Source organism: Salvia splendens, chromosome 8 (genome assembly GCF_004379255.2).
Source record: "Salvia splendens isolate huo1 chromosome 8, SspV2, whole genome shotgun sequence".
In the NCBI taxonomy this organism is placed as follows: Eukaryota; Viridiplantae; Streptophyta; class Magnoliopsida; order Lamiales; family Lamiaceae; genus Salvia; species Salvia splendens.
The window spans coordinates 25,044,410-25,116,498 of NC_056039.1; the positions used below are offsets into that span (position 1 = coordinate 25,044,410).

The following is a 72,089-nucleotide window of genomic DNA, read 5'->3' on the forward strand; positions in this document are numbered from 1 at the left end:
AGTCGTCGCCTTTTCTCTTAGTTCGTTAAAGCGGAATAGGTAGGGTTTCGTCGATGGAGGCGACACTTGAAATGGAGAGGAAAATGTATTTATATGGAGCATATTATATGTTAATAAATCCTAATGTATTTTAATTAGCCGATTTAATTGTATTAGTGTAATCTTAAGTTGATCAAATTTGGAGAATATTGTGTTGGGCCAATTTCAATTTTATTAGTTATTGGGCTTATCATTTATTTTGCCCTATGATTCTTAATAATAGTATCATTCTTTATTTAAATTTTGTAAGCTGCTCTATGTAAAATGTGCATACTCATTTGTGAGAAATAAGGAATAGTAATTTACGTTTTCACAATATAGACTTTTTTAACGGTCCATTGTAAAATTGTTCCATTATTTTTCTGTTATTTACTTTGGCTGCTAACCTTTTATTTGGTCCATATTTTTGGAGCTTTTATATATTCTAATTCCAACTTTGTAATATTATTCAAGTTAATTATTATGTTAATAGTTATTAATTTATTATTAAATATTTTATTTGGTATGCAATTTTTTATTTGACAAATTTAATTTTCTTATTTTATATATTGACATATATTTGTTTAATTGAATGAAATCATGAACTATTTTTCGTCCATATAATTTTCTTTTCTTTTTCTTCTATGATTGGGAATACATTTTCCTTTATTTGTATATCTTATTATGTTTAATTCGTGTATGTCCTTATTTGTTATTTTTTATGGTGCTACCCTTATATTTGATATTGGAAATTGTATATTTTAATACTGTAGTATGCTGAATATGAAATGTTTCATTACAGAATGTTAAGAGAATTTCAAATGTATGTTTGTTGTTGTTTATAATATTTTTAATTATTTATAATCTTATTAATACTATTTTTAATTAGCTAATATTTGTCTTTGTGATTTATTTTTCTATTTGATTTACCTGTAAAACAAAAGAGTGTTAGAAGTATATCAACAAATTTCTTAAATCCAATTAAAATTAATATAAATATTCAATTTTTAAACCTATCTATTGTAATTGAGATACTCTCATAATTTGTTCATCAATCAATTTCAAATTTTTGGTCCAAACATTTCGAGCAATTTTGCATTTCTGCAAAAAAAATCACAATTGTTAATAACATACTGTACATGCTTATTTTGAGAATTCCTACTGACGTCTATAGACATCACATTTTCTGAATCATAATCGATCTGTTTTTTCGGATAATTAATTTGATTTTGAAACTTTCATTGATTGCTCAACTAAAATCGGTCAAAATATGAATCTATGTCTTACCTTGGTTTGAAATCCTTCAATTTATTAAAGAAGCCTTTGAATTATCCTTCTTCTTCGTACGTTGTTGGATTTCTGTGAATCCTTCTTCTCCAATTCTTCTCTTTCTTCTTCGCCGTCTCTTTGAACACCGATCTGTCCCATTTTTGCCGATTAATAGAATTTGTGGTGGATCGTTGTTGTCGATGGGTTTTGCCGATTTGAATCCTCTATCAGCGATTGTGTTGGGCAATTAGATGTCGGCATCGGCGTTCTTGATTTGATTTTTGCCCGTGAGGAGTAGATTTTAGTGTTCTCTGATTGTTAAGGTATTTTGGATAAGGGCTTTTGGGATTATGTAAGTGTGTTGTTTGACTTTGGTTTAGGGCGACAGAGATGAGTGTGTGATTGTGATTTTGGCCGTGCTATGCACGAGACAAATACAATTAATATATTTGATTGTACTCAAAATATGTTTGTACTAATATGATTAATGATCATTAATCTTTTTTTTCTTTTATTTAGAGACAATTATTAAAGTTTTCTTAATTTAAATTTGATTTTAATGCTAACTTAATCTATTGGGGTGAAAAGGTTTGGGCCGTTTTTCTTTATTTTGTTTTCAATTGTTGGGCTTTCCATTTCATTTCATTTAGCCTACTCTATAATAATGAATTTGATTCGGTTCATAATAATTAGTTGGGCTAACATAATATTTTTGTTAGTATTGAATATGAAGTTTTAGATTTTAGTTTGTAAAGATGAAGTTGATAGCAGTAATGATTTTACTGTTAATATAATGAATAAAGAAGTGTTTCAAACTTATGAATTTTTTTATTGTTGTGTTAATTCTAAGTGTTGTTTCCACGTATGAAAATGTATGTTTTCGTCCCCAAAACTTATGAACTATTTATTTATTTCAAGTCTTAGATTAATAAGTGTTGTATGATTTTTTTTCACAAATTAAAAATGTAATTCGTATTAAATTGAGTGAGATGTGGAAATCCTTTTTTTAGATTAGTTCAAGAGGATCATGCTTCTTTTTAATTTAGTAGTACATTTTCCTTTATTCATATATCTTATTTTATTTCATCTACACATCTCTTTTTTTTATTTCTTTTATTTAACATTACTGCACTTATATTAGATATTAAGATTGTATAAATCGTATGCTAAGTATGAAATGGTTCATTTATAGTATTTTGAGATAAGTACATATTTTTTTTGTTATTGTTTATATTGATATGAATAATTGTATAAATCGTATGCTAAATATTAGAAATTATAATCATATAAATCATATGCTAAATATGAAATGGTTCATTTGTTTTGTTGATCGAATTTATAATGAACTATTTACTTTTTTCAAATAATTTTATTTATTTACTTTAGTATTTAGTATTTCTCAATCTTTTGTTTGCATATCCTATTTTATTTCTAATTTTTTCCTCATGTCCTTTCGTTACAGTGGATTGATAAATTGATAGATGTAGAAGTAGAAGTATGTTTTTTAAATCTTTATAATCTTATGAGTACAAAATGTAAATAGTTTCTATTCTTGATTTGCAATAATTTTTATATTTTTTCTATATATTTTTAATTGATTTAATTTCGTTTAAATATATTTTCTTATTTTTTAAAAATCATTTGGCCCGTGCATAGCACGCGTGGTAACACTAGTATTTATCGTTCTAAACTTCCAAAATATTTCTTGTGAAAGAACAATAAAGGCGTAAATATAGTGAGAGTATAGCATTAATATATCACTCGCCTTTAATTCATCCCCATTAATTTATCACATTTGGGATCTCTACAATAAAAGTAAATAGCTATAAATAGATTCCATTAAATACAATCTATATTCAATTTGATTGAGTCTGTAGTCACTTTATTCCAAAAAATAGTTCATTTTCTAATAAATTTTCTACACATGTTCACTAATATAATAATAATAATAATAATAATATACTTTCACAATTAGCTATCATTGCTCTACCTATTTTTCTATTACTCTCTATTATTTTACTAATCTTAAAATTGAAATTCATATTTTCTTAAAATCTCTATTATTAGAGTACTTTTACCTTAGAGTAGTTGAAAATTTTTCGCTTTTTGATAAAAATTAATTTAATAATATATTATTATTTTAGTTTTCTTTTTATTATTATTTTTTTTAATTGTCAATTTTATACTTCCTTCGTTTCATTCAAGATGTCCACTTCTTGAATGACATGGAATTTTAGATAGAGTAGTTGAATATGATAAAGTAGAGTGAAAAATGTGATTGAATATTTTAATGAGCAGAGATGAGAGAGAATTTTGTTTCCAAATATGGAAAATGGACATTTTCAGTGGACAAACTAAAAATGAAAGGTAGATATTTTGAGTGGGACAGAGGGAAAATGAAAACTATTTATCTTCACAAGCTAAACATCATTTTCTATAAATCTTATGTTTAAAGAAACACCACAACCATAATGAAATCAATGAAATAGATTATTAGTTTTATATAAATAGACTATTAGTGATCTAGGGAAACCACTATTTAAATGCATAACTATTTAAATGCATAACTAGAGAACGCGAATTTAGTTCACTATAAGAGTGATTTAGTTCACTACACGAAGGAGTGAACCAAAATATCATTACAGTGAACTAAATTCTTCACGGAGTAAATACTTCACTATAATAGTGTTTTGGTTCACTCATTGTTTTCAAATTCATATTGTGAACTAAAACGCCCATATAGTGAACTAGATCGTTTTGATCTAATGACTCAGATTTGTTCTCTAGTTATACTTTAATCATCTCCCTAGATAATTAATATTAGTAACAATTAATAAAAGTAAAAGTTTGTTTTTGTTCGTGTATATTACAAAAATAATTAATATTAGTAACAATTAATAAAAGTAAAAGTTTGTTTTTGTTCGTGTATAATATATGTATATTTATCTTTATTAAAAAGGTAAATATTCATGTAAAACATGAAGAGATACTATTTCGGTATGAGAGAGAAAGCTGGAAAGAGTACTTCTTTTATTTATGCATTTTGTTTATTAATTTAAGTACTTGTATTAACCATTTAATAACCCTCTTATATTTATAAATAAGTATAAGTGGTTTTTATTTTTAAGACAATATTATTTTATTTTATTTGGGGGGGGGGGGGGGGGGGTGTTCGTATTAATGTTTGGTCTGTATTGTTATTTTAATTATCTTTTTTTTACTTGGACCAGCAATTTTAGTTCCTACTATACAGTTTAATACGCTTCAAATTATAGTTCAGTAATTTTATAAAGGAAAATACTGAAACTAATCCATATTTTTATATTAACTTATTCGAACTATTCTCTTTATTTTGTGGAAATTTGTGGCTCTAATCTATAAATATAGGGAGTGCTCGATTGACAAGATTAAATCTCATGATTAAATATGTATCATGTTTGGTTCATAAGATTGAACCATTCAACTTAATCCTAGATGGATAGTCTCATGATATTAGTCATGGCAACGACGACACCATAATGTATTGATATGCGCAATTAAAGTTGTGATTTTTGCAGTTGAATTTAATGTTTCTTGCATGTTTTTTACTTTCAAATTATATGTTTCACCTGCAATCTATCCTTTATTTAAATTTAGATTTGCATCGCAAATTTTTTTCCGAAATCATAATCAAAGTGGCAAACTATAGTAAATATTTTTGTGTTAATTTAAGTAAGCAAACAAGAATCATCAGTCCAGCTCCTTTCATATTTGCATACCTACCTATTAATGAAGCAAATCACATTATCATTTGCTCACGTCCCTTCAAAGCCAGAGAATATAGATTTAATTCATCTATTAATGCTCCAAATGTTTGCTACTCTGTCGAATTAATGTTTTTAACTAGTATTTAGTTGTGTACATTACTATAGTAATTTATTTCAATAGCAATATATTACTACCAATTACTCTATATATGTTCCAAAGTAGCTCGATGTCACACTTGGAAGATTATATAGGATTTTAGGAGATGTTGTTTTGAACGTAAAATAGAAAGAAGATATATATTGTACTATTATGGAGTATAAAACTGTGAGAGAATTGTTTTTCCAAAACATGCTATCTTTTATAGAAGAAACTTAAAAAAGAAAGTAGGACATCACCCTTGAGACAATGGTACTACTTTTACAATATGATGGGTGTTCAGTTTACAAGATTGTATTCGGGATTAAATTTGTAGTGTGTTTGGTTCGTGAGATTTATTCTCACAACCCAATCCTAGATAGATAATTATGGGATAATTAGTCATAGCTAACCTCTATGACTAAAATAATCCTACAACTCAATCATAGATTATATCTTGGTATTAGTTTATCTTGGTAACCGAACACCATTGTGTATTACTTTCTCATTTCATAATATACTTTTTAATTATTATTAAGAAGGAAAACGATCTATTTTCTGGGTTTAATGGGCTTGATTAGTTTTATTTATTTAATAAGCTTAAGATGAGTGTGTTTCATAGCGGGTTAAAATAAATCAGATCGAAATTATTATCTACTAGTATTAAGTTAATTTATTTTGATATTATTACTTAATTTACTCTGAATTTTATTATAATTTTATACAAATAATAATTTCATATAAAATCATCGATGATAAATTGTTGTGGGGTAATATGTCATTTGAATAAAATATATGAGTAAATAAGTATTAAAACTAAGTGAATATTGAATATTCTTTTGGGTTTGAGTTTGACATAAATGATTGTAGTAAATTTACTATTTGATATGACATTTACTAAAAAATGGATTTATGTTTGGTGAAAATGGTTGGAGATTGTCTAAAAGCATCTTTAACCTACACTAAACTCAAACTCATTTTAGTGTAAATATCACATCAAATATGAATTTACTCCAATAATTTACACTAAACTCAAAATTAAAATAATATTATCTATATTATGTTTTTTACTCGGAAAATTTGAATAAGTTTTTGGTTGGTTTAGTGTAACCTAAAGATATGTATTTTTTTACGCAAAAACTAAAAATAAGATTGATTTTAGAGTACTATTTTAAATTTTAGTGTGCCGTTAAAGATAGTCTACATATCTAAATAATACACTATACTTTAACTATATGTCGCACACGTGTTCGATTCGTATTTGGCAAAAAATTAACAACTGAAAGTGTATTTGGATATTTGTTATGCTCGCCTGCTTTAGGTTCGTGGGACTTTGTAATAGCATCCATAAGAGCATCATTAACCCTGGCCCAGATTCAGGCCTTAAGTCCCCTCCACGTTGGTAATGAAAATTATGTCGAATAGATGGTATTTATAGAAATATTCAATTTTTTTTAAAAAAATCAAAATTGCGGCATGGATCCGGCCCGAACTCCCTCCAACGTTGGGCAGGACCGTGACGCGTCCCGTCCCATATGCGTGTAACGCCGGGCCGGGCCGTAACCAGATCCGCCTCAGGCCGATGGCTCGTCCTCAGGCGCGGCCGAGACCCGTCCCCGCACCCTCTAACGCACAGGCCACGAGCCGAGACCCAAGTGCGGTCTGGCCCGCTAGCGTTAACTATGCTGTAATGGATGTCCTCCCCTTAATCATCTCATCATCTATTACACGACCATGTAATCATTTGCCTTTTCTCTATGCAACTGTTTTTAGTCCTCCATTCTTAATTACTTTGTGTTATTCATTACTTTCTTTCGTTTCAAAAAATTATATGTACTTTTAGTTTGACTCATCTTTTAATACATAATTAATAAACTAAGAAAAAAATAGAAGAGTAAAGGCCAAATATGGTCATAAACATATGATTATTTTACGATTTTAGTAATGTATATTATGTTTTAAATTATTACATCCCACACATTTAAACTCGGGTCAGAATCAGTCCAAAATAGATGGAGCCATAAAAAACAGACGGTCGGGTCAACGTCTTTTAACCCATTTAAGCATTTTAATTAGATTTTTTAATTATTTCAAAATTAAAATTATTACTCTTAAATAAAGTAAATATAAGACCAACTCAACTCCTGCAGAGTTTGAAATGGAGGAAAGCCCAAAATCACCGATTTGAATCCTCTCGAGATGAACTTGCACGAGCCGTGAGACTACACCGGAAACGCACCGAGCAATTCGTCCCAACCTTCGGAGCACCTGGGCTGGGCACCATAAAATTCTTCAGATTCTTTGCAGCGGTGATCAACGATCTGAAGCTCTGCGCGTTGTAGACATCCTTCAAGCTTATCATCTGCTCGGCGAGGCTCCGGCAGCTGAGCGATGCTGATGGATCGGCGGTCGCATTTCAAGGTCAATTTAGTGACGGCGTTGAACGGCGGCAGACCAGGGAGGAGCGGTTCCGATCGGCGGCGGCGGAGAGTGAGTGGAGTTGAGTAATTTGGTGCAAACACAATTCCTTGTGTGGTGTTTCGGCTCAACCAAAATATTAGTTAAGTAGATATCTATGAACATATTTATACCCTAAAATAATACTCCATCCGTCCTTTAAAAATAGAACACTTTGTAAACGGCACGGGTTTTAATGTAGAATTGGTAAAGTAAGAGAGAAGGGAAAAAAATAAGAGAGAAGGAGAAAAAGTAAGAGAGAAGTAGTGTTAGTGGAATGTGAGGTCCATATTATTAGTAGTGTTTAATTGTTCTTAAATTGTTTACACAAACCAAATCAATAAAGTACGAAATTGATTGCAGTAAGTCAATATGGAACATTGTTTATGCATTAATTGGTACGGAAAATTGTTTCTGTATTATTTATGGTGATTAATGCATCAAATAGTGCATTGAATTAATTTGTAAATCAATAATGATTATTGCATTAAATTGTAAGCCAATTCAACACATTTATTACCGCCTACAATGAAAAGAAAAGAGGGAAAATTTGAAATCAGCTAAATTTGACGGAGGGAAAATTTCCCTCCAGAATTAAAGTTTGTTGCATTAACTAGTCATTTAAATACATAAGGCCAGTCATTCATTAGCATTCATTACAGAGAACTGCCATTTCAAAACAAAAAACTACACATTCCATACTCCCAAGATGGTAAAACAGAAAGACACCCTTGATACCACCGTGGACCAAAAAAATTTAATCGCCCAGTTTCTTCTACAATGTACCATTGAGGGAAATCTTCCTTTTGGATCAAAGAAGAAGGCAGCAACAACATTTGGAGTCAGCTACATGACAGTTCGTCGCATTTGGGCAGCAGCAATGGAGCAGGTTGCAAAAGGAGAGCCAATACAATTCAAGTCAAATAAGAAAGGCAAACAACATGCAGATTTATTATTGATTGATGAAGCTAAATTCAGGTCTCTGTCAGTGTTAGAAAGAACAACCATAAGAAAGATGGCTTCAAAGCTTGAGGTCAGTAAATCACTTGTAGGTGTATGGATTAAACAGGGAAAACTAAGGCCACACACAAATGCAATTAAATCTCAACTTTCAGAAGCAAATAAGATTGCTAGGATGAAATGGAGTTTGAGTCAGCTGAGGTTAGACAATAATTTGGATAAGATGTTTTACAACAGCATGCAAAACGTAGTTCATATTGACGAGAAGTGGTTTTACATGACCAAAGCATCAGATAGATACTACCTTCTCCCCGATGAAATTGAGCCCTATAGGTCCATCCAATCAAAAAGGTTCATCAATAAAGTTATGTTCATGTGTGCCGTAAGCAAGCCACACTTTGATAGTAATGGTGAATTGCTATTTGATGGGAAGTATGGAATTTTTCCATTTACTACTCAAGTGGCAGCACAACGAAACTCCAAGAATAGAGTTAGGGGTACATTAGAGACTAAGCCAATCAATTCAGTGAACAAAGAAATCATGAAAGACTGCATCATTAATCAGGTATGTATAGGAGTATAAGTTTATTCAATTTTTCAGTATTAATACATTTATCATTTATTTATCAGATTGTTCCAGCCATAAAAGCAAAATGGCCAGCTAGCTCATGCAAGGATATTATCATCCAACAAGATAATGCGAAACCACATATAATGCCAAATGATCAAGAATTCAAGGAAGCAGCAAATACGGATGGTTTCAATATTAAGATAGTTTGTCAGCCACCTAACTCTCCAGACACAAATGTTAATGACTTAGGTTTCTTTAGGGCCATCCAGTCATTACAAGATGACAAATCAGCCAAGAATGTGGATGACCTTTTGAAGAATGTGGTGGCTTCATTTGATGAACTGTCACCACACACTCTTGATAGTGTCTTCCTCACCTTACAAAGTTGCTTGACAGAGATATTGAGAGTAAAAGGTGGGAATAACTACAAGATTCCACATATGAACAAGCAACGGTTGAGAAATCTAGGGCTTCTACCAATGTTTCTTGAAGTGGACAAGGATTTGATTCGGGACAGCTTGAACTACCTACTGCTGCCTGAAAATGATGCTGGTGCCGATATTGATCTGTCATTTCTGAATGACTATTTCCAGATATAGTTAGCATTAGAATTGTAGGCTTTTTGTGCATTTTGGTAAGGTTGTCAAGTTAAAGTTTTTTGTACATTTTGGTAAGCATGTAATGTCTCAGCTTTTTGTACATGTTTGTCAACTAGTGTGATGCTTATTTGCAAGCCTCCAAACATATGGAATGAAATGTAATTCCACAGGGTGACTTCTAAATTAGACAACACAAGATATTCATACAGAATTGCATCATTGACATTCAAATTCAGATTCTGCCCCAACACAATGATCCAACAAATGCAAAACATTCATCCAACAAATGTAACACATTCATAGGACAGTCACATTCAGACGCAACACATTAAATACAACCAGCATTGCACACCAAGGACAATATATCGACAGATATAGCAAGATAGTCACCTGATTAGAGATCAAGTGTCAAAACTGCCGGACAAAATATCGCCAGAAGTTCGAGGAAAACTTTATCCGACTTAGGGCGCACTGTTCTCGGCCGAGAATCAAGGATTACAGTCTCGGATGTGGAGGATAATGTCTCAGATTCGTCAAACGACACCACCAACTCCGGCACCACCATGTCAGAGTCGTCAAGCAGATGACTCATCTCCGGCACCACCGCGTTCAATTCGTCGCACGGAAGGACCGTTTCCTGCACCACCGTTTCCAACTCATCTCCGGCACCACCACCGTTTGGATCTGACTCGAAACGTTCACGAGCGTGACTAGGGTTTACAGCAGGTCTTCGAAACAAACTTCGATTTACATTTCGATGGAATCGTTGCTGAGGGCTACGGCTGCGCTGCCGACTAGGGGGTGTATCCGGAACGACGGTTTCCATTTCGGACTCCATTGAGAAGATGGATCGAGCAGAAGAGGGAGGATGAGAGCGACGTGAAGGATGAAGATGTAGATGAAGACGAAGATGAAGATGTTTCAATCTCAATTTTAGATAGGGCACGATTAATTTAGGTTTAGGAATTGGGTGGGTTGGGGTAATTAATTAGTTAGGGTAATTAGTTTACGAGTCAGAAATTATGAGGCTAAATAGAAAATTAAGTTTTAATTCTAATGGCATAAGTGGTAAATAAAATGATGTGTGGGGTTATAGTGTAGTTGAAAACTTTCCATTTTTGATTGTGTTCTAATTTTGGTGGACGTCCAAAAAAGGAAACTGTGTTCTATTTTTTGTGGACGGAGGGAGTAGTAAAAGAAATACCTGCAATAAACAAAATTCCCGATCTGAATTAAAAAAAGAAAAAATATGTTAAGTTTCACATATAACTTAAATAACGTAATTATGTCAAAAGTCCAATGTAATAATGAACAAAGAGGGCACATTTTGCATTCACGAGTCGAGCTCGAGCACAATCATGTAGTAATAAAATTTAAAAACAGGTACTTCAAGTCACTAAACATGCCACATTCACTCCTCACACCTCATCTTACAATGCATTCTCATCGCGACTTTGCTCCTAAACGCTGAAGTGCGGTGCTCGTGAAAGGCCAAATCGGGGCATGATGAGCCTAAGAATCAGGTGCCCTGCGAGCATAGCCCAACACCATCACGAAGTCCTTGGCTGATGAGCCGATTGTGGCTTTCACTCTGTCTGTACTAGTTGTTTGAAGCCACAGATCAACCAGATTGTTCAGCGTTAGTGTGGGGATGATGCTCTGCCCCATGCACTTCATCTCAACCTGGAGTTTGATTCGCAGGAAATATCAAATGAACTGATTGGAGATGTAAACTCTAATTCTTTGCAATCCAAATGCTGTGTGTGTGTGCATACTCCCACATAAGTGAATGCTCATAGGTATGGAAATGAGTTACCTCAACATCATTTGTAAGATCTAACTTCCTCTTGAGGTACTTTTGAATGAACGAAACTGGTATACTTCCATCCCTGTGAAAGAACGCCGTGAATAAAAATAAGATTCAGTTCTTCACTACATAATCCGTCATAGAAACAATTTTGTGAACTATGTATGCAAGTCTTAACTTACAAATTCTTCCTCAGTGATATTTCAGAAGAAACAACAATAATATAACCCAAGACTGAAAAAAATGTAGATTAAAGCCCTAGGGATTCGGCAAGCATCATCAGTCCAACATATCTTAAATTCGCTGAAGAAAATTGAAGTCCAACGTTCCAAATTATTTCAACTGTAATTCCTCTTCAGAGTTTGTTAGCAATTTCAGAAGGACCAATAACTATCAAGTGTGGTGCACCAATCACTCAAATCAGCAGTTTGTCCAATGAATCAACATAAAATCACAACTGACGTAGGGGATGGATGGCGAAAGAGGGTTTAAGGACGAAGGGCCAAAGAGGGTGCACAGAAAAAGCACATGAAAGGCCAAAGAGAATGCACAGATAAGCACAAGTATGAAAGGCCAATAAAATAGGGTGCACAGAAAAGCACGAGAAATTGGACGATTTGGTCATGATAAGGAAATTTAGATGATTTGATTTTGATAAGGAAACTAAGATGATTTGTTTTTGATAAGGAACTTAAATAGATAATGCAATTGGCAGGTATTTTATGTATTGTGAGGTAAAGGTAACTTGATTATCTACCACCCTTACTATAAACCACAGAAAGGTATTAAGAAGGAATGTATGTGAGCTCCAAGTTCAACCTTCACTTTTTGCACTTAGCTAAGTCATCATATGTTAAAGTATTTGATTTTAAATGAAGTTACTGTTTACAAATAGTCAAACACAGTCCAAAACTGTTAATATCCTCCAGCACTTAAAACTGCCATGGTTTATATGTAACTACTACAATATATGAGAAATTCAGCAAACTTGGATATAAGCTAATACATGCATCATGTGCATCCAGTCATCTACACATTCATAGAAATATCACTCAGAACATCAAATCAGGTCCAATATAAAATGCTGGAATCAAGATACCCCATTACCATCTCCAGTTAGTAAGAACTTTTCATGCATTTAGAGAGAGAGAATAGGTTAAGTTAATTGTAGAAACCAAATTAATTAGAGAAAATTTTGTGGATATAAGGACCACTTGCAATCTGCAGAAGACACCAATTGTAATTATCTAAGTGGATCAAAAGCACAAAATGAAGGCAAATCTGATATCGATTACTAGGAATGGAAATGATGGTGATTGGATCCAAGTGATTGCTGATTTCTAGGCCTATTGCATTATCTTTGATTTAGTTTTAAATTAAGAAAGTTAGGATTTCATGGGATTTGAATAAATTAGGGATTGATTGAATAATTGAATTAATTAGAGCAAATTTGGTGGGATTATTGTCTACTGCACTCCTATATATTTCATAGGGGAGCTTGAAGAATGTATCCAGAGAGATCAAAGCTATTAGGCGGTGAAAACCGAGGCCTCGGTGAGAGGATTATTATCCATTTTATTTCCAAGTTCTGTTGGTTCTTGTTTACAAAAACTTGAGAGTCATTTTCTGTTCTTTATCTTTGAGTTGTTTATCCATTGGTTCTTACTGCCTTATCACTCCATAACAAAATCTCAAAAAAATCATCAACGAAAATCTATAGTTCAGTTAAACAAATTCTTTCACATCTAGGCTTGAAACAAAAGATTAAAACACTTAAAGAAACTGATGTTGTTGATATTTGTTACGATTGTTTCAGATAGAGTATAAATGGTGTCAAAGCATATTCGTGAGATAAAGGGTCAATTTTTGCAGTAAAACAAGCAATATGCATGCACAATTTCGCTAGTTTCCATAATATTCAACCAGGATAGACAGACACTTAACACTAACCAGATATACATGTAAAGAGATTAACAATGCCTTCAAATTTGTAAAAGAAAGAAATATCATAATTAATTAATCTGAACAATTAAAACAAAGCTAATAACTAGGCACTATACTATCAATATATGATGTCATAAGAATAAAAGTTGAGCCGCTTATTGGTTATGCCAAAGCAGAAACATACAACAGCCAGAACAGCAAAACATAGTAAGAACTTACTTTATTCTCAAGTAACTTGCCGAAATCTGAGGCAAGGGCAATGCATCTCCATCTCTGAAAAGTTATTTTTTATATCAGGTTCATCAATAAGTTTCTGAATATTTAATCCTAATAAGATCAGCATAAGCCACTTACAGTTCGTTAGAGGCAACTAAAGAAAACCAAATAGGACAGTTTCTTCTTCTGTCAATTTTAGCACTGGCAGCATCAAGCAGAACCTGAGGCGGAACCCTGAAGTTCCCAAAATTTTGTGTTTTCTGCCGGATTTTGCGTAGCTTTTTAGGCCTCTCAATTTCCTGAGGGGTATGCTCTATACAATTCTTCTCTTCATTAATTTTGGATTTCTTCATCTGTTCCTTTATTTTGTTTTTTCTGAGAAGACCCTCCTTCTCATAGGGATTATTCTCTTCAGATTTGACATGAGAATCTAGTGTGTTGAACTTAGAGGATTTGCTTCGGCTTGCTGCTTCGACCAAACAAGTTAAAGGCTTCCACAAATCACCTTTTTCTTCCCATTGCTCAGAACAATTCTTTCCTTCTTTATCAGGACTGTGATGAGATGGCTCACATGCAGAGGAGTTCTGCAACAATAGCAGTAAGCTTAAAAATTGGTGCATGGAACGTACAAAGCCCATGCCTAATGTTTCACAATCTTCTATACTACACATACCTTTCTATTATTGTGAGTTGATTTGTTCAGCATCTCTTGTGAGCTAGAGCTTTCAGGTTGGTCCACAACAGAATTTAAAACGGGCCTTTCTATGGTAAAGCTGGATCCTCTTGATGCTTTTCTAGCAACAGATTTTGATCTTCTACCAGTCATGCTGACCTGTGTTGATACTCTTGGGGTATTGACCACCAACGATGAAAGAGATCTTTCCTTCCGCTTAGCAGGCAATGCAACAGGAGTCACTACCTCAGGGGCCTTAAGTTTTATCCTCTTATGTGGAAATATTTTTGCCCGCACATCTTGGAAATTATGATCCGGTCTAATCAGGAATGATATCAAATATTAGTTAAATGATGAGAAGACCATTCTAAATTTACCTCCGAATACAGAAACCTCCATGAATTACTATCTATGAACACAGAACACCAATATAAGACGTAATTTGACAGAGCTTTCAGAGTATACTGAAGTATAAAATGCCACCTTGACTATCTAAAGTAGAATTTTGACCAAAAAACTCCATTTAGCTTCACTATTGACATGCATTTCTATGTCCAACAAAGGGATTTAAAGACAGCATAAAAGCATGTTTAACAGGTTGTGTGCTTGTGCGACTTGTTTGTAGCTAAGATGGAAAACAGAAGTCATGATATCAACAAAATAAAAAAAATATAGTAGAACAGACCTCAACTTCTCCAATGCTACACATCCCAAGTCGATATTGCATACTGGACAACATTCCATTTCCTCGTCTGAAAGCTTCTTGTAAATGCATTTCCTGCAAACTATACAGCATCGTAGAAACAGAAAATTAAGTAATGCATAAATGAAGATGGATAGGCACAGACAACAAATTATCAGAAATTTTGGGGATAAGAAAAACAATGCATCATTGATTTGATCAAACATGCACAGTTAGCATAAAAAGAGGCAGTATTATTTGCATAAAACATAGCATATTCATATTTCCTGACCAATCATACGATTGGCCAATTTGGCCATATGTCGTGGGCCATGTAGCAAACTTAAATGGTTATTTTCAGATTCTAATGAGTCGCTTAAATGTTATTGATTATCATCATAGTCCTAAACAACATTACAACAATGAACTGCAGAGGCACGTACTGTTAATTGACCCATTCATGTTTAAAGCCTTTGGTGGGAATTTTTTTACACTTGTTTGAATCTGAATTAGCATGTGGTAACAGAAAATCTTTCAACTGTAAACTGAATATTCTCGAACCAAATCTCCTTCAATTCAATTCAGCAGCACTGACATTGTATATATCACAACGAATTAAGTATACAAAAGACAAATTCCCACAAACACAAGCGCGTAAAACCAGAAACGCATCTAAATACACAGATCCAATAGCTCGCAATCCGCATGACGAAAAGCCAGATTGAAAAAGGGCAGAATCGGAAGTCAGAAATCGAAATCGAAATCGAAATCGAAATCAAAATCGATATTTCAAATGCAAGCAGCCACGATTGATTAACGACTAAATCGGAAATCGGAGAGAGTTGAATGACAAAAACGAAGAGAAGAGAAGCTCACAAGTGTGGAGGCATTCGATAATTGTGGTGGCGTCGCGGAAGAGCTTGTGGCAGAGAGGGCATGTCATGCATGGGGCCAGCGCCTCCCTCCTCACCTCAACGACCTGATGCGACATCGTATTGTCCAATTCACTCAATTTCACGGAGCAACTCCAACCCACGCTACCTTATGCAGTGCATGCTGATGCTATTCCGCTATTCCCCCTAGCCCAAGCGCATACGAGGCCGGATTCACGTCCGTTTCCTTTCTCCTTTCTCTCTCTCTCTCTCTCTACTGCACCTGCATTAAACCCATCACCAAAAACCACACAATTATCTCATCAACTGAAAACATAAGACAATGGAGTGTGAGTGAGGCAAGGAATAGGAATAGCGCGGAGATTTGAGATGAATTGTTGTTTTGCTAACGAAAACCTGCGAATCGAGGAGTGATTGGGTGATTTGGGGGAAACGGGGACGTGGTGTCGAGGCGGAAGGGGTGTGCCGCCTTCACCTTGGGGGTGATCTGTAGGTGTGTGTGAGTGCGTGTAGTGTGTGTTTGCAGAGTCGAAATCGAAAAGGGGTTTGGTGATTCAATCAGCATGAACAAAATCTAGACTTTTTATTTATGGGACTATTTCCAACCCAAATTTAAATTTTCATTATGCAATAGTAAAGGTTAGTGAGAGGATAATTATGGTACAATAGGTCGTAAGAGCATCCACAACGGATACCCTCTCGCTATGCGTCTACGCCACGGCTCTCTGCCACGTCATTGTTCTCTACTTTTAACTAATCGTTATGCGTTTATCACAACAATCTCTGGCACATTACAGTTCCCTACTTTTTTCTGCGTCAAGTTACAAGTCTTACAATGGACATTCTCTTACATTAATTCATCTGTCTCAACTAAATTTTGGCATGAAGATCAGAAAATTGTATTAATGAGTTAAATAAATAACTATAAAATAAAATAGGAGAGAAAAATAAAGTAAGAAATGTAGGGATGTCAGTGCTGCCCGCAACCCGTGAGCTGGCACCGCTGGGCGGACCCGATTGACATCCTAAGGAGATATAAGAGGGTAAAAAAGGTGAGATTTGATGTTTTATTTTTTTTGCCAAAAGGATAAATAACTCAAGAGATAGAGGTATTTCATTCAAAATAACCATATCATTAATATTATATACCGGGTTTTCTTCCCATTGGTTTATTACTTTTGTTTGGAACATGATGAACTAGGTTTAAGCCGAATTCTATGAATTTGATACCTTTATTTCTATGTGTACGTAATATTTGATTCTATGCCTAGTTCATGTTTGTTATAATCCTCCTTGTATTTTTATATTTGGTTGCTTGAAAAATGCTTTTAGACTTGGCTATAATATTCGAAAGATGAACATTTAGATCAATCAAATTCGAGAAAAAGTGACATCTTGGGTGAGAGCTTGGATCATAGGAGCTTTAGGGATGGTACACTCATTCATAAGAGGAAAATTGGAGAATAGCTTGTAGATCGATCAACCACCCAATCGGCATAGAGTCATTGTCACCAATCCATAAGATTCACGTCATTTGATCGTGTCTTCATATTTTTTTATTATTTTATTTTTAGTTCTTTTTCTCATTTCATTGACCTAGAACTCCTCTCTCTTTGGTTATCTAGATGGTGATTGAGATTTAGTCGCGTTATTTAGGTCTTGGTACTATTCTTTGTGGATACGATCATACAATACTCTTCACCTGCTAATAATATACTACTACACTAACCATACACTTGCAGGTATAGCTCGTGTCTAAAATTAGGTGAGTCATCCGACGAATCAATCACTATATCCGACTAGTGTATGTGGCTTTTTATCCTACATGGCACAACTAAATCTAGGTGGCTTTTTATCCTACTTGTCAAGAACTTTAAAAATGGTCTAAAAATATCATAAATGTTTCACGGTTGCCAAAGTAGACAAATTTTCGATGAAAATATCTTATTCAGGTCATGCTGAGAAATAACACACGAAATGTAAAGTTTCTGAAATTTTGGATCACTTTTTCAAGTTCAAGAAAAATATCAGAATTGGCCAAAGTTCGTAGTTTTAGATATCAATATCTTTAGATATATTATGTACAACATTTAAAAATAATGCAATTTTAACATTTTTTATATAATGTTTGTTACTAATTTCTTTGATTACAATCTATTTTCTAATTTCTTATGTACGGTCTTAGAATTGTTTTGAAGTAATAAAGTAATTAATTTTATGTAGAATGATAACGTGTACTGCATCAAAAATAAAGTAATTAATTTTATTAGTATAGCACATTAATTCAGCTTTAAAGTAAATAAATAAAAATAAAAAAATTAATAAAATGTGAATCTTAATTTTATGGAATATAGTATTTTTATATTATAGGAGTATAAATAAGATTATTTAGAAGATGGAGGTTTTAATACTTTTAAATCTCATTTTTTTCCGTTAATAGTATTTAGCTATGCATCAAAACGTTATTATGTGATACAGTATATTCCACTGACTTTATCTTCACATATTACATTTCAGGGGCGTGTTATATTGCTAACTCATCTTTAAATTACTAATTACAACTAAATGATAGCCCATTAAAATTTTGAATTAAAGCTCAAGATCATTCAACCTTGAGTATCAATATCATGTACAAAAAATATCAATTAGGGTATTAATATCAACTAACAACAAAATAGTTATAACTAACTTTTTAAAAATATCCCAAAACTTTAAATGCATATAACTATCTCAATTTAAATTATTTTTCCGCATAACATATATCAAATTAAAGATAATTTCATAAGGATTCCAACGAGATCCAACATGCATATGTTTCGATGTTAAAATTTGATAATTTTTTTGTAAATATTCATAAATTTTGTTAATAGTTTTATATCAATACACATCACATAATATGTCAATATAATGTTTATACAATGTTAATATGAAATTGTATTGACATTGTCATGTCTTTGTGTTGATGTATTTCATACATTGTATTGACATTGTGTTTCTAAACCCTAAATTTGATAGTTGCTATTATCTTTTTTATCTTAAAAAATGAAAAATGAAATTACACATGACAAATTGTAGACCACAAGATTTCTAAAATCCTATAGTCTTAAATTAGTTATAGTTAGCAATTAAATAATGAGTTAGCAAATATCACTCCCTTTACCTTTCATGTGTATATATGATGTTCATATTTATTATTTAAACTTTTATTTGAATGTATAATTATTGTAAGATGAAGTTTTAGTTTATGATTTTTTTTTATTGAATAACGAATATTTGAGAGTTAGAGCATCCGCAACGGCGGCCGTCCCGGCGGACGTCCGCCATTAGGCAGCAGGGAGGCGGATGCGGACGTGCGTTGCGGACACCGGAGTTCTGCGGCATTCCGGGGACGTCCGTCGTGACGTCCGCCATTGCGGTGCCACGACTGACGTCCCGATTTTTAATTAAAAAAAAACTCTATATACGGCTCGTTGAACTTCATTTCATTCGCACCACTTGTTTTAACGAGTCTCTCTCTACTTTAATTTCTTTTGAAGATAAATGGAGCACCACGATAGTGATTCCCCCGCCACGAGCGAGTCACAAACGCCGACTTTTCCCGTTAGAGTTGGGGGAAATGCCAAGGGAAGTGCACCGATGTCCGGGATGATGCCCGGAATGGCGCCGATGATGCCTCAACCCCAAATGGCGAGGATGATGCTCGGGTACTACAATATGTACCCCCTTGGTGTAGGATGATGCCCCAAATGCCCGGGATGAGTGCCGCGATGATGGGGATGATGCCCCACATGCCCGGGATGATGATGCCTAGTATGCCTACCGCTGCGGGGGGAGCAGGCAGGGGGTCCCCCAATCACCTGGGGACAATAACTATCGCCCCTACATGAATTTATTGTCTAGTGATTCTCCCCCATAGTACTCCTCTGGAGAGTCAGTTCACCGGCATTGAGACTTTCTCTTTTGAGGAGTTGGGACTGTCTCCAGTCAGGGAGTCTCACTGAGATGCCACCGGCGGTAGGGAGGACACGGAAGCAAGGGAGAGGGAAGGGCAAGGGCACTACCTCGTCCTCACGTGCGGGGAACGAGGGTGAGGCGGGGGCCGAGGAGGAGGGAGAGGAAGCAGGAGGGAGAAATAGGACCATCTGGAGCATAGGAGAGTGCGTCGCGCTGGCGAATGCCTGGATCAGTGTAGTCGAGGATCCCTACGTCGGGGCTAACCAGCATATCGACAGAATGTGGTGGCGCATTAGCCAAAGCTACCTCCAATTCAAACCACCAGGTGGGAAGCCTCACGATGGAGAGCAATGCTAGAAACAGTGGGAGCGGCTGAGGAGGCAGCTCAGCAGATTTGCCGGCATCTACCAAAACAACCTCCGCACGGCAACCAGCGGCCTGTCCTCCGATGATGTGAAGCTTCTGTCTCACCAGCAGTTCACCGACAGTGAATTGGGTTTCGGGGAATTCAAATATTGGGAGGTCTATCTTTTTTATATAAAAAAAATTAACTCCTATATAAGGGAGGAAATTACAAATAAACTCCTATACTATAGATAGAAGGAAATTACAACTGATGTCAAGAGGGCTCGAACTCGGCACCTCATGCAATAATGTCTAAGCTCCTTGCCGCTAGGACAAAGGCTCTGGACATATTGGGAGGTCTATCTTGTGGTGCAGACTTCTGCCAAGTTTAGTTCGGGTGTTGAAGCTGGCTGGCCGAAGCGGACGAAGATCAACGCCTCCGGGGAGTACAGCAGCAGTGCCGGTTCCCACGAACTCCCTAATGCCAAGGCAGAGTTCCCGACCCCTCAATCGATTTCCCGCCGCCGTCGCTCGGTTGGGCAAAAGACCGCGATGCGGATGGCTAGGGGAAGCGCCAGCGGGTCCCCTGAGGTCCAATCGGAAACTCCTTTCCGGATCGATCCCGAGCTCCCCTCATTTGCCCGCATACAACAACATGAGACCATGATACACAACATGGATAAGTGGTATGCAGTGACTGACCCCTTATATAAGTTGATGCTGAAGGATGTCATTGACAGTATGCAACGCGATTTGGGGATGCCATCCCTGCGCGTGAGTGACGCCGGGACCGGCCACGGGCACGACGGGACTGGCGGCGGGGACGACGAGGAGTGAGACGGGGGCTCATTTGTCGAAGCTTGAGGTTGTTTTTTTTAACTATGTATTTTTTTTAATAATTATGTATGTTTTTTGTTTTAAATAAAGTGGTTGCATTTTCTCCGTATTCGTGTCGAATTTTTAATTCTGTAAATTGTTTAATTTGGTGAATTTGTGAATTTTTATTATTGTGGATGTCCGTTGGGATATCCGTCATTGTGCAGTGGGATGTCCTTATTATGTGGCATGAGATATTTTTGGGAAGTCCGTCGGGATGTCCGCCGGACATCCGTCCCACTGTGGATGCTAGTAAAATTGTTACTACACCAATAATTGTGAATAGGCTTTTAACAATTTTAAATAACCACTAAGGTACTTTCACAATTTCAAATTAATTTAAAAATTAAAAAAGTCAATATAGATAATCATGCTGCCTACGCGTACCAATCAACGCTGCCTACTCCTTTATTTCTCTTGATTCGCACGCTACAATTACCCAATGCTACCCATCATTTTGCTTTCAAATTCTTCTCCCTCCAAATACATTTACCTTTACGCAAATAAAACCTCAAATCTCATAAATATAAAAAAATTACTCGCGTTCCTTTCTTCATAGCTGAGGTAAAATTTTTCGGCACAGAGTTTAAGAAATGGATATTGAATGTATTAAATAAATAGATAAAAAAATAAAAGAGGAAAAAAAAGTAAAGAAAATAAAGTAGAGAGAATAAAGTAGAGAGAGTAAAGTAAGAAACAGAAAAAAGTTACTCCCTCCGTCCCACATAATTTGTCCTAGTTTTCCATTTTGATCTGTCCCACATAATTTGTCCCACTTCAAATATTCCATTTATGGCAAAAAATTAAACCCTTCCTAATTACAATCAGGCACCCCAAATTACACAATTAATGCAATTAATCTACCAAATATCTCCTCCCACCGTCTCCCCCATTTCGCCTCCCCCATTAAATTCGCCTCCCCTTCAATTTACTCCTCCCACCGTCTCCCCCATTCAATTCGCCTCCCAACCGTCTCCCCCATTCAAGACGCCTCTCACCGTCTCCCCCATTCAATTCGCCTCCCAACCGTCTCCCCCATTCAATTCGGCTCTCATTCCAATTCACTTTCCCTCATTCTAAAAACACTAGATCTACACTCATTCTTCCTCAATTCCCACCGCATCCACACAACCCGACTCCCCTTCCACTCCCAGTACTCCTTGTGAAAACCCTAGATCTACATCGATTCCTCCACAACTTCGACCGCCTCCACACAAATCGATGGATGTTTATCCCGACTCTCCTACTGGTTTTTTATCGGTCGATCTAGACGATCTCGTCGTCCCAGACACCCCGGACCATCTATGGGATTCTGACGCCGGAGCCCTAATTGACACCGTTGTCCCCGAAACCCCAGTTGATTTCGTCATACCCGTAGATGTGTGGTCTTCTCACTCCGCCATTGAGTACGATGACTGTGGTTGCCCCTACTACTGGCCACCACCACCAGCCACCCCCTACAACGGGCCACCACTACTAGCCACCCCCTACAATGGGCAACCAACCTCCCCACCATTCCAGCTCTAGCCGGCCCCATCATGTATTCTGACTTCGAGAGGCAGATTCTTGCTATTTTGCTGCCTGGAATCTTAGATTTAATCTAAGTATGTTGTCCCTCAATTTGGTTGTTTTCTTGATTGGGTAGTAGGCTGTGGTTTTGTAATTGGGTTGGAGGCTGTTGTTTTTAGTTAGGTTGGAGGTTGTAGTTGTTGGTGTGTTTGTTTGGGTTGGAGGCTATGGTTTTGTCATTGGGTTGGAGGCTGTTGTTTTTTGTTGGGTTGGAGGCTGTGGTTTTTAGTTGGATTGGAGGATGTGGTTGTTGGTGTGTTTGTTTGGGTTGGAGGCTGGTATTTGGTGTGTGTGTGTGGGGGGGGGGGGTCTGTGGTTGTTGGTGTGTTTGTGTGGATTGGGGGCTGTGGTTGTTTATGTGGGGTGGAGTCTGTGGTTGTTGGTGTGTTTGTGTGGATTGGAGGCTGTGGTTGTTTGTTTGGGGGGGGGGGGGAGTCTGGTTGTTGGAGTGTTTGTGTGGGTTGGAGGCTGTGATTGTTTGTTTGAGGGGGTCTCTGGTTGTTGGAGTAATTGCTGGTTGTCTGTTGTTCGTTGTGATGTGTTGTATGCTGATATTGAGATGATGCTAATTGTGTTGCTGATAACTGATCTGTTCCATGTATACTCCATAGCCCTGTGATGATTTGTTGTGTGTTGCTATTACTGATAGTTGTTGATTATTAAGCCACCCATCTTGTTAGGTTAGGAGGCTTATTTGTGAGTTGATATAAACACCAAGATTTGAGGGAAAATGTTTCATAAACACCATACACTGACATTACAAAAGCCACCCCTTTACATGGTTAGGAGGTTGTTTTGTTAGTTAGGCAGCCTTAGAAGCCACCCCCTTACACATGTATGGTTTGGAGGCTGCCCTATGATGATAATTTTCTGAGGGATTAGGATTTTAGAAGCCACCCCTACACATGTAGGTTTGGAGGCTTTACAAAAGATGTCAAAAACAGTTGATAGCATCAGCCACACCTAATCTTGAGGCTTCCACACCCAACTGCCAAAAAATGCTTCCTACTTACTCAAATTAGAAACCTACAGCTCTACAGATATGTGAGATGTCATATGATGTGCCAGCATCATTTTCTGTCTGTTGGAGGTATGCCACTGCAGCCTTGACAATATGTTCTTCAACCTCCAATGTGTGTGGAAGTATGCCCAGCCTTGACAACCTGTCTTTATTTATGTATGGAGTTTTGTAGCCATTTCCCCCTTCCACTTTCAAAATCTATGTTAAGCAAGTTTGAAGAGTTAGAAACACTTGTTGAGTCTTTGTGCACTAAGTTCTTCAAAAGAGCTTTGCACATTACTCAACAAGCCATCCACTCCCCTAGCCAGTTTGTCATCTTGTATAGACTGTATTGCTCTGAAAAAACCTAAATCCAACACATTACAATCTGGAGAATTAGCTAGTTGGCAAATGATATGGAATTTGAACCCATCCGTGTTTGCAACAGACTGAAATTCTGCATCATTATGCATGATGTGGGGTCTTGCATTGTCTTGTTGTATGAATATCTCCTTGCTTATGTTATCTGGCCATTTAGCCTTGATTGTTGGTATGATCTGCATAAGGGGTGCTTATGTGAGGTCTGGATTCTGATTTGTTGCAGTTGGATAAAAAAAGGAACAAAAACAGTGTACCTTTTGAATAAGGCAGTCTCTCATGACTTCCTTGTTCACTGATTGAATTGGCTTTGTCTCCAAGGTGCCTTTTGCTCTGTTCTTGGATTTTTTCTGTGCTGGCTCTTTTGTTGTGAATGGAAAGATGCCTATTTTTCCATCAAATATGACATCTCCATCTTGTCCAAAGTATAGTCTGCACATAGCACACATAAACATCACCTTTGTGATAAACCGCTTTGACTTACATGACCTATATGGTTCTTCCTCATCTGGCAGCAGGTAGTATCTATCCGTAGCCTTAGTCATGAAAAACCATTTTTCATCTATGTGCACTACATTGTGCATTGTGTGGTATTTGAGCATACCATTGTGCACCAGAGGCTGAACATGAATGAGACCCCATTTCATTCTTGCTAACTTGTTTGCGGCAGTAAGTTGGGGCTTCACAATATTTGTGTGTGGCCTCAGTTCCCCTGTTTTCACCTTTCTGCCCACTGCACTCTTACTTAACTCCAGTTTGACAGCCAGCTTGCGGATGGTAGATCTTTCAAGGAATGAAAGAGCTCTTACTCTGTTTGAATCAAGCTGAACTCTATCTTTGCGTTTGAATCCTTTAACACGATCTTGTATGCTCACAGGTACTCCACGCTGGATTTGGTTGCTGGCCTCTGCCCAGATTCTATGCACTGTCTTCTTGCTCACTCTAAAGTCTTTTGCTGTCTTCACAAAACCTCCATATGCTACTTTACCTTCATGTCTCAATTGTAGCAGCCTTTGAGCTATCAGATTTTTGGTATCCACTCCTACAATGCGCGAGTTTTTATCGCCGGTGATATCTCCGGCACTGTCTCCAGCAGCATACTCCATAGCCCTATGATGAAAATTTTCTGAGGGCAATACTTCTATAAATCTCCTTTTGTTGTATAGGTAGTCCTTTGTAGCTAGTGGTAGTTGGCCATTACCTAGTAAGTTCCCTCCAAAAAAATTTGTTTAAGTTTAGTGGGATTTGGGATTTCCCTCCCAGAAATCCTCTGTTGTAATCTTCATTAGACTTTTATTGAGAATTTATAGTGTATGGAGTTGTATAGAAGAGGCCATTTGAGTTAAAAAAACTGTGCATGTGTATAATCTGGAGCCTTGACAATTGAGCACCTGGGATTTAATTTTGTGCACATTAAAACAGTAATTACAATTAAAAAATTGAACTTTCCAAATTTAATTATCCTCAATTCATCAGTAATGCAAGATTTTCATCAAAATAGAAGAAAAGCAAACAAGGTGGGACCCCTTTTTCACTACCTATAAGTGTGCACAAACCGAACCGGACAGGCGGTTAACCGCCGGTTCGTGAACCGGACTCGGAACCAGAACCGGCTGTTTGAACCGTCCGGCGGTTCAGCGGTTAACACGGGCAGGTTCAGGTTCGGCAAAATCATGAACTGTGAACCGGCGGTTCAAAACCGGTGGTTCGGCGGTTTGAACCGCCGGTTCAACGGTTCAAACGGCTAAATCCGGGGTAGGTTCGTAGGGGTTCAAAGTAGGGACCGGTGTGAATCGGCGGTTTTGACGAAAACCGTCAGTTTTGGCCAAAAACCGCCGGTTCAAACCGGCTGTTCCGACCGGTTTCCGCCGGTTCCGGGTGCTTTTCAGGCGTAGGGGCTAGGGTGCAACGCATAGGCATACGTGTCGGTCAGAAACCGGTGGTTTTCTATCGGAAAACCTTGGAAAAACCACCGGTTTTGTGGAAAAACCACCGCTTTCATGGGTGAACCGCCGGTTCGGGCGGTAAACCGGCGATTTGGCGGAAAATTTGAAATTTTTTCTTTTTTTTTTATTTATTTCTTCCAATTTTACTCTTATAAATACCCCACTTCCCCTTCATTTCACCTCACCCCATTCTTGTGTTAATAAGAATTTCTCTTCTCAATCTCAATTTCTCTATTCTCTCCTCATTCTCTCTAATTGCTCAAGTTGTTAACTAGTTTCTACTTACTACTATATTTGTTGTTGTGCTCGTAATTCATCACTTATACAGTTATACTCCATACTACTTTCATTTATCAATATGTCTTCTTCTCGTGGTGGATCCGGACGTGGTGATCAGGGCAGGGGAATTGCCCAAGATCAAAGTACTACTCGTCCCTCAAAATCAAGGCGACCTAGTCATCGAGATGTTATGGAAGAGGTTTCCCGAGTAGCGGCTGAACGCATGCAAGTAAGTAATGAAAAATTATTTTTCCAATTCATATTTCATAATTTCCAATTGAGTTCAAAAATTTTTTTTTCGTTCATACTTATAACTTCAACTTATACAATATTTGTAGTTGGAAGAAGATCATAGGACCGCCATGCTACTCGTTGAAATGAAACAAGGTGGGGGAAGGGGAGGTGGTTCCCAACAAGACGACGAGTACAACGTTGCTATGTCGTCGGACTCGGACTCAGACAACAACGAGGATAGATCTCATTCTCGTATTCCGTCTAGCACCGACGGAAATGAGGAGATGCCTCCCCCTCCACCCACTAACCCGGCAAAAGCTTTGAAATCTGACATTTTTGTCAAACACTACAAGAAGGTCCCGGTGGTGATTCCAAGTCCTCATGATCCGCACTCGCAAGAAGAGACATCGGCTTTTCATGCTTACTGCAACTATTGCGATAAAGTGTACAAATTTGTGAGTGGTGGAGGATATGGCACCCTCCGTCGCCATTTGGTGACAAAACATCCGGTAGAATGCGGCACTACCTCTACCCAAACCCAACTCAACTTCCAACCCGGGCCTGGCGGCTCGGGTTCGTCAGGTACACCTCTGTTTAAATATGATCAAATTTTTTTTCTGATGTTATGACTAGATGGGCGGCAATGAAGCACTTTCCTTTTAACATTTATGATGACAAAAAATTTGAGGCTACTATTGATAAGTCGTATTCTAGGCCTAGGTTACGGGTCAGTATGATGTGCATAATTGAATTATATCTGCAAAACTAGTTGCTTAAGCGTGCAGGGTAAGCGTTCTAGCCAGTAGGCAGAGTTTCAGACACTTCAAGTGAAAAGGGCGTCAAGACGATTACGTACTGACCAGTATACGTGCAAAAATGGCTCGAGATGGAGAAGGAGGATAGCTGGGACTGCTCAATCACAATTAAGAGCAAAGAATTCATTTCACCGCAAGGTCTTACCCTAAAAATCAAGGGTAAGCCTCCCTATAAAAGGAAGCCACTTGGAAAAAAAAGAGGGTGGATCATCATCACTTTTAGGAGAGTTCTCTCGGAGTTTAGTCTTTCAGCCCAGTCCAGAATCTCGTTCCTCGCCACTGCCATGGTCACTTGAAGATGTAGATGTTCCCGGAGTTCCAAATCGTCCGTTCCAGCCAGCAAGACCGTAGCTTAGAGATTTCATCGCCCGGAGTGACAAAACACTTTTATTCGCTTTCGTAGTTTAATTTACTTGCTTTCCTTACGTTGGAATTCTTGCTTGCTTTTGGATATTTTCTGCTTTTGAAGTACTTGTTGAAGATCCGAACGTGTTAATGCTAAGAAGTTGATTTCCGTTCAGTTATGGTGTTGATTTCTTTTCCTTCCTATTCCGCCTAGTTAGCTTAGATCTAAGGTTCCTTGGTGTTTTAAGTGCTGAATCTTTTCTTTACTTGTTTCCGTCGCAATTTCCTTAGTTAAACGTGGAACTGTTCGATCGGGAGTGAATCGCTGCATGTGAAGTTTAGTTTGAGTGCGTTTCGTTTCCTGTTGACCAGTACGCGGAGTTGCAGTTTCTGTGTTTTGATTTCAGATTTGGTGTTCTTATTTGTGGATCTGTGTTCGCGAATTGATAAACTGTGTTTCTGTGTTGAATCTGGAATTATTTTCTGATTTTAGTTTGTGTTGTTGAAGAAGATGATGTCCAAGTCTAATGTTGGGGACCACTTTGCTTTTTAGATGCTTTTTTGCTTTTGTCATTTACTTTTTAGTTATAACCTGCAGATCTGTCAGCCTAGTCACCATGACTACCACTACCCTCTGAATATTCTGTCTAGCCCAAAATAGAATCCCGTACCTTCCAAATATTTTCTGTTACAAAAATGTCCCCCCATTTCCACGTACACAGCTGCACCTCTACACTACTTTCCCCATTCTAGTCAGTAGGAAATTACCTTTAAGTTCTTGCCTAGGTAGAAACTCAACCCGAGCGTGGTAGCTAACCAAACCATCCAGAATATCACCACAATAGTTTTAACGCACCATCTCTGTGGGATTCGACCCTTACCACCACTATACTGATCAGTAGGAGTGGGTTGAGGAATTTTTGAAACCAGGGTCTAGGCTTAGTTAGGATCTCTATCCTGACCAGTAGGATATATCCTTGCTTGAACGACACCTAAGCGCCCTGAGCCAACCAACCGTTCCAAATGGCGCCGTTGTCGGGGATGGATGGCGTTACTAGTTACTTTTGTGTGTGATACTTTGGCGTATATATTGTGCATAATCTTCTTTTTCTTTTCTTTTCATTTCAGTTTATGAGAAGCAGTTCGGCTCCTGACCAGGGGAGACCGAAGATACTTCAGCGAGGATCTATACTCGTAACCACTCATTCTGGCCTGTCGACAACCTTGTCTGACCTAGGCACGAGTAGTGACGAAGAGAAGGGCACCATAGAGGGACCGATACCAGAAGAGATACCACGGTTGGAAGGAAACCCAAGGGAAATGGCCAACCAGGGAGATGAGGACCCGGAGATCGGGACGCTGAACGCGCATACTGAAGGAGAACCCCCGCAAGCCATAGTCGTTACTCCAGGGCAAACCGCCTGCGATGTGAAGCCTCATGTGATCGCGATCCTGCCTACGTACTGCGGGAAGAGCTACAAAGGGCCGTATGAGTTTCTTCATGAGTTTTGCAAAATTTGTAGGGCGCAGAGGAGACCAGCAGGAGCAACTGAGGATGATTACAGGCTGAAGGCTTTGCCATTTGTGCTCAGGGGGGAAGCTAACACCTGGTTCATGCGCCTACCCCCCAACTCTATTGAGACTTGGGCCGATTTCAAGTCAGCATTTCTGGGCGAGTTTTTTCCGTCATCCAAGACAAGCGCGCTGAAGAGGGAAATAACTAATGTGAAGCAAGGGTATGATGAGCCCTTGAGTGATTATTGGGCAAGATACATGGGTCTTTTGGAATCATGTCCCAACCATAGCATGGCGGACATTGAAGTACATCATACTTTCTACGAAGGCATGAACGCAGTAACCAAGGACCTGGCAAATTCATCGTCAGGAGGAAGCTTCACGCAATTGCGGGTTAGCGAAGCAAAGCGAGTCCTAAGGAAGCTGCTGAATGCAAAGAAAGAGTATGACCATTCAAGGGAAGGATACAATCGAGAGCGGGCTGCTGTTGCCTCGGTTACTGATCAGGAAAATACACTGGAGCAGAAAATGGATTTGAAAATGGATGAGCTGAAGAAGTCACTTCTGAGGGCGATCGAGAAGAGCACTCCACCACCTCCCCCAGCTGGGAATTACAAGGGTGCAGAGCAGGGAAATCAAGGACCGAACTATGATCAGCCTAATGATTTCGGGAATATGGAGCAAGTTAATGCTGCGGGGTACTTCAATTCTAGTGGGCATTGGATTCAAGGTAGGCAACGGGATGCACCATGGAGGGATCATCCAAACTTCCGATGGGGTGACGGGAGCCAAAATCAGAATCAAGGTCAGAATCAGTATAACCCTCATCCGAACCAAAACCCTACCCGTGGACCAGCAAACCCAGACTACCAGCCCAACTGGTCAGGAAGAAACCAACATTCCCAAAACCAAAACCCACAAAACCAGAACCCGAACCCTGTCTATGTGCCACCCCACCAGAGAAACTTCCAAAACTTCCAAAATCAGCCAAACCCAGGACCCCAAAACCATCAGAACCAAAATCAATTCCAAGGCCAGCACCAGAATCAATATCCTCAAGATCAGTACACCCCTCCTGCCCAGTATAACCAATACCCGCCTAATCAAGGCTAGCAAAACTCCCAGAACTATCAACACCAAGGGCCAAGTCATTTCCAAAACTCGAACAGGTCAAGGAGATCCGTTGAGGACATGATGGGTGAAATGCTAGCGTCACAACAGAGCATCAAAGGAGAATTGCAATCCCATAATGAGGTCGTGCAGGGGATGCAAAACGCCCAGAAAGAACATAAGGTGAACATGGATATGATGAATAGGCAGTTAGCTCAACTGGCCAGTTCGGTGGGTGATTTGAAGGGAAATGCAGGGAAACTCCCATCTACAATCCAAATGCCCGAAAAGGCAAATGTGAGTAAGGTTACGTTGAGGTCAGGAACCACTTATGACGCGCCTCAACCGAAACAACCTGGTGGAGGATCCAATGGAACGAAGATAGGAGGTGATACCATTTCAGCGGAAGAATTAGGGAGAACTATGCCTCGGATGAAAGATCCATTCTTCTTGGATGATACACCAAGTGTACGAGGTGAACCCGACACCCTACTGACCAGGAAGGAACCTCCTCAAGAGGTAGAGCCCAAAATGGAGGCTCAGACCCAGGAACTACCCAAGAAAAACTCCAAGAATGTTGCTGAGGAACCAGTAGAGGAGAAAAAAGGGGAGAAACCATTCCCATTCCGATTTGTTACAAAGAGGAAGAAAGAGAACCCGGTTGACTACTTGTCGATTTTTGGTAAGTTGGATGTCACCATACCATTCCTCCAAGCCGTGAAGCTACCCCCTCTTGGGAAATTCATAAAGGACTTCATGGCCGGGAGAGCCCAGAAGGATGGCAAGATTATGGTGGAAGGGATAGCGTCAGCAATAGTGCAAGAGAAGTTGCCACCCAAGAGAGCCGATCCAGGTATGTTCACTCTGCCTATAGCTATACGAGATGTGAAGGTCAAACATGAAATGTGTGATTTGGGGGCATCCATAAATGTCATGCCATTGTTTATCTATAACCGATTGAAGGGAGTTAGATTGTCGAATACTAGGGTGTTGATCCAACTGGCTGATAGGTCGTGCATAAGTCCTGAAGGAGTTTTAGAAAACGTGTTAGTAAGAGTGCATGATTTTACCTATCCTGCTGATTTTTATGTGATCAAAATGAGTGAGCATGAAGCTAGGGAATCTAGTGGAGTGTTGTTAGGAAGGCCATTTTTGAGAACGGCTAAGACAATAGTGGACATGGCCGAGGGGACAATTTGCATTGATTTTCATGGAGAGAAATTCACTTTTGATATCAATGAAGCCATGAAGAAACCGATTGATTCTGAAAATTTGTGTTATGTTGATGTGATTGACCCCCTTGTCCAAGATTTTCTTGAGACCGAACTATTGCAGGAGAAACTCCAAGCGTTAGATGTTTATGAGCAGGCTGACATCGAAGCTGCTGCATGGTGCGATCTGATCAGTAGCCAAGGGTTAACTGATGAGGAAATAGAAGCAGCAATCAAGGAATTCTGTCAGAAATCGGAGTTCATTGGAGCCGCAGGGATTCAGCTACCAGCCAGTATAGAAGAACCATCGGAGGGAGATTTAGAAAAAGAAGGAGAGATTGAGAAAAACCCTCTACCCGAAGACACACTTTCACCTCAAGTTGAGCTGAAGAAGTTACCACCAAATTTGAAGTATGCCTTCCTCGGAGAGGAGAACTCATATCCAGTGATCATCAGTAGCAGCCTTACGAAGGAACAAGAGGCTAGGCTACTGGCCGTGCTGAGCAAGAACAAGAAAGCGATTGGTTGGAGTCTTACAGATTTAGTGGGAATTAGCCCCGATGTCTGCATGCACCACATTAGGTTGGAGGAAGGAGCGAAGGCAAATCGAGATGCTCAAAGGAAGGTAAACCCTAACATGCGAGAAGAGATATTGAAGGAGATCTTGAAGTTGTTGTCGCTAGGGATTATCTATTCAGTACCGGATAGTGAGTGGGTCAGCCCGATCCACATGGTCCCAAAGAAGTCGGGCATCCAAGTAGTTCAGAATGAGAGGAATGAACTGATCCCAACGAGGCTAGTCACGGGTTGGCGAATGTGCATCGATTACCGTAAGCTGAACAATGCGACCAGGAAGGACCATTTTCCCCTGCCGTTCATCGACCAAATGTTGGAGAGATTAGCTGGGAAGAAGTTTTTCTGCTTTCTAGATGGGTACAGCGGGTATTTCCAAATTTACGTAGATCCTGAGGACCAGGACAAGACCACTTTCACTTGCCCGTTTGGAACCTATGCATACCGTCGCATGCCTTTCGGCCTGTGCAACGCTCCAGGTACGTTTCAACGATGTATGATGAGCATATTTTCCGATTTGATTGAGGATTGCATAGAGATATTGATGGACGATTTCACGGTTTACGGAGACTCGTTCGACTCTTGCCTTCACCATTTGGATATAGTTTTGGAAAGATGTCAAGCAAAGAGTTTGGTTTTGAACTTTGAAAAGTGCCATTTTATGGTCACCGAAGGGATAGTTTTAGGACACGTGGTCTCAGAAAGAGGTATCCAAGTGGATCGAGCCAAGGTAGATGTTATATCCAAATTACCATACCCTACTGATCAGAAGGGAATAAGGGGTTTTCTGGGGCACGCCGGATTTTATCAAAGATTTATCAAGGATTTCTCCAAGATCGCCCAGCCCCTTACTAGATTACTTCAGAATGACGTAGAATTCATCTTTGATGAGCAATGCAAGACTGCTTTCAACCTTCTCAAGGAAAAGTTGACATCCGCACCTGTCATAAGGGCTCTTGACTGGAACCATCCTTTCGAAGTAATGTGCGACGCCAGCGATTTTGCGGTAGGAGCCGTGCTGGGTCAGAAGATCGACAGGAAGAGGTACGTAATTTTTTATGCGTCCAAGACTTTAAATCAAGCCCAGCGGAATTACGATACCACTGAAAAGGAGATGCTGGCAGTGGTGTATTCTTTCGAGAAGTTCAGGCCATATTTGTTGGGATCCAAAGTCATAGTGTATACTGACCATGCGGCGATTAAGTATCTGATTGCCAAGAAGGAATCCAAACCACGCTTGATCCGATGGGTACTCTTGTTACAAGAATTCGACTGGGAGGTAGAAGATAAGCGAGGAGTCGAGAACAAGGTGGCAGACCATTTGAGCAGAATAGTGCAAGATGGAAACGGTGACGAAGTGCACGATAAATTTCCAGAGGAACATTTGTGTAAGGTGATTTTTGCGCCCAGAAGAATTGATTGGGAAGAAGTGTTCAAGCTTACTGGTCAGAATGATACAGCAAAAGGAAAAGAGAAGGTAGGGCAGGAACCATGGTATGCGGACCTGGCCAACTACCTAGTGACTGGAGAGCTTCCAGAAGTGCCGAGTGTTACCAAGGCCCAAAGAATGAAGATCAAGAGTGAAGCAAAATACTACTTTTGGGACGACCCCTATTTGTGGAGGGTATGGTCCGATCAAGTGATAAGGAGGTGCATTCCTGACTGGGAGCAGCGGGATGTTTTAACCCACTGCCATTCATTAGCATGCGGAGGACATTTCGGGTCCAAGAAGACGACAAGGAAGATTTTGGATAGCGGCTTTTATTGGCCAACCCTCAACAAAGATGCGTACGAGTTTTGCAGAAGTTGTGAGCGTTGCCAACAGACCGGTGGAATATCAGCCCGGGATGAAATGCCGCAGGTACCCGTAATAGTTTGCGAGCTATTCGACATATGGGGAATGGATTTCATGGGGCCTTTTCCTTCATCCTATGGGAATCTGTATATCCTAGTTGCTGTAGACTACGTCTCCAAATGGGTAGAAGCCAAGGCCACAGGCACGTGTGAAGCCAAGGAAGTGGCCAAGTTCTTAAAGAGTCATATCTTCAGCCGATTCGGTGTACCCAGGGTGATCATATCCGATCAAGGTACACACTTCTGTAATCGCACAATTGAAGCCTTGATGAAGAAATACGGTGTGCACCATAGACTATCCAGCCCTTACCATCCGCAAGCAAATGGTCAAGCAGAAATCTCTAACCGCGAGATAAAGAAAATTTTGGAGAAGACGGTGAACACTTCTAGGAAGGATTGGAGTGTAAAGTTTGAGGATGCTCTCTGGGCGTATCGAACAGCCTACAAGACCCCCATAGGCATGTCCCCTTACCGGATTGTTTTTGGAAAGATGTGCCATTTACCAGTTGGGATCGAGCATCGAGCATACTGGGCAGTACAGAAAGTGAATATGGATGCTATAGCCTGTGAAGAGGAAAGGAAGCTGCAACTGCAGGAGCTTGAGGAACTTAGATTGGAGTCATTCGACTCCGCCATGTGGTACAAAGAACGAACTAAATTATGGCATGATCGAAATCTGAGAACTAAGGAGCTCCATGTTGGCCAGAAAGTACTACTCTTCCAGTCAAGATTGAAGCTTATGCCAGGGAAACTCAAGTCCAAGTGGACAGGACCTTACATCATAACTGCACTCCGATCTAATGGGGCAGTAGAAATTTCAGGGAGTTTCTCTAACTTTGAACCTTTCATAGTAAATGGGCATATGTTGAAAATATTCAGGGATAATAGCGAGGTGGGTGTGGTGGATGAAATTCCACTACAGCCACTTACATCGGTTTCATACTGATCAGTAAGATAGGAATTTGGAGTTCCGCGCGGCCAGTTTCCCTTTGAAAATAGTTTGCATATACTGGCCAAGTTGAATTCCAAATTGCCTAAGGAAGTTGTAAATATTGTAAATACGTAATTAATCTTTGCACGCTAGATAATTCCTAAAAATCCAAAAATATTTTCGGGCCTTAATTTTAATTTGAAGTGCACATTGACCAAGGGATTACTTATCTGGTGCTATTTCAAAATTTTATTTAAGTGCCCATTTGAATTAGTTTCTTTTTTAGGTAAGTATGGGAAAAATTATGGAGAGGACGAAAATTTGAATTAAAGCTTGTGCAGCTTTTGCAGGGTGACAGCAGGAAAAATGGCGCGTGAGCAGAGGGAAAAGACGCGCGGACCAATCAGAGGCCAGAAACCTCAACCGCCCTCCCCGTCTGAAACGTCGCGACCGGCTACCCCTGATAACCGGTTACAACCACCTGGAACTGCATTCTCTCTCCCACACAACCATACCGCTTTACCTTTTCCCCTCACAAACCCTCATTTTGCAATTACACTCTCTCTCTCGAAAAATTCCTCTTTCATCTCCGCCGACTCCCAACCCTAATTTCCAGATCGTAATTTCCGCTCATGGGTAAGAAGGCATTCACCAAGAAAACCAAACCCAGCCGCCGAGAAACCCCAGAGGCACGACCACAGCCAACCCCACCAGCACCCGTCGCTCAGCCACCGCCTATGATTTCCATGGATGCCATGATGGCATTTCTTCGCCAACAGGACCCAACTAGGGACTGGACGACGGCTCTGACCAGTTTCGGCCAAACGGGGGGCGTCGGAACCACATCCAGCGAAGCTCCGCCTGCGCCGGTAAGTCATGCAGCAGATTCAGTACCGGAATCGGCAGAACTCGACGCTATCGCCGCACATTACGACTCCGACTCTGAGGAGCGTAAGAAAAAGTCGAGTCCAGGCAAGACAACTCCGGAGGGGAGCGAAGGAACAGAGAAAACGCCGGATGCGAAACCGGTATTTCAAGAAGTGAGAAGGCCGGAAATAGATTTGAATGAATCGGCCAGAAAACAAGGCCTCATGACAGACGAAGAATTTGACTCGATTCTGAACAGGATCAACCGGAGAGAAGAGGACACTGCACCAATGGCTGAGGGTCTAGACCTCGCATTGGGGGCAGTAGGAAACAGGGAGAAAGCCACATCAGGAAACATACCGGAAGGCCGACCTTTCCAGTTGGTAGGAGGGAAAGGAGAAGCACCGAGTAAAGAAAAAGAACCAGTAGACCCCCAAGTGAAAGCCGGGGATGATAGAATACAAGTAAGAGAGGAAGGTACTGCGTCTACGGAAGTCAAGGACACAGGAACAGAGACAGCGGAGCCAGAAGTAGAAACACCTCAGGTTGTAAAGCCGATTCCGGTCAGGCGAAAACTGGTGGTGAAAGCAGACCCCAAGGCAGACTCGCTCAAGCCGCAGAGGGTATCGCAACGTTGTTTAGGTAAGTGGGCCTCCAGCAGGGCCAAACCGAACACGGCGGAGGACCCCATAGAGATCGCAAGCGAGGAAGGGCGAGCCACTCCGAAAGAGGCTGAAGGTGAATTTGTTCAAGCTACTGATCAGGAAGACACAGGGGTGTCTCCAGTACAGAACGAACCGGGCACGACAACGGAAGGAATGGCTGGGGACCCGAACCTCACGTCAGCGTCAGGAAGGTCTGATGGATCTGAGAAGGACGAGGCCTTACTCCAAGCTGAGGAGGAAGCCAGGTACCAGATAGAAAGGAAAAGGAAAGGAAAAACCGTTGTGAAAAATAAGCCGAGTACCAAAAAACCGCGCACCGTGAACACAGGCATAGTGATCACTGAGGCTGACCCGAGGACCCCATCAAACCGGCAAACACAGAGTGACAGTGAATATGAGATCAGTGAAGAATCTGAATCCGATAGCGATACGACCATGGAAGATGAGGAGTACAAGGAGCAGCAACTCCCTAACGATCATCGGGAACTATTGCATCCACCTGCAGAACCACTCCGATATAAGCGTTGGACGGTGGAGCTCACAGATGACGTGGTGGAGGAGATGAAAATTTTTTACTCCAAGGAGCTCCAGTCCATCTATCGCACCAAGAACGCAAAAGGCAAGAAGGTTAAGTGTGGAAAGGTAATTCATCTCCCCTCATTAGATGAACTGAAGGTTCGGGAATCGTTTCTCGCCCTTGTGCAAGAGCTGGGTTTTGAATGGCTGTTAAGAAATGAGAATTTGAATGTTCCGGTCGATTTGGCCAAAGAATTTTTCGCAACCTTTCGAGTCAAGGTCACAACGGATTTGGATGTAGAGTGTATCAGTTTCAGAGTATTTGGAGGTGAGATTAGGATGAATTTGATTGAATGGACTGTTCGGCTAGGAATATGCAGTTTGGAGGAGGCAATAGGGCCCGAGTGGAGAGATAGGGAGCGGGGGATTCCCCGCAGGCATGTGGAATTCGAGCCCCAGGTAGCTTGGGAAGAACTTACTCACCCCTAGGGGCAGGACAATTTCAGTCCACTATCTCCCGATCTATCCATCTCAACGATCCTAATCTACGCCTGGTTCAACTCTTCTTGGATTACAACCTTTTAGGGCAGTCCAATTCGGCAGTCCGGACATCGATGACGGAGCTGTATCTTATGTGGTGTGCCAAGAAAGGCAGGAAGTTGCACTTAGGGTTCTGGACTGCATACACATGTCACCTCATCGCTACCCACCCAGCACGGAATATTTCCCTCTGCCATATATTGGGAATCTTTGTGAGAGACAACATCACCGTTTCGGAGGACGAAGACTTAACCCCCTTGACGATGGTGGACGCCCCAGGATTGTTTGATACCCCCCTGTTCGTCCGGACGAATACGGTGTACATGAGGCAAGGCGTGCCACACTTCTATGCGATGGGAGAGGAAGCTGTACCCACTGCTCGGTTAGCAGCAGCTCATGAAGCACCGGCACACGACCAGAGGCAAGAGGGGATGGAAAAAGTTGTGGAGGAAATAGCGGAGGAAAGCAGACAGATAAGGGCAGAAATGATCGGATTGGCATCAGACCAGGAACAGCGTCAAGCCAGAATGGAGAAGGCAATGGACGAAGTTAGAGATGAGAATAAGCAGTTGAAGGCAGAAATGGTCAAGCTAGCGGGAGTAGTGGAACGGATGTTGGAAGGATCTGCAGAGCAGAGGACATTGGCTCAGAGGCAAGATGCTATGGAGACGTTAGTGACTACTTTAGGAGAGGAGAACCATCGATTGATCACGGAGATGGGCCGAATGGCATCCGTGATAGATGAGTTGTTGAAGGAAGTGACCAGCCGGAAGAAGGAACCAGCTACAGGAACCAGCGGCCATGGAGGCCAGGACGATGAGACCCACCCACCAGAGACAATGATAGAAGAGCCCGAGGAAGAGAACGCCGAGGTGCCGGCAGAGGCCGAGGAACCGGCGAAGGAAAATGAGGATCACACTGGAACGGAAGAGGAACCCCTGGAAAAGCAGCCTACACCACCTACCCCACGGAGGAGCAGGAGACTTCGCTAGGCCACCTCCCCACCCTGACAAGTTAGTTTTTTTTTAGCTTTCTGTTTGTTTTTAAGTTTTTGTTGGTGTTAGCATGTTTTTGTTTTTTTTCTTTTTCTTGTTTCATACGCATGTTGACTCACACTTAGTCCGTTGCACGGCCTAAGTGTAAGGAGTTTTATATATATGTGTGTTTTGTTGGTCTGTTTAGGTTTTCAAACTCTCCCACTTAGCCTATTCCATAGTCTAAGTGTGAGAAGTTTTAGCTTGAATTTGTTGTTTCTTTATGTTTGTCTATGTGTCCATCATACTGGTCATTACCTTTTCCACTTCACAGCCTTATCTGAGGGCAGACACTTGTGAAGTGGGAGGGGGGACGCAATGACCAGTATGATGAGTATGTGTATATGTGTAGTTTTTGTGTTCGTGCTTGTGTTAGTGTCCTGTTAAGTTTAGTTTTTTTAATTTGTGTGTTGATTGGGCTTAAAACTCAACCGTCTTGAGCTGACGGTGAAGGGAACTGAGGGAAATAAGACATGCTGGAAAATCGAAACCACCCTCCCTAGTACCTCCTAGTCAGGATAGATGATGTGAGTATGAGAGAAAAGCCCATACTTAGAGCCAAACGCGAAAGCCCTTTTCAAATGTGAGTTATAAGCTTAAAGTGGAACCACTTTCCACAAATATTGAAAAGAAGGAGAGGCTGCCACAATTCGCCTAGGATGAAGTGACCACGAGTAGCAAACAGTGAAGGCAGTAGGAAACCCCCCTCCGTTTAAAAAAAAAAAAAAAAAAAAAAAAAAAAAAAACCACCCTTAGAACCTCTCTTCCCAACTCTTTTACCCAGATAAATACCCCTAGCCACTGGGGCTGTGTGTGTGCAAGGCATGAGGCGAATGAAGCTTACTGGCCAGAAAGATGTGAAAGAGAGCAGACTCCAGCTGGGCAAGAAAGTTCGGAAGAAAATCGACCAGGGAGTTATCCCGGGTCCACAAAAAGAAAAAAAGGGGGAGAGAAGAAGGTATAAGGGTGGCGAAGCCACAAAGGAAAAAAAAAAGAGAAGAATGTGGAGAAAAATAGTCAGAAACTTGACCACGCAAAAAAAAAAAAAAGAGAAGGAATAAGGGTGGCAAAGCCACAAGATGATACTGACCAGTTGGAGACCAAGCCAGAAGCGCCAGCTAAGAAGCAACTGATCAGAAGCCTAATGCACACAGTTCCCCCCCACATCAATAAAATAGAAATGTTGAAACTTAGAGCCTTAGGAACATCTACCCCAAAACACTACAACCCAATAGCCCCATTACAAGCCTTTAAGCCCCTCAGTAGCTGCACGTGAGATCCAAGTCCGAAGCAAGTGTGGTTGAGCATATTGAGAGAATGCGATCCCAACATTCCTGGTGAGGTATGAGAGACCGAGTGAATCTAGTGTTTGGCCGAGAGTTTGGGCGATCTTGACAAGCGGATATACTGACCAGGAAGGAATGGGGGGTGGCAGAAGTTCAAGGCTGTCTAAGGCCGGATTGCACCAGATCCCGAGGTAAGGGATGGTTGAAAATATAGCCCAATCTTTGTGTTTTTATGTTTGTGTGTTTGTGTATTTTTTCTGTGTTTGACCAAGTGTTTTTCTTTGCGTCGTTGTAGTATAGAGTCTAGTTTAGGTAGAGTCGGTCAGGGGAGTAACCAGGCTAGAATTCGACTTATTCCTTTTTGTTTGTTCTTCACGCTTGAGGACAAGCATGTGGTAAGTGTGAGCAGTTTGATAAGTCGTATTCTAGGCCTAGGTTACGGGTCAGTATGATGTGCATAATTGAATTATATCTGCAAAACTAGTTGCTTAAGCGTGCAGGGTAAGCGTTCTAGCCAGTAGGCAGAGTTTCAGACACTTCAAGTGAAAAGGGCGTCAAGACGATTACGTACTGACCAGTATACGTGCAAAAATGGCTCGAGATGGAGAAGGAGGATAGCTGGGACTGCTCAATCACAATTAAGGGCAAAGAAGTCATTTCACCGCAAGGTCTTACCCTAAAAATCAAGGGTAAGCCTCCCTATAAAAGGAAGCCACTTGGAAAAAAAGAGGGTGGATCATCATCACTTTTAGGAGAGTTCTCTCGGAGTTTAGTCTTTCAGCCCAGTCCAGAATCTCGTTCCTCGCCACTGCCATGGTCACTTGAAGATGTAGATGTTCCCGGAGTTCCAAATCGTTCGTTCCAGCCAGCAAGACCGTAGCTTAGAGATTTCATCGCCCGGAGTGGCAAAACACTTTTATTCGCTTTCGTAGTTTAATTTACTTGCTTTCCTTACGTTGGAATTCTTGCTTGCTTTTGGATATTTTCTGCTTTTGAATATTTTCTGCTTTTGAAGTACTTGTTGAAGATCCGAACGTGTTAATGCTAAGAAGTTGATTTCTGTTCAGTTATGGTGTTGATTTCTTTTCCTTCCTATTCCGCCTAGTTAGCTTAGATCTAAGGTTCCTTGGTGTTTTAAGTGCTGAATCTTTTCTTTCCTTGTTTCCGTCGCAATTTCCTTAGTTAAACGTGGAACTGTTCGATCGGGAGTGAATCGCTGCATGTGAAGTTTAGTTTGAGTGCGTTTCGTTTCCTGTTGACCAGTACGCGGAGTTGCAGTTTCTGTGTTTTGATTTCAGATTTGGTGTTCTTATTTGTGGATCTGTGTTCACGAATTGATAAACTGTGTTTCTGTGTTGAATCTGGAATTATTTTCTGATTTTAGTTTGTGTTGTTGAAGAAGATGATGTCCAAGTCTAATGTTGGGGACCACTTTGTTTTTTAGATGTTTTTTTGCTTTTGTCCTTTACTTTTTAGTTATAACCTGCAGATCTGTCAGCCTAGTCACCATGACTACCACTACCCTCTGAATATTCTGTCTAGCCCAAAATAGAATCCCATACCTTCCAAATATTTTCTGTTACAAAAATGTCTCCCCATTTCCACGTACACAGCTGCACCTCTACACTACTTTCCCCATTCTAGTCAGTAGGAAATTACCTTTAAGTTCTTGCCTAGGTAGAAACTCAACCCGAACGTGGTAGCTAACCAAACCATCCAGAATATCACCACAATAGTTTTAACGCACCATCTCTGTGGGATTCGACCCTTACCACCACTATACTGATCAGTAGGAGTGGGTTGAGGAATTTTTGAAACCAGGGTCTAGGCTTAGTTAGGATCTCTATCCTGACCAGTAGGATATATCCTTGCTTGAATGACACCTAAGCGCCCTGAGCCAACCAACCGTTTCAACTATGCAAAGTGGTTTGAACGTAGCAATCAAGAGAATTGGTAGAATGACCGTGCAACGATCTACCGTTCGGCAATGTTTGGAGAAAAAGGTAGAATTATCACGTTATTTAGTCAACTTGGGCCACAGAGTGAACATTTGCTCCGATGTGTGGACAGATTGTTTTAACCGTCATTCATACATGGGCATTACGGTTCACTTTGTGGACAATAGTTGAACTTTAAACAAACGTTTAATAGGTTTTAGAGAATTTGAAACTCCACACACTGCACCAGAAATTGCTTCTTTGATTATACAAGTTTTAAATGAGTTTCAATTATGCAACAAGATATTTTCTATCGGTTTTGATAATGCAACCGCCAACACGGCGGCAATTGGCGATTTGATTGCGGCTTGTACATCGGTAATTGGAGGTAAGTATTTTCATCAAAGATGCATTTGTTATATTTTAAATTTATGTGTACAAGATGCACTTGAATTATGGCAAAAGCATGTTTCTCCTATTAGAACTGCAGTTAGATTAATCCATCAAAAGCCAGCTATTGGCAAAGCATGGAAGAAATATTGCCATCAAAAGAATGTCAGGTATACGAATTTTACTATGGATGTGTCTCATAGATGGAATTCGACATATGATTGTCTGAATTCTACTTTGACACATAAAGATGCTTTATATGATTTTTATAGAACTTATCCCGTTCATGATTTATATCTTTCGCATAGTTGTTGGGAACATAGTGTGGCTTTATTTAAATTGTTTAAAAATTTTATAAATGTTACTGTTGAATTATCGGGTGTTTATTATTGCACTGCTGTTCGTGTTTTAGAATATTGCATGTACATATCCCTTGGTTTTAAAACTGCAATGAAAAATGCTTCCTCTTCGCCTGAGCTAATGTGTGTCTTATATTACATGATTGAAAAATGGCTCAAGTATTTCAGTGAGATTCCAACCGTGTTTTTGATTGCAAAGGTATTGGATCCAAAATGGAAATTAGCCGATACCTCACGGATTTTAGATTTTTATTATAACAACTTGAGTTCAATTGATCTTGGCCCCCTTCAAGCACTTCAATCCGATACCAGTGACGAATTTGGAGTAGACCTCTCAGAAACCTTTCAAATAAACCTCCCGGACCGGTCCATTATCCAACAAACCTCGAGTTTAACTTGTGCGCTCTCTACACCGAATATGAAACCAAGTATAACAACACCCACCAAGTCAGAAGACCCCCCCTCCTCCACAACAAAACTATGGCTTTGCATTTCAAGCCAATTATGATGACCCCGACGCCGCGTCCCAACTAGCCGACCTACACAGCTACAGCACCGGCGGAAGGAGCTCAGGTATGGTAAGTGAATTGGATTTATATTTCGATTCACTCTTTTCATTTGGTGATGAAGGTCCTACTCCTCCGGCCCAACTCGACGTCATCGATTGGTGGGGAACCCACGAGAAAGATTTTCTCATCCTTGCATCAATGGCCAAGGAGATTTTCTCTGTTCCGGCTTCCACTGTCGCCGTCGAGTCCGCTTTTAGTGTTGGCTCGCGTGTGTTGGATGAATCAAGAAGTAAGCTCTCGGCGAAAAATATGGAAGCCGTGATGTTACTTGATGATTGGGCCAAAGCCGACGTCAGAGAACAAGAAAATGATTGGGATGATCGTCAGGAGGGATCACAAGATGAATTCACCGGGGATGAATCGTAGGCCAACCGTAAACCGCCGCCGGCCAAGCCAAATAGATAAGTAAGGTAAGAGAACTACGTGGGCTTTGATTCCCTAATGCAAATGAGCATTGGGGATACGTATGCATCTCAACTTAAATTTTAAATTTAAGTTGAGTTCAAGTCCTTTTTCCTTTATTTCTTTTTTTCCCATTTGTTCATATTTTAAAAATATGCAAATACAATTACATAATTGTATTTGTATATACTCTAGTCGATGAAGTAGATTTCTCTATACGACTAAATCCGTGAAACTTTTGGCAATTCTACTATAATTGTTGATTGTTATACTAAACTCAACATTTAAAGTTGAATTGCTAAAGGTGTCCTTAATTTAGTTATGTAGAAAGATCTCCTTCGCCGATTAAGAGTATATATACTTATAATTTTTTTAATAAGAACTTCTAAGTCTTTTTTGTCAACACTTGTAACTTGTAATTGTTGTAACTTGTATTTAAATTTTTCGATTTGTAATTGTTGTAACTTGTATTTAAATTTTTCGATTTGTAATTGTTGTAACTTGTAAACGTGTAATTTCAGTAAAATTCCAACTTTCATCGTACATTTTTGAATAAATATTACACGTTGGAGTCGTAATTTAATTGAAAAATGCAAAAAAAAACAAAAATTGGCCGAACCGGCCCGAAAACCGGCGGTTTTGAACCGCCGCTTGAACTGCCGGTTTTTTTAACCGGAACCGGAACTGCCGGGACCCTAGGCGGGCCGGTTCCGGTTCATGCATTTCGTGAACCGTGAACCGCTGGTTCATGAACCGGAACCGGCGGTTCATGAACCGTGTGCCAGCCTAACTACCTATCTTCATTTAAATCAAAGTCAAACAACAATTCTTAAAACTCGTGTCATGTCAAACTGACCCGAATTATGTGGGATGGAGGGAGTACTATATAGGGAAATGACTCAACTATGGAGAAACTTTTTAAAATGAAAAAATGACTCAACTATGGAGAAACGGGGGATGACCTAATCCAATTTTATATTTCTATATCGACGTCCAACATTAATTCAGAAACACAGCGTCCCAACTTTTTGTTTTATGTCACTTCCCGTAAGGATCCGTTTAATAAGGTGGATAACATACAATGTGGTGTGATAGTTAATATGGGATAAAAATTAGGGCCACATGTAGAATAGTAGTATGTGGATAAAGTTTTTATTATGTACAACACTTAAAACTCATACTATAAACCCTAAAAATAGTTGGCTGAACGGTATGAGTTTTAATAAAAAAAAATTAAAGTGAGAGAGAAAGATAAAACGTGGGTAGAGTATGAAAAAGAAGGAGAAAATGCGAATAAAGTACGAAAGAAAATAAAAAAGAAAAGATGAATGAATGGTAGGTATAAGTTGTACACCCTCCGTCCACGAAAAATAGTCATATTTTGCCATCTTGGATGTCACAAAAAATAGTCTCATTTCTACGTATGAAAAGTTTTTCTCTCATGCTTTATCCACTTATTCTCTTAATCTCTCTTTAGTTTACTACTTTTTCTCATTTTTTCCTACTTTATTAATTTCTTATTAAAACTCGTGTCGTCTACAAATGAAACTATACTTTATGGACAAAAGGAGTAAATAAATAAGAATATAAGGACGATAATTTGAAAGAAACTTTCTATTTTTGGATGGATACGTTTCTATGGACGGCCGAAATGAAGAATGTGACAATTTTGCATGGAAGGACGGAATATTTTATTTTCTACGCAATGTTAATACTTTTCTATTCATCGATGCAGTGGTAAAAAAATGCTTGAAACTCAAAATACATCAGTTTCCAGAATTTAAACACTCAACTAAAACAATGACCAAGAACTACAAATCAACAAAAACTAAACCAGAAACTTCAAATTAGAGGAACTCCACCACGCCGAGTGACGGCCGCTACCACCGGGTCGCGGACGACGACAACCATGTTGGCTTACTGTCACCCCCCCTTAAAATATTTTCTAAGCAAATGGTCGTATAATAAACTTTCAATGCCAGGGATGATGAAAACTGAACTTTCATCTTTGTATAAAGAAATATAACCATTTCAAATTACACAACAAAGATAATGTCAACTTAGCCTCAATCACGAAGCATAACAACAACAATGGAATCTAATTTGCTAAGTACTAACTTACTAAGCCCGAGTATAGTGATGCAACTTGTATAACAAGACTTTTCCAGCAGCATTTCCCACAGCCACGAAACCTCCGTGTGGGCTGAAATCCATACAGCTCGGATAGTGCACGGCCTTATTAGGAGGCGGCCAGTTTGAGAACACAGTTAAAGACGGGACGTGAACCAGCTTCATGCTATTCTTTTTCAAGCGAGAACCGATGGCCAGAATTTTTGCATCTGGATTAAATTTCATGAAATCCACCTTCGTAGTCAAGTTCTCAATAACTTTAATAGGTTTCCTCTTCCCACCTATGAAATCGTCTCGGTTGTAGATGTTCACAATCCCACTGTCTGAACCTGCCGCAAATAAATTTCCAACAGGGGGGACGGACAGAGCTGTGCCTGTCAGGCAACCTTCATCCACGCCCTTGTGGAAGCACGACCTAGTCCTCAGATCCCAGTGATAAATCTGCCCATCACCCCCGGAACTCAACAATTGTTGCCCATCATTAGTGAATGCCACGGATCTAACACTTCCATTCATCTTCAGTGTTCCGATCAGTTCTTTCGTCTTTGATGACACTAACAGAATGTATCCTTCGTTTCCAACAAAGGCGATGGTTTTAGAATCAGGGCTGACCTCAAAAGATTCCAAGCTCTTCTCATCCCTTCCTGCAAAAGGGCATATCTTATCTACATGAGATTTGACTAAATCAAATGCATAAGCAAACTTCCTCCTTCCTGATATGATGGCCTGTGATCCATCAGGTAAGAATGCAGCCTTTCGAATAGGACAGTCTTCAAGGAAAATGCTCTGTATCATCTCATTTTTCTTCCCATCTACTTGAAAGAACTTCAAAGTTCTATCCAATCCACCAACAAGGAGCAACTGCGCATTCTTGTGGAACTGGACGGAATTAACGGGACCTTGTGAAGGGTCCTTCATATTAGCATCTGACAGTCTCGAGTATTCAAGAAGCCCCGCCAATAACTTCACACTCCTCTTTAAAACAAGACCTTCATTTGTCATGAGGATATCATCGGCATATTCTGGATGTTCATAACCACTGGCTACCACCACTCCATTTTCTCTGTCAGAATCGTCATCTTCAGAACTGCACACTGGCTGAGCATTGGGACGTGCCCAGTCAGTACCTCGGTTCATCTTCATATGCTGAGCTCTCAATCTTGCCTCATACGCTTCGCCAGGAATTACACTTTCATCTTCTCCTTTCCTCAGCTTCCTCAGTTTGTTGAATTTAGCAATGTTTATACTAGTCTTCTTCTCTTCATCATCAACCCACACGGGTTTTCTTTCACTGTTCCTCTGCGTATCAGGAGTCTCATCTCCAGACTCGATACCCTCCTCGTACACAGACAATGTACTATCTGCAGATCTATCAGTGAAAAACACCGCGGAGCTGTTGTCCACCTCCCCAATAGCTTCTTCATCATCATCATTCCCGAACCCAATCGGTGAGTACAAGGAGCTAAACAGAAATCTTTCGAGCTTCTTTCTCTGCTTCCCCTCCTCGATTTCCAATTGCTCGTCATCATCCTCCTTTCGTCCTTTCTTTCTCTTCTTATTCCTTGTAGGATCTATGATAATCCTGTCTCCATCTACAACTTCTTCTTCTTCACCCCTTTCTTCAACAATTTCAATCTTGTCTTTCCCCATCAACCTCAATTTTTCCTTCTCTGCCTCCTTAGGTACAGCATTTTGAGAAATTAAGCTCATTTTCCACAGGCCACAAACTGCTCAAACCAAATCAAAGAGTAAAAAAACTAAGCAATTGTATCACCATACATAAATAAAATCATACAGTAAATGCATAAACAATTAACTATGAACAAATTGGCAGAATATCACAAAAATATTCTTCGGAAAAAAATAGAGAATCCCTAGCGGAATCGCCACCAACAAAAAGGCTTAAATTTGGATTACCTCCTCCGCCACGTGCAAATGGAGGGAGGCGGCGGTCTAGATTTCTTGATCTCTCGCTACAGAAACTACGGCGGAGAAGTGAAAAATCCACGACGGTGGTGCTCTAGGGTTTAGCCTGTGGCGGGAGCTGACGCGCTATAGTTGAAACTTTGAAACTATAAAATGGGCTTCAAACATTTGGGCTTTCCACTGCACGTTTTACGAAACGGGGTTCAAATATTTGGGCTTTTCGATAAAGAGAATCACGCGTTCGGTTTGAAATATTATGTCTGGTGATAAAAATATGTCCGTTCAGCTTAAAAGATTATATTTTATGATTCAATATGCATTATATTCGGTGAATGAAATTGAATCTCACAACTTAAATCTTTATGTATTCATATTCATATTCATATGGTAGATATTGTTCAAAACAAAACACTTGTCAGTCCATTGGATCTTGTGATTTAACGGTTAGATTAATGCCATGTGTCATCTAATAATGTACTTCATCCGTTTCATAGTAGTGGAGACATTTCTTTTCGGCACGTGGATTAAGAAAAAGATGTGTAATGTTTTAAACAAAAAGATAATAAAATAAAGAGAAAAGAAAAAGTAGAGAGAATAAAGTAAGAGATAGAGAAAAGTAAGTGATAATAAATGTGTTGACGTTTACTAAAAAGGAAAATGACTCTACTAAATAACAAAATGATTCCACTACTATGGGATGGGGGAGTAGATTATTAGTCTAATAATGTAACTTAGCTAATAGTGTACTATTTTGGTAAAATAATGTGGATTATTAGTCTAATAATGTAACTTGACTAATAATGTAGCATCTTAGACTAATAATGTAGCTTATCATAACCATCTAATCCAAGGATCTAAGGGTTGTAATTTGTGCTGTGTTTTATGCTAAGGAGTTGTGAGGATCCTAATACACTCATTAGATAATTAATCATAACAATCGAACACAACATTATATTTAATTTATAAAATTGAATCTTACAACTTAATCTTATATAATTAGTAAATAATAAGTTACAGTCATCATATTCAATTAAAATAATTTCAAAACTTAATTCTATATGAGCCCTATTAAAATAAACTTGATTTTATGTAATGTCAAACTCTCTCTCATATTTTATTAAAATATAGCACCCATATTTTATTAAAATTTAGAATAAGGGATTGAAACTTGTTATTTTATTTATTTATTTATTTCAAAATTGAATTTTGGAATTATGAAAGTGATTTATAAATTACTACTTTGGAATGGATACTTGAGAATTTATGTTATACTCCATTCCTACTCTATTAAGTGTTCACTTTCTTTCTAAATAAATTTTAAGAAATGTAAAAGAGAATGAATTGAAAAATTTTGTGAAATATGAGTTTCACTTCTATATATTAGTTTATAATAGAATGTTAATTAATGAATTTTGGTACGAATTGAAGGATAAAAAAATGAAAAAAAACAAAAAATGAACAATAATAAATAATTATATTTGGAAAAGTGAGATTATTTTTTTAATTTCAATGATAGGTCGTCACCGCTTGCCCAAGTCGCGCCATGTGGTGGGGGCTCGTGGGTTGACTAGATCAGCAGATCCAAATAAGCCCCCATTCTCAGGCGACCATTCGGGACGAGAAGCATTCAACAGTGACCAAATGCCGTTCCCTCCCGGCAGGACATGACAAAGGCCAAACAACAGTTGCGGATGCTCAAAAATATTGACTATTTGAAAACTTTTCCACCCCTTTATATTCGTGTTCAAATCTAAACCCCAATTATATTTTAGTGCTAATATAAAGTAAATCAATTTTTTTTTGTGATTGTCAGGGACCTATGCAAAATGACACAACCGAAACAAATGAAGGCTAAATGTGACAATCATAAAAAATGCAAAAAAAAGAACCTATCTGTGCATAATATGGTAGCTAACATATCACACAAAATCACATTTCCAACTGCAAGTCTAATTTAATAAGCAGACAAAGCAAAACACATTGATGACATAGTAGAACAAGAAAACAAGTCAGATTGCTTTTTAGAACCAAACTAGAAAAGGTCAAATGCTACTAGAATTGATTTCAAAACACTAGGGCAAAAAGTAAACCATTATCTAATGTAAGTATCCATTTCCACTAAGCACTGAAAATAACACCACTCTAAAACAATTTACACATTCATACCTTTGAAGGGCCCATGGATACACTACCAACCCCATTAGAAAAAGGTGCTTTAGTCATTCCACCATTGATAGCAAAATAAGAACATCAAGAGAGGTTGACTTTGTTCTCTCTTCCAACTAGGCGGCAGACGTTTCAGCGACTTTCGTCGAGGCAGAGACAAGGTGAGGAAAGATCGGTCCGTGTGATATGACTAAGATTCTTGGAGAGGTCGGGATTAGGATGGGGGGTCAGATTCGGGTTTCACTAGGAAGGTAGTGTCTGGAGGTTGTGTGTTGTAGATAGCCGAAGCAAGGGATATTGGCATGATACATAGCGCCTTGGATTGAAGAAACTGCATTGCAGCCCTTACGTTTTCTTCCATAAGCTTTGCTACCTGCCTCTCTGTGCCATCATTTGACCATTTATCCCAAGCTGGCTGAGTTCTTCCACCGTCACTGCATTCTTCCTTCAAAAGTCACACAAACCAAATGTAAGATATGAAAAGGCTAGGTCCTTAGTGAATCTAGCTTTTTCAGCCCATTATTTATGTTACCTATACTGATGATATTGGGATGTCTGTCACAAGCGGTGCCACTGCACCGGCTCCTCCTAGTCTACTCAGCTCAACACCTGTACGAAGAGTGTTGCTAATAAAAATAAGTCTCAAAAAAACCTTAGGAGTTGACACTTGGAGGTTACAACGAAAGGGAAGTCGGATTTTCTTTTTATCACGAGGATGATTAATTTCCGTAAGAAATGCTTTAATCTTGAATGCATGAAGTTTTATAAACAACCACATTATACAAACAATTTTTATCATTTGCTATTTTCATAACAATAATGGAGCCAGGTGTTAAGTCTTTAATTATCACAGCCATTATACAAATGCCAGGAAATATTGCATTTAACTGTTCTTGTATGCTTAAAATCTCACAAACCCTATTTTGAATTGACTGTTAATGCGAAACATGATCTTAAAACACTGACAGGTTATCTGTATTTTAATCTTAACTTACTAATGTCGAATGGGGTTTGAATCAGTGTTTACCTTCACTTGGAGCCTTAAGAACTTGACGTAATCCACAATTTCATCAAGCATAGCTGCTCTGTCTGTCTGCATAAGATAAGTATTTCAATTAGAGTAAGCGTAAGAACTTCCATTTATACAAATTAAAATCCATAACATTTTTGGGGGTATAATTGCTATGATTGTACTATTAGATAAGGTTTGGCTCCAAAGAAATGCATATAAAAATAATCCTATAGAAAGTCATATGCATTACAGACCAAGAGGGAGAAAACAGATGCCATTGGAAAAAATCATTATCAAAGAACTAGGTAAAACAAAACAAGATGAGAAGTGAGAACATTTGGCATGTACATAAACAAAAGTAGGACAATAGAATTATATATACTTCAATCCACATTCTGCATCTGAAAAGGCCAAGTGAGAATCACCGTATGCTAACCATCACTATGTAGACGGATTGATACAAGAGAATGATGGCAAGCAAAAGCTTAAACTATAGACAACTTGATGTTAACGGCTATGCAACTAACAGTACACATTAAAGTTGAAATGATGAACACACAAAAGGAAAGAGAAAATTTCATCATAGCCTCATGTTAATAAAACAAGTATAGTAAGACATCTAAATACGAGGTTCATTCATTTTCTTTGACCGAAAAAAGCATAAAAATTCTTGTACCTTGTTGACACTGGGAACCAAATCTTGCAATGCTCTTATTCTTTCGGCTATTCTCTCTCTCCGCAACTAGCACAAGAAATAATAATTAATGTTAATGAAGTGTCTAAATATGCACTAGCATCCTGAAAGGTGATCTCCAAAACTACTAAGCATACCCTTTCAGCTATACTGTGTGGATCAGTCGCTTGGCCTCGTCTAGCCCGCACCCTCGGACGAATTCCAGGCGGATTTGGCGCCGCCTGTACAGTGTTGTTCATCATCGGCTGTCATGAAAACCCTAATAAAATGAATAATTAGCATTTCTTTAAACATTAATACAGAAATGGCACCACAATTTCAAACAGATCAATCAGGTCTATTCTTCAAAGCAAACAGTTTTTTCATAACTAAATTACAAATTCAGTCTACAACAGGAGAAAAACTATATAAACAGCACAATTAAATTAATGATAATCCGAGACTCGATAAGATAAATTGTGGAGGAATTTACCCCTTTGATGGAAGGAGCGCGGGAATCGACAAAATCATCGCGGTGGAACCTCTTCCCGCTGCCGGATGCGTCGTTGTAGCCTCCCTTGCCCTGGTCCAAGCTCAGCCCGAGGGGAAAGCCGCCGCCGAGGGGGTCGACGCCGTTTAAATGAGGCGAGACGAGCTGCAGCATCATCGTGGGCGAAGGAGCTTCGTTTGCGACCAAACTAGCGTCGGCTGCGGCGGCGTAGTTTTGAAACCCTAAAATCTGGTCGAGGAAGTCGTCGGAGGGGGCTTCGCCGGGATTGTTCGACATGACGGATTTCAGATTGAAGATTGCTGGAATTCACAATTCACCGCAGCAATTCTGCTGGCTGTATACATCACTCTATCAGTGTATATGTACGTGCAAATTGTGTGAGTGAGAGAGAGAGCAATGGTAAAGGCGAGGTTCTTTGTTCGTCTTTAAAAGGATTCGACTTCTCAAACTGGTTATACTTTTATTTAAATTTACATCTTTACCTTATCCTTTTTATAAGAGTGAACTACTTCTTGAGTAACTAAGAGCATCCATAATAATGGACTAACTTTTGCCCTAGCCATCGGCTGGCGACTCGGACGTGGCGTTAGTCCACTACTGCATGCGGCGAGTGGGACGGATGAGAGGTCGGGCGTGGACTTCGGGTGTTGGCCGATCGCTCGCCACACAATAGGCGGCTAGCAATCGGCTAACGGCCTAAGTCTGCGCCCGACCTCTCGCCCGTCGTGCGTTAGTCCGTCCCACTCACCGCACGCAGAAGTGGACTAACTCCACGCCCGAGCCACCAGCCGGTGGCTAGGGCGAAAGTTGTGCGGCAAGCGATCGGCTAACACCCGAAAATTAATTTTTTTTATTTCAACTCTATATATACGGCTCGTTGCACTTCATTTCATTCACAGCACTTATATTAACTAGTATCTTTTCCTCCTCTCTCATTTCTGTAGAAAAAAAATGGCTCATGATGGTGATGATGATCCAATGTAGCAAATTCACGACTATTTGTGGGACCAAACATCCACGAAGATAGATCGGTTGGTGCAACAGCACGTGCGGCAACTGATGCATCCGGCGGTCCCTCGCCCCATCCACCATCGGTGTACAGTCAGCCAGGACCACGTTGGTGCCCACCAATGGTTGTTTGACGACTACTTCACTGAGGAGTCGCGTTTTGGGAAGTAATTTTTCTGTCGGCGTTTTAGAATGCACCGACCGCTCTTTCTGCACATCGTGTCGGCTTTAGAGGCCCAATACAAGTATTTTCGGTTCATAGAGGATGCGAGCGGTAGACCCGGTCTATCGCCGATACAGAAATGCACTGCTGCAATTAGGCAGTTGGCCTACATGTTTGAGGAGTACCTTCGCATCAGCGAAACGACTACCCGTGAGTGTCTGGTGCATTTTTGTCGGAGCATTATCCACATATTCGGGGATACGTACCTTCGAAAGCCTACCACTCACGACTGCCAAGGTATGATGACTATGCCCGGGAGGGTGCGCAGTTTTCTTGGAATGTTGGGCAGCATAGATTGTATGCATTGGGAGTGGAAGAACTGTCTCGGCACTTGGAAATGGATGTACACGTCCGACTTCAAAGGAAAGAATCACACGATGATCCTCGAAGCCGTGGCTGACTACCGGCTATGGATTTGATATGTGAATTTTGGGGTCGCCGGGTCGAACAACAACATCAACGTCCTACAGTTGTCGCCCCTTTCAATGAGCAGTGCCTTGGCGTGGGTCCGACCATCAATTTTGTAGCCAACGGCAACTAGCACAATATGTGCTACTATTTGGCTGAGGTGGCCCGTATCGGTGAAGACGATCAGATGCCCAACCGATCCAAAGAAAATTTACTTTGCGCAACGATAAGAGGCTGCGCGCAAGGATGTAGAGCGGGCATTTGGTGTGCTCCAGTCACGATGGGTTGCGATGAAGGGTCCAACACGCCTGTGGTATTCTGACTGCATTGTTGATCTCATGTACGCATGTATCATCATGCATAACATGATAGTCGAAAATGAAGATGCAGAACTCACTAATTGGGCCAATGAAGATGGTGCCAGACCAAGCCACGGGGTGGCCATCGCCTTTGTACAAATGGGGATACCCCGGGACGACGCCGAAAGGGTCCACGCATTTGCTGATATGCGCTAGTAAGAAGTCCAATTCGACTGCAACATGATATAATTGAAGAGTTATGGGCACGTAGGATTGTACGTTGATATCTTTTGTATTTTGTTTGAATGGTTGATTAACCGTTTTTTTAAATTATAGTGGATGTACAACTACTACTTAAAATAAAATAGTTGAAGTGATTGCCTTTAATAATATAGCGAACTTTTAAAATAAATATGTTAATACAAAAATTAATTATGTTTGTTATTATTAATCTGGCTGATGTAATTAACATCTTGTTCTCAAATACACTGAGTTTAAAGAAATCATTGTCAAAGACAAACAAGAGTTTCATGAAAGTCATTGTCAAAGACTAACAAGAGTCAAAGTGGTGGACTATTTTACCATGTCAAAAATGATCACCACCCACCATAAACAAATGTCAAAAACTTATAATGCCTTTTGACTCCATACTGAAAGTGGGTCATGTTCCACGATATCAAGTTTGCCTTCTGACTAGAAAATAATAAGGATAAGTATAGCACGATATATTCTTTTATTTATTATTAATGTCTTGTACATCTAGGGGGCGTTTGAATAACTAGAAAGGGGTGGATATGGGCCCTTATCCATGTTTATTTTTCTGTTTGGTTACAAAATCGATTTTTACACACGACCCGATATAAACACGCTGACCCGAAAGATTTTGAGATTGGTATCACAGTTCAATGAGAAACTGAATACCTCTTCTCAATTGCGATAAGGCCCTCTTCCCGATGCAGCAACCTAGATTGAAATTTTGGAGACGATTTTACCCATATCCTTCCGTCGTTTAGCTCTCTTCCTCTCATTTCTTCCACACAATTTCCAGTTGGCAGTGTATAGCTCGTTCACCACGCCGATTATTCGACTTCCCCAAGCGATGGACGCCGAAGATGCCCGGCAAAAGCAGGTAACCCCCTTATCATCCCCCTTCGGCTAACTAGTCCGTCGGGGTTCTAATTGTGATTATGTGAGTAATTTTGTTCCAATTTTTACCGTCTAATTTGTGCAGCTCATTCTCAGTTGAATCCAATTTGTTATTGCTGGACGTGGTAGTCTGTTATTCAGCCCCAATTTCATCATTCCATGTCGAATCCATACAATTCGATGTCGCTTGTGGGCATTTATTTCTATAAATTTTGGGTGTAATCGCCTCATTCAATAGCTTACTTTGGTTTGTGAAATACCTTTTTGCTCTACTAATTCAATTTGTAAATTATAAAATGGGTCAAATTTGGTTAAAGATGAAAGTTGCAAGTAAATGTAGTTTTTAATAGATTGTGTTTCTCAACTGGTAACTGATCTAACAAATGTGTAATCTTATTACTTAGTACGACACAAATTTCATGTTGATAAATTAGGAGAATTTTGTCTAATCTTGCTGCCTATGTCTATATTGGATTTGTTTAAGAGATTAGTGCAATGAGTTTATGACAGAAAGTTAAGAAGAAAATAAAAATCACATATTGAATTAAAATGGTGAGGTGTGTTATGGTTGCCGATGTCTAAAAGTATTTTTAAGAAATTGGAGTTTACAGTTGGTACACTTTATAGTTCAATTACCCGAATATCATGTTGATAAATTAGGAGGAAAATGTCTACTCTGGAAATTAGTTCAAAGAACTTTCTCTGCATTTGTTCCCAAGATTTTCTTCTATGAATTATCAAGTTCTAATTATAGTTTCTACAGATAAAGTGCCGCCGCATAACATGTACTCAGTTACTGCTTTTATTGGAGGAAATCATTCAATCTCATCAAATGAACATGCTCCTCCTATTGACATTGGTTGTAATCCTCATCGGTTTACCCCGAAGGAAACGACATATTCATCAGTTGAGGGGGAGATATGTACTTGTTGATAGAATTCCAGCTCAAGTCAAGCACATGGATAGGCTTGTAAGAGTTTCAGACCGATATTGCTTTGACACTATGAGCATGAACAGGAATGCTTTTGGTCGCTTGTGTCGTATTCTTCGCCAATACAGCGGCCTAACTGACTCCAAGTACATAAGGGTTGAGGAGCAGGTGGCTATGTTCTTATGCATCTTATCCCATCACAAGAAAACTAGAATTATTGGTTTTGAATTCACAAGGTCCTCGCATACAGTGTCCCGATACATGCACAATGTTCTGGGTGGTGTTCTCAAACTCCATGAAACATTATTTGTCTAGCCAGAACCTGCCCCGGATAATTGCACCGACCATCATTGGAAGTGGTTCAAGGTTAGTATCTTCACTGAGCTAATGGAATAAATTTGTTGTTTATTCATAACCTAATTCGTTCAACAGTTATGTTTTTATTTGCAGGAGTAAGTTATTGTTTGTTTTGTTGTTCTTGAATGGTGTTGGATTGTTGTTTTGTTGTAAAATAACCTGTCAACATCCTGTTTTTGCTCCTACGTTCACAATCACCTGTTTTTTGCTGCTGTGAATAATAATAAATGGTGTTGTTTGTATAGGGTGCTGTAGGAGCATTAGATGGGACATACATAAATGTGCGAGTGCCCATTGAGGACCAACCCAGGTTCCGTTCTCGGAAAGTGCAAATATCAACCAACACTCTTGCTGCATGTGATAGATTTTTACGGTTCACATATGTACTTCCTGGCTGGGAAGGATCGGCCGGGGATTCGAGGGTTCTCCACGATGCAGTCTCAAGGCCACATGGGCTGCGCGTCCCCATAGGTACGAATATGAAGCATCAATTACGTTGCTTTGCCAAATCATGTTCTGTTTTGTTACTGAACCATTACGTTTTCTATTATTTGCAGGCACATACTACCTATGTGATAATGCATATGCTAATAGCGAGGGTTTTCTCACACCATACAAAGGAGTGCGTTATCATCTTAAAGAGTGGGGTCCTGCCGCACATGTGCCTCAGAATCCAGAGGAGCTCTTCAATATGAGACACACCAAAGCGCGCAATATCATTGAACGGGCTTTTGCCATACTGAAGATGCGGTGGGGTATACTAAGGAGTCCTAGCTTCTACCCGCTAAAGGTTCAAATCAGGCTAATCACATGTTGCTTTATTCTTTCCAACTTTATCCGGCGTGAAATGGATGACGACCCTATCGAGAATCAACTTGACACCGAACTAGGGGAAGTTGCAGAAGGTGAAGAGCTAGGGGAGAACCTCGGTTATGTTGATAGCATTGAGCCTACAGATGCATGGACTAACAAGAGAAGAGATTTGGCATTGCACATGTGGAATAACCGAGATGGTCATTAAGAGAGAGACCTACGACTAAATCTATTTGACTAGCGAACTTTGGTACTCTTTTGCAGATATTTTGTATGGAGTGACTTCAACTAATTAGCACTTGTACTACTTATTTGGCTTTGTTGATGAAATTGTTATTTATAAGAACCTAGTGATGCATTTAAAAAACTCTACGTTTGTCAGTATTATATGGCTAATTCTTGTCAATCATAGATTAGTTACAATATCCAAACTAGTAATTTTTTGGACATCATAGATTAGTTACCTGATAAGTAGCATATTTCATAGACAATATCCATAATGGTTTTTATACAAAATAGATGGTTCACCTATAGCATATATCACACAGTAGAGGGTGAACACATTTAAGAGTTTTGCATTTTAGCATAAGGCTAAGCACAAAAGATATCAACAACCATCGTTGCAAAAAGGTCAGATCTTGCACTGAAGACCAACCATCTAACCGATGTTGTTCTCTTCAAGGAGGAACATGACGAAATCTGGCCTATCAGCCTGATCCATCCCCGGGAATAGGTCGAGCCTCTCAGTTTCCTTTGCAAGTATCTTTGCAGCTGTGAACTTTTGTCTCTTGGTCAGCCCCTGGACCACACCAAGAAGTTGAAGCACCTCCTCCCTTTTAGTGGTCAAGTTGAACTCATAGCCAATCCTAGTGGACAAGGTGTGTAGTCGCTCGTTTGTGTCATTGTTAATGCGTTTCATCATCTCAAGTACCCCATCCAATGCTTCTCCAGCCTTGCGTTTCTTATTTGCTTTCTTCAATGTGGGACTGTTCATGTCAGTGTCACACGCACTATCAACCACAAGACTCGCACTATCAACCACAGGAACCGGATGTTCCCCTTCTCCAACTGATTCTCCAACATAAATGTCATCCATGTCAGGGTAATAGTCGTTATTTGTGTCCACGTACGTGTTCTCCTGGGTGGCATGAAACACGCTGAGTAGATTCAGCTGCGTCCTTTGCACTTCCGCCAATAGCTCGGTCCTTGCCATATATAATTTTCCATGCTTCGAAGTAGGGCCAAGACTTACCTCTCATGTACTTTGCATCCTTATCCGACTACACATAATTGAGACAAAAATCATTGGCAGTTATACACAATAGACCTTATGTAAAAAAGAGAACAACTACCTTGATAATCTATGCCCATTGTTCCTCGTCACACTCTATTTTGTAATCACCATTGTCATTGAAGCCGACTCCGCTGCGATTGAGTATGTTACAGATCAAGCCATAGTTCTTTTTCCATGTTGTTATCTTTGACCAAATGTGCGGATGGATTTTCAGATCAGTTTTCGGGTTTTGCCGGCGCAAGTCTTCTTCGATCCTTTTCATGTATCCATTACGAAAACCGTTATCCGATTTCAATCCATTAGCAACAAGTTCTTTCGTGGACATGATAAGAGTTTCTTCCTCCTTATCTGACCAACTCCTACGTGTCCTGTCACCCTTTGGTCCGCTAGACCGTCCAATGTTTCTTCCTGTCATTTGTAAATATTTGTAAAACTCAAGGTTGCTGTCAAGAGTTGCATTATCAGGAACAAATTATTTACATTGTGCATTGATTTGAATAATGTCATAGGGTGAAAAATTACATCGTTCCAACAATAATTGTAAACAATCTGACATGGCTTGCAAAAAAACGCAACAATGGCACAACAATTGTTAGGAGGCAGGTACTAGCAACACAAGCCAAATGAGAGATGCATACACGAGAGAGACGCTAATACAAAAATGCTTACAACATACAACACATTTGAAGACCAACCTTCCATTATAGGGATGCTGATCCCGACACCAAGCAACGGGAAAGTGCACTTCAGGTTAAAAATTTGCTTTGATTTTATGTTCTTTTAGGAGCGCCTACAATGGCAGGAACGGGAGAGTGGGAGAGCGGGAAAGATTTTATTTATATCGGTAATCTCAAGTAGGGTTAGATGTAGGACATAAATGGAAATTCTTATTTTAATGGAGGACATTTTTGCCATTCTATAAAAAAGGTTGGTTTGGGCACGCTTTGTTTTTCTAGTTGGACTAGAGACACCCAATTTGGTACCAAACATCCTTTAACTACAAAGGTTGAAACCAATATGACAATATGAGGGTGGAAAAAGTGAAAAGGGCTCATATCCATAGTTTACTTATGCACATATTCAAACGCCCCCTAATCTTCAAATCAAGAAAAAACCAACAAACTTGATTTGAGGATTATATTTAAAACATCAACATTGTTCACTTCATAAATAAAAGGGTGCTATCTAGTCCTCAAAAAGTTCTTATCTTTGGATACATTCTTTATTAACAAATCATTTTTTTTCGTTCTATATATCTTATATTTTACTAATTTTTTATTAAAATTCGTGTTATTTCAAATACTCTATTTTTATAAACAGAAGTAGTACTCCTAGTAATTAGTTGAATTTACACTTAATATGAGTTACAAGATCTCTTTAACGAAGCACAAAATTATGGGTAAATCTTGGTAGTAGCATGCAAACCAGAACTTTGTTCGTAAAATGTGCTTCTAACTAGCAATTCAACAAATTTAACATAGGTCTACTAAAGATGGGGAATATCTAGAGTTCTAGACTATCAATATTAATTTGGATAATTATTTCAAACACATTATTAAATATAAGAAATAATAATTTCTCTCCAACAAATGATGGAGGTCGAAATTTACTGAGGTAAATAGGCTAAAATAATTGTGCATGGACTCTTAATTAAACACAATCATTTTGAATTTTCACCAAAATTAAACTAGTCACATAATTACGCAAATTAAATTAAATCACATAAAGACAAACATAAAATCACGTAATTAAGAGCACGAATTTTTAGGGCACAGTAGAACAGTTCTAATATTTAAATAAGTCTTTCTTGTATTTACTGAAAGATGAGGTCTCAGTAATTATTATTTCTTAATAATGTATCTTACATTAAACACATGATATTGATTATGCACTAATTTCGAACTAGACAACTCTTGAAAAAATAAAAAAATAAATTAAGTAACTAAAGTCAAACAGGGGACTAAAACTAATTAATGTATATTTTTATCTAAGCGCGAGAAATAATAAATTAAAGAAGATGGTTTGGATTACTCTTAATTTCAGACCGGACAGATAGTCAATATTATTCATTTGTAGTAGTTTATTATAATATTCTGTTTGGACTTGAATTAAATTGAGACTCGATTAAATTAGTAAAATTGCAATCTCGAATTCCTAATATGACCCATAATAACTCTATATAAAAAGACTAGGCAAAAGATAGAAGAACTAACTCATCATAACTTTTGAAAATTCCTATCCTATGGCTTTGGTATTGTCTCTCTTATTTGAAAGAAATTCTATCTTCATTTTAGTTTAGTCATTTCCGGTTTTAATAAGTTTTGCTCACCCAAAGAGCATAACCTATGTTCAGGAAACAGAATTAGACGATATATGGTTGAGTACAAAGAACATCACATGGAGAAATAGCAAGCAATATTTGATTCTTTGGAGAATTAGTCTGGTAATTTCTACACCGTAGAATTCATGATTTAGGATTTATATTTTTTATGCATGATTTGTTTACGTTCTAGTATGCAATTTATCTATTTCGCATGTGAATTTAATTAATCTCATAATTTGTCAAATAGATCTATATCTGATTTATTTGTATATACTAGTATTTTATTATGCATGGTTCACCATAATCCCAACAAATGCGTCACAAGTGTGACACATGAGGAGAACACGTCACACACTTAAACATAGCTTTAGAGGCATTAAACACAATATTATGTCCCTTCCTCTGTGCGCATTTGTTCTGCGATTTCTCCTCCCTACCTCCGTTTTGCGGCAATTTTCAAGTATGTATCCTCAACACTTTCTTATATTATTAGTATTTTACATATTTAGCATCTTATTTTTCTAGAATTTGATGTTTTCCATCCAAAATTTTGAAATGTTTGGGGTTTGTGTTAAGTTTTTTAAATTTTGGATTGTTTGTTATGTAACTGTGTCTGTAATGTACTTGTGAGATGTAATTGCAACTACTTTTAAATATTTTTGTTGTTAATTGCTATGTATATTGTAGTATTTTGTTATTTATATAAGCTGGAACATCTTTTTTAGTATATCAACTATGCCAAATGAGCAAATTTGGTCCGTAACATTTCATAATATCTTTTGAGGTCCATTAACTATAAGTTAATATTAATTCAACTACTTTTGGGCTATTTCCAATATTTTCATGACCAAAGTACCCATGAAGGGCAATTCAATCTATTTATTCATCCACTTTTTTCTTTCTTCTAATTTATTTGGGATTAAGTTTAATAGATCTTATACTATTATTATTATTAATATATACCATATCTTATTTAAATATTATGATATTACTTTCTAGTGCTAGTTAATACTTTTATATGGTTACATTCTCAACTATTTAGATATAACTAAGATAAATATTTTATTTTAATGAATCTCTTAATTTTTTAAACTGAAAATTTAAGTTAATCATAATATATAATATATACTACATTGAAATAAAAATTTAATAAAGTAGAAAAAATAAGATTCACGAATAGTCAAGGGAATAGATATGAGAACTATGAACAGTTTTCATGATGTTGTAAATGACCTAATGAAAATATTAAGACGCGACATTGTGATATTAAACAATTGATAGCAACTATTGATTTTTTATTTAATTAAACAATCATAGATTTAAATTAATCATATATTCAACTAAGAATGTCATTGTCTTTTTTATTAAATTGATTATTGATAATTTCAACTGTTTTTTTTAAATTACAATTATTACATTAGAGTAGATAAAATAAACCGCAACTCTTTGAATTATTTAAGATTCTATGTATGTTAATAAATTTTAATTTATTTTTAATCATCAATTTTGTATTGCACTTAAAAATAGCATATTCTATGTATAGCTTAAGATTAAAAACTAATATTCAATCTAATAAATTGAGCTACTTTTATATACAAATATTGTATAAGTATAATGTTTACATATATTTATATCTAAGTTATTTCACTATTAATATTAAATATAGTACAATGATTTAAAATATTATAAATAAGTAAAACTAAACGTAAATAATTAATAGTAATAGAATATTAATATAATTAAGATATTTTTATTTTGAAATTAAAAATAGAGAGAACTATTTTTTTGGTACATCAACTATCCCAAATTACATACTTTAATGAAAATGAGAGGGTAAATAGATTGAATTGCCTCGTTGGTCTTAAGGGTACTTTGGACATGAAAATATTGGAAATAGCCAAAAAGTAGTTGAATTGATATTAATTTATAGTTGATGGACCTAAAAAGATATTATGAAATGTTACGGACCAAATTTGCTCATTTAGAATAGTTGATGTACTAAAAAAGATGTGTTAGAAATTAAGTAAGTTTGTATTGTATTATTGTGCGATTTAATTTTAATATTTGACTATTATTGTTACAACTTATTTACACGGGGTGTTCTGATAATGAAGAACTATGTTATGAATCCAAGGGTCTATCGTTATTATTTTTATAGAATTCACACATCTCTAGAAGAGTGTGGGTAGGGAGGAAGTGGGTTTGTTCAATATCTATGATAGAAGGAAAGTTGTTGGAAAGCATTTTAAGGTGGGTGTGATCCATTTCTAATATATTGTTGTTCATTGCTGGGGCGACATGGGATGATAAAATATTCAGACATAGCAGCAACAACACCAATGGTCGGTGCTGGACGTCGTGGGGTGCGGGTCTGATCTGGTAATGGATTTGGTTCGCGTGTGCTGGGCTGTCGCAGACCGCTGCTATTGGGCGTGATTGGCTGTACTGCTGATTCATTATTTCTCCTCTTGTCAGATCAAAATGAATCAATGGCTAGGTTGTTGGTTTAATTTTGCTTGGGCTAATGAATATTTGCAGTTGGGCTGCTATTTCTTTCAAAATGGGTCAAAGATAATCACAAATGAGATGTTGAATTGTATTGCATGTACAGACAAGTTATAGTAATTACTTATATAAATTCCTATTGTAGACAAGTTATTATTATTATAGAAATAATAATACATATGTTTAATTTTAATTTGGAATTAATATTAAATCCACTTTTAATTAGAGAATAAAATTTGATTTTATTTGTTGATCATTTTGATATCCCATGTGATAAGCATGCTATTTTTATGCTTATTTATTTAACTATAGTAGTTAGAGACCATTTTATTGTCTGGGTAGGCGACGCCCAGTATGTGTAGTCCGTGTTATAATATGTTTGGGTAGGCGGCGCCCAGTAATTGTTTAAGTTTTTAATATTTGAAATTAAATTGACTATTAGTATCACAAAATTATACCCACACAATATAAGTCTTGTTTTTGAATTGTTTGATGTTCCTAGCCTTTTCGACCACGAGTTTTACGCCCTCGCGTTTACTCTAAATTCACAAGGTTTAGGCTCATTCATAGATGCATGGTTGGCATCGTATGATGGAGTTGACTTACTTAAATTATTTTGAGTAGCCCTCGCAACCAAAATAATTTATGGACGTATATTAATTGGATTAATAAACCAAGAATTGTAAAAGTGTTGTTACAATTGGCTTAGAGGCCTACCTAGTAATATTATTATAGTCATCAGCTCTCGCAGAGGCTACAACTATATAGACTTGAATCTTGGACAACTAAAATTTATATTTGATATAAATTCGTATTTTATGTTTGGGAGCATAATATACGTTAAAATTAGTGGGAGCTAATCAATACAATAAACCCGTGTTCGATTAGTGATGTGTATGTGATCTTTATATGTTTTTCTAATTTGTCTCATTTTTATTTTCTGTTCAGATAATATGTCAAACTTATCTTATGAGTGTATGATGGAAACAAACAAATTGACTGGGTCAAATTTCATGGAGTGGCAGAGAGACTGTGCCAAACTCAAGGCACAAAGTGCAATGAGTGAGAGCTCAGCTATGTTTGTCATTGAGATAAATATTTCTATCAATAACTCACAATCCTGGCTATTGGATACTGCTTGTGGTGTATATACATATATATATGTATAGGGGTGCATTATAATGATAACCCCAATTTCCGTAATAACCCTATAACTAAATCTGGACCACACATTTTTAAAATCACGTGGTCTAGATTCAAACTTAGCTTTCATTCATAACAAAGGCGCAGAGGGTAAATATGTCATGTCGCTTATTTAATTTCTGAATTTCGCTCATGATAAAATTTACGTATCCAAATTTCGCTCATTTAAATACGTAAAATCTTATTTCCCATGATATACAGATGTATGAGGTTCAGTTACACGTATATATGAGGTTCTGTTATACGTAAAATCTTATCTCCCATGATATACAAATTTCGCTCATTAAATACGTAAAATCTTATTTAAGTATCATTTTATCAATTTATCAGTCAAAAGTATCATTTTATCAACTCAGAGTATCATTCTATCCGGCAAAACTATCATTCTATGCAATAAACCTAACACATATCATTTTATCATTTTATCAGTCAAAAGTATCATTTTATCAACTCAGAGTATCATTCTATCCCGCAAAACTATCATTCTATGCAATAAACCTAACATATATCATTTTATCAGTCACTCAAAAGTATCATTTTATCAACTCAGAGTATCATTCTATCCGACAAAACTACCATTCTATGCAATAAACCTAACATATATCATTTTATCAGTCAGTCAAAAGTATCATTTTATCAACTCAGAGTATCATTCTATCCGGCAAAACTATCATTCTATGCAATAAACCTAACATATATCATTTTATCATTTTATCAGTCAGTCAAAAGTATCATTTTATCAACTCAGAGTATCATTCTATCCGGCAAAACTATCATTCTATGCAATAAAATGATAAAATGATATATGTTAGGTTTATTGCATAGAATGATAGTTTTGCCGGATAAAATGATACTCTGAGATGATAAAATGATAATATGTCATTTCCCTCATTTAATTTCTGAATTTCGCCAAATATCACGTAAAATGATAAAATGATATATGTTAGGTTTATTGCATAGAATTATAGTTTTGCCGGATAGAATGATACTCTGAGATGATAAAATGATATTATGTCATTTCCCTCATTTAAATTCTGAATTTCGCCAAATATCACGTAAAATGATAAAATGATATATGTTAGGTTTATTGCATAGAATGATAGTTTTACCGGATAGAATGATACTCTGAGTTGATAAAATGATACTTTTGACTGACTGATAAAATGATAAAATGATATATGTTAGGTTTATTGCATAGAATGATAGTTTTGCCGGATAGAATGATACTCTAAGTTCATAAAATGATACTTTTGACTGACTGATAAAATGATATATGTTTAGTTTATTGCATAGAATGATAGTTTTGCCGGATACAATGATACTCTGAGTTGATAAAATGATACTTTTGACTGACTAATAAAATGATAAAATGATAGGTTTATTGCATAGAATGATAGTTTTGCCGGATAGAATGATACTCTGAGTTGATAAAATGATACTTTTGACCGACTGATAAAATGATAAAATGATAGGTTTATTGCATAGAATGATAGTTTTGCCGCATAGAATGATACTCTGAGTTGATAAAATGATACTTTTGCCGATAAAATGATAGTCCGAGTTGATAAAATGATAGTTTTGCTTGATAGAATGATACTCTGAGTAGATAAAATGATACTTTTGGCGATAAAATGATAGTTTTGCCAGATAGAATTATACTTTCAGCCGATAGAATGATAGGTATGTTTGGTGTATAAAATGACATTTTTGTTTAATAAAATGATACTTTTACCTGATAAAATGACACTAACCTTATAAAAATGATACTCTGAGTTGATAAAATGATACGTTTACTGTTTTGTAGGTTTGTATATTATGTATTGTGCCGATTATATTACGTTTATTGCATAGAATGATAGTTTTGCCTATAGAATGATACTCTAAGTAGATAAAATGATACTTTTGGCTTATAAATGTTAGGTTTAATGCCTCAAATGACAGTTTTGCCGCATAGAATGATACTCTGAGTTGATAAAATGATACTTTTGCTGATAAAATGATAGTCTGAGTTGATAAAATGATAGTTTTGTTTGATAGAATGATACTCTGAGTAGATAAAATGATACTTTTGGCGATAAAATGATAGTTTTGCCGGATAGAATGATACTTTTAGCTGATAGAATGATAGTTTTGCCGGGTAGAATGATACTTTCATCCGATAGAATGATAGATATTTTTGGTGTATAAAATGACATTTTTTTTAATAAAATGAAACTTTTACCTGATAAAATGATAATCTAAGCGGATAAAATGACAATAAGCTTATAAAAATGATAGTTTAGCTGTAGAAATTGCTTATAAGCTGATAAAATGATACTTTAATGTGACAAAATGACATAAAACTAATAAAATGATAGTTTTGCCGGATATAATGATACTTTCAGCCGATAGAATGATAGTTTTGCCGGGTAGAATGATACTTTCAGCCGATAGAATGATAGGTATTTTTGGCGTATAAAATGACATTTTTGTTTAATAAAATGATACTTTTACCTGATAAAATGATAATCTAAGCGGATAAAATGACAGTTAGCTTATAAAAATGATAGTTTAGCTGAAGAAATTGCATATAAGCAGATAAAATGATACTTTAACGTGACAAAATGACATAAAACTGATAAAATGATAGTTTTGCCGGATAGAATGATACTTTCAGCCGATAGAATGATAGTTTTACCGGGTAGAATGATACTTTCAGCCGATAGAATGATAGGTATTTTTGGTGTATAAAATGACATTTTTGTTTAATAAAATGATACTTTTACCTTATAAAATGATAATCTAAGCGGATAAAATGACAGTTAGCTTATAAAAATTATAGTTTAGCTGAAGAAATTGCATATAAGCTGATAAAATGATACTTTAACGTGACAAAATGACATAAAACTGATAAAATGATAGTTTTGCCGGATAGAATGATACTTTCAGCCGATAGAATGATAGTTTTGTCGGGTAGAATGATACTTTCTGCCGAAAGAATGATAGGTATTTTTGGTGTATAAAATGACATTTTTGTTTAATAAAATGATACTTTTACCTTATAAAATGATAATCTAAGCGGATAAAATGACAGTAACCTTATAAAAATGATACTCTGAGTTGATAAAATGATACGTTTACTGCTTTGTGATAAAATGATAGGTTTATTTCATAGAGTGATAGTTTTGCCGGATAGAATGATACTCTGAGTTGATAAAATTATACTTTTTTGACTGACTGATAAAATGATAAAATGATAGGTTTATTGCATAGAATGATAGTTTTGCCGGATAGAATGATACTCTGAGTTGATAAAATGATACTTTTGACTGACTGATAAAATGAGCGAAATTCAGAAATTAAATGAGCGAAATTTGGATACGTAAATTTTATCATGAGCGAAATGACATATTTACCCCCGCGCTTTTTTTATGAAGTAAATCTAAGTTTGAATCTAGACCGCGTGATTTTAAAAATGTGTGGTCCAGATTTAGTTATAGGGTTATTACGGAAATTGGGGTTATCATTATAATGCACCCCTATATATATATATATATGCTTGAATGCAAACAGAACATTCTCAATGTGCAAAATAAAAGACTTAAGCTATGTAATACGGATAATGCTACTTATCTTTGGCATTGTAGACTTGGTCATATCAATGAGAAAATGATAGCGAGATTGAGAAAGTTAGACTATCTAAATTCATTTGATTTTGAATCATATGGTGCTTGTGAATTCCGTCTCAAAGGAAAGATGACCAATAAATCAACTTTCTGGGAAAGAGGTGCGCGCTAATGATGTGCTAGAGTTTATCCACACAGATGTGTGCGGACCGTTTCCAACTCAAGCAAAAGGTGGTTATTCGTACTTCATTACTTTCACTGATGATTTGACAAGAGGTATGGATACGTGTATCTAAGGAAACACAAATCTGAGGCCTTTAAGAAATTTAAAGAGTTTAAGTGTGAAGCTGAGAAACAACTTGGGAAATGTATCAAAACTCATCGATCAGATCGAGGAGAGGAATACTTGAGCCGACAATTTCTTGATTACTTGAAATCACATGGAAACCAATCAGATTGGACACCTCCTGGTATACCACAAATAAATGGAGTGTCTGAAAGGAGAAATCAAACATTATTAATTATGGTTTGATCCATGATGAGTTTAGCTAGTCTCCCTTTATTTCTCTGGGGTCATGCTTTATCGACTGCTATTTACATTCTGTATAGAGTTCCATCTAAATCAGTTGAGAAAACACCATATGAGTTATGGTATGGAAAAAAGCTTTGTCTTAACTATATGCGGACTTGGGGTTATCCAACTTTAAACAAATGACTGATAAGTTGGAATCTAAAAGTGAAAGGTGTTACTTTGTGGGATATCCTAAACAAACTAGAGGATATGAATTCTACTGACTGGCGATCACAAGATGATAATCTCTAGGAATGTGACGTTTCTTGAAGACAATTATGTCTTAAAGGAACAAGGTCACAATATTGTAGATCTTGAAGAAATTCAAGAACCTCAAGATAAAGTTGAGGATGAGGTATTGACAAATGATTTGAACAATAACTCAGTGAGAGTTTTTAATGATCTATTGGGAGGGGAATTACTATTAGAGGAGATGATAAGGCTCATTTCATGCATCGGTTTAAGGGTAAAATGTATGCTACTTGATCGGTTTATCGCGTAAAACAAGTGTTAAATGTGCAGAAATGCCACTTGACCAAGGCATCAAGGCCGATTGATCAAGCGAGTACAAAAGGCGATAAAAGGCCAAGAATCGGGGGAGTAGATCAGGGGGGAGCGATCAAGCAGTTAGGTGGGGACCGCTGGCTTCTAGAAGAAGAACACTTGAGGAAATGAGCTGGATATGGCGCACCATTTTGTTATCAAGGACGACGTTCTAGAAGGGGACACGTGCTAGCTTATGAGACGCAAGGACGGAGCTGAGTCAAGAATCTGTTACTCAAAAGCGTCGTCATTCTAGAAGAAAGGCACGTAGCAATCAATGAGTCGCTCATTCTCAGCATGAGCGAATATTCCCTGTCAAGATCGTTATCCAGTTGGAGGCCGAATCGAGCTTATAAATAGAGGGTGTGCCACCACAAGAAGAAGAATCTGATACTTTACTTTCCGTCTAGTTTAGCTTAGCTTAGTTATCTAGTTTAGTTCAGCTCTCTAGTTTAGTTTAGTTCAGTTCTCTAGCTTAGTTTAGCTCTCCAGATAGCTTAGTTAAAAGGGCGACCGAAGGGAGCGTTGCAGAATACTCATTTCTGTTTGCGTTATCTTAAGTCTCCCGCTAAGATTCATCTCAGTTTTTACCGCTTTCTTAGTTTCCGAAGTGTTAGCTTAGTTTAAATTTCATGCTATACTCAGTTTTAGTTTAATCAAAGTTATTTTCGCTTTTAATCCGCGCATTTATTTTTCCACTATCACCTGCAATTCACTTGACCCAGTAGTTAAAGTTCCGTTGATCAAGCTAGCTAGTTTAATTCTGCCTAGAGTAAAAACAATAGTTAAAACTCCCATGTTAAAGCTTGGAAGCAGCCAACTCCCTGTTCACTACCCACACACTCGACACACCAACTTCTCTGTGGGATCGACCCCGAACTTGCCGCTTTACTGTTAAAGTAGTGCAAAATTGAGAGTTTATAGATTACTTTGGTAAGGAAGAAAGAGCGAGAGCAAGACTGCAGTGATTAAGTGGCAATGACATTTGCTAACTAATCCTACCAGTTCTGTTATCATTCCATATAACTTGATCCGCTTTCTAATCGCGTTTTCGTCTCTTTCCAAGCTCTTCCAAAATGGCGCCGTTGCCGAGGAAGCATGGTGTTACTTTATGTTTGTGCGTAGTGCGTAGGTGTATATAGTTTTATTTCCTTATTTTCTCATTTTCTGTTTTTCACTGTTGATGAGAAGGTACCAACGCGGTGGACACTGGAATCACCCCTTTTCTATACAGAGAGATTAACGCTCATTGGAGAGTCTAGGAAGCCGGAGTTGTCACCACTCGTTACAGAGCCGCATTAGAAGCAGCAGCAGCCGCCGAGCAAAATACACAACCTCCTCCACCTGAACAAGCAGGAACAAAGATGGCCCTCGCCGACAATGACTCTGGAATCGGTTCTTTACACGCTCATGACGATAGGGAGCCTATACATGCCATTGCCACTACTCCTGGGATGCGGACCATCGCGATCAAATCAGGAGTACTGGCCGTTTTGTCCCACTTCTACGGTCTTTCGAAGGAGTGTCCGTACGCTTTTCTGGAGGAATTCTACCGATACTGTGATATTAAGCCTGTGCCGGCTGGATCCACATCCGAAGATTACAGGCTTAAAGCTATTCCCTTCGTTTTGAAGGGCGATGCGGGTGTCTGGCTGTCGAGGCTGCCAGAAGGTTCCATCAGGACATGGGCTGAGTTCCGCATGATATTTCTCGATCGCTTCTTCCCAGCATCGAAGACAAGTGCCCTGAAAAGGGAGATTACAGAGGCTAGGGAGGAGTACGACGAGCCCCTCGGCCAGTATTGGGACAGATTCCAAGGTTTGCTTCAAGCATGCCCCAACCACAAGATGGAGGAGAAGGAAGTCTACTATGTTTTCTACAGTGGACTCACTGTGGATAGCAAGAACGACCTCAACCTCGCAGCTCAAGGGGACTTCTCGAAAACCACATTTAGCCAAGCCAAAAATATCCTGGAGAGGCTTATTGAGGCCAAGCGGACGTATAAGACATCTCGAGAGCAGTATAGGAGAGGAGCAGTGCACGTGGCAGAGGCGCAGAATGATGAAAAGTTGGAGGCTCGATTTGAGCAGCTGGAAAAAAAATTGCTACAGGCAGTAGAGAAAGCCAGGCCACCTCCACCACCTACACCAAAAGAGCCACAGTATGTGCCGCAGCCGTCACCACCAGAAGAGCATCACTACTACTATTGCGAGTTTTCCCCTGAGGTAGAGCCACAGGCCCAAGCAAATGCCGTTGGCCACTGGAACGCAAATGGCAACTGGATCCAGGGGAAGCAGAGAGATGCTTCATGGAGGGACCACCCCAATTTTCGATGGACTGATCAGAATCAAGGCCAACCGCTCCAGTTATTAACCCAGCAAGTACAACCCTCTGAAGGGCAACCCAACTGGCCAGCACGGATCCAGGATAGACCAAACTCTGGAGGAAACAGAATACAGAACGTACCTCAAGGAAACTGGTCCAGTGGAGGATAGCCCAACTGGTCAAGCAGACAACCGGAGGGAAACTGAGGGTATAGACAGCAAGGCCCTCAGTTTAACAACCAGGGAAGGCAGCCGAACAACCAGATGGTCACGTACATCCCACCACACCTACCGGGAAATTAGCACGCTGGAAATCAACAGTACAACCAGCCGCGATATCAGCAAGAACACTACGGGCTATCTGACTACCCGCAGCCCAACTATAGTGGGGGACCGCCGAATCAAAAATACAACCGACACCCCAATGAAGGCCACTGAGATATGTTGGTACCGCACCATCCAAATGATGCGATGCGGGAAATCCAGGAGGCTCAGAAAGAGCAGCGGGCGGCGTTGGAAATGCTGAAAAAACAACTCTCTCAAGTTGCAGAGTCGCTGGGCGAGTTGAAGGGGAATGCAGCTACTATACAACCACCTGGTCGCGAGAATATTAGTGAAGTATCCTTGAGGTCGGGAAAAGTCTACCA

General features: G+C 38.6%; 4 protein-coding genes and 1 pseudogene across 6 annotated transcripts; 1 reads left to right on the plus strand and 4 right to left on the minus strand.

Moving 5' to 3' along the window:
* Positions 1–8,335: 8,335 nt before the first annotated feature.
* On the plus strand, positions 8,336–9,756 carry LOC121745962. The gene is made up of 2 exons (XM_042139910.1): positions 8,336–9,151; positions 9,217–9,756. The coding sequence occupies exons 1-2, from the start codon at positions 8,336–8,338 to the stop codon at positions 9,754–9,756; spliced, it is 1,356 nt and encodes a 451-aa protein (XP_041995844.1).
* Positions 9,757–10,988: 1,232 nt separating this feature from the next.
* On the minus strand, positions 10,989–16,537 carry LOC121743655 (E3 ubiquitin protein ligase DRIP2-like). Its single transcript, XM_042136982.1, has 8 exons — positions 16,368–16,537; positions 15,955–16,233; positions 15,082–15,181; positions 14,397–14,715; positions 13,862–14,307; positions 13,727–13,780; positions 11,573–11,645; positions 10,989–11,439 (listed from the first exon to the last, which is right to left on the minus strand). Exons 2-8 carry the CDS (start codon positions 16,067–16,069, stop codon positions 11,269–11,271), a joined length of 1,278 nt encoding a protein of 425 aa, XP_041992916.1. The 5' UTR covers positions 16,070–16,233; positions 16,368–16,537; the 3' UTR covers positions 10,989–11,268.
* Positions 16,538–45,459: 28,922 nt separating this feature from the next.
* LOC121745167 (U3 small nucleolar RNA-associated protein 18 homolog) lies at positions 45,460–49,829 on the minus strand. 2 transcript variants are annotated; one of them, XM_042138968.1, is made up of 2 exons: positions 49,694–49,829; positions 45,460–47,328 (listed from the first exon to the last, which is right to left on the minus strand). In XM_042138968.1, the coding sequence occupies exon 2, from the start codon at positions 47,309–47,311 to the stop codon at positions 45,593–45,595; it is 1,719 nt and encodes a 572-aa protein (XP_041994902.1). In that variant the 5' UTR covers positions 47,312–47,328; positions 49,694–49,829; the 3' UTR covers positions 45,460–45,592. The 2 variants fall into 2 exon arrangements, with proteins under 2 accessions (XP_041994902.1, XP_041994901.1); XM_042138967.1 differs by lacking the exon at positions 49,694–49,829 and adding an exon at positions 47,519–47,677.
* LOC121745168 lies at positions 49,561–52,332 on the minus strand (annotated as a pseudogene).
* A 5,198-nt stretch (positions 52,333–57,530) lies between these two features.
* LOC121743924 lies at positions 57,531–59,158 on the minus strand. 2 transcript variants are annotated; one of them, XM_042137326.1, is made up of 3 exons: positions 59,064–59,158; positions 58,427–58,776; positions 57,531–58,354 (listed from the first exon to the last, which is right to left on the minus strand). In XM_042137326.1, exon 3 carries the CDS (start codon positions 58,285–58,287, stop codon positions 57,733–57,735), a length of 555 nt encoding a protein of 184 aa, XP_041993260.1. In that variant the 5' UTR covers positions 58,288–58,354; positions 58,427–58,776; positions 59,064–59,158; the 3' UTR covers positions 57,531–57,732. The 2 variants fall into 2 exon arrangements, with proteins under 2 accessions (XP_041993260.1, XP_041993261.1); XM_042137327.1 differs by having other exon boundaries at positions 57,531–58,776.
* Between the last annotated feature and the right edge of the window lie 12,931 nt (positions 59,159–72,089).

Excerpts from the sequence above, each read along its gene's own strand:
- LOC121745962 (XM_042139910.1), top strand. The coding sequence starts at position 8,336 with ATGGTAAAACAGAAAGACACCCTTGATACCACCGTGGACCAAAAAAAT. Across the intron at positions 9,152-9,216 it reads AAGACTGCATCATTAATCAG|ATTGTTCCAGCCATAAAAGC; the intron begins GTATGTATAGGA and ends TTTATTTATCAG.
- LOC121743655 (XM_042136982.1), bottom strand. The coding sequence starts at position 16,069 with ATGTCGCATCAGGTCGTTGAGGTGAGGAGGGAGGCGCTGGCCCCATGC. Across the intron at positions 13,781-13,861 it reads TTAGTTGCCTCTAACGAACT|AGATGGAGATGCATTGCCCT; the intron begins GTAAGTGGCTTA and ends ATAACTTTTCAG. Across the intron at positions 11,646-13,726 it reads GCAAGTTACTTGAGAATAAA|GGATGGAAGTATACCAGTTT; the intron begins GTAAGTTCTTAC and ends GTTCTTTCACAG.
- LOC121745167 (XM_042138968.1), bottom strand. The coding sequence starts at position 47,311 with ATGAGCTTAATTTCTCAAAATGCTGTACCTAAGGAGGCAGAGAAGGAA.
- LOC121743924 (XM_042137326.1), bottom strand. The coding sequence starts at position 58,287 with ATGGCAAGGACCGAGCTATTGGCGGAAGTGCAAAGGACGCAGCTGAAT.